The sequence below is a fragment of the Hylobates moloch genome, unplaced genomic scaffold, assembly GCF_009828535.3.
Source record: "Hylobates moloch isolate HMO894 unplaced genomic scaffold, HMol_V3 SCAFFOLD_19, whole genome shotgun sequence".
Lineage (NCBI taxonomy): Eukaryota > Metazoa > Chordata > Mammalia > Primates > Hylobatidae > Hylobates > Hylobates moloch.
Window position 1 is genome coordinate 53,098,735 of NW_026652294.1, and position 72,089 is coordinate 53,170,823.

The 72,089-nt window shown below is 35.6% G+C and overlaps 1 long non-coding RNA gene across 1 annotated transcript; it reads left to right on the top strand.

Annotated features, from left to right (window-relative positions):
- The first annotated feature begins 5,610 nt into the window (after positions 1–5,610).
- On the top strand, positions 5,611–57,870 carry LOC116459260 (uncharacterized). Its single transcript, XR_004245498.2, has 4 exons — positions 5,611–5,687; positions 50,593–50,766; positions 50,929–51,066; positions 57,647–57,870. It is a non-coding gene; the product is annotated as an uncharacterized LOC116459260 (long non-coding RNA).
- Positions 57,871–72,089: the final 14,219 nt, after the last annotated feature.

The window sequence follows — 72,089 nt, forward strand, 5'->3', positions numbered from 1 at the left end:
AAACAGACTTTAAGCCAACAAAAATAAAAAAAGTCAAAGAAAGGCATTACATATGGGAAAGGGAACAATTCAACATGAAGAGCTAACTATTCTAACTACATGTGCACCCAGCCAGGCACCGCGGCTCACGGCTGTAATCCCAGCACTTTGGGAGGCCGAGGTGGGTGGATCGTCTGCAGGAGTTTGAGACCAGCCTGACCAACATGGTGAAACCTCATCTCTACAAAAAATACAAAAAACTAACTGGGCATGGTGGTGGGCTCCTGAAATCACAGCTACTCAGGAGACTGAGGCATGAGACTCACTTGAATCCAGGAGGCAGAGGTTGCAGTGAGCTGAGATCACGCCATTGTACTCCAGTCTTGGTGACAAGAGTGAAACTCCATCTCAAAAAAAAAAAAGTATATATACACACACACACATATATATATATACGTATATACACATGTATATACGTATATATATATGCACACACACATATATATACACATGTGTATATATATACACACACACATATATATACATATATGTATACACACACACACACACACACACCCAATACAAGAGCACTCAGGTTCATAAAGCAAGTTCTTAGAGACCTCCAAAGAGACTTAGACTCCCACACAATAATACTGGAAGATTTTAATGCTCCACTAACAATATTAGACAGATCATAAAGACAGAAAATTAACAAAGATATTCAGGACCTGAATTCAACTCTGGATGAAGCAGACCTGATAGATATCTACAAAACTCTCCACGCCCCAAAAAACAAAATATGCATTCTTTTCATCGTTGAACAGTACTTACTCTAAAATTGATCACATAATTGTAAGTAAAACACTTCTCAAGAAATGCAAAGGAACTGAAATAATAACAGTTTCTCAGACCACATAAAACAACCAAATTAGAACTCAAGATTAAGAAATTCACCCCAAATCACACAACTACATGGAAATTGAACAACCTGCTTCTGAATGACTGTTGGGTAAATAAATTAAGGCAGAAATAAAGTTCTTTGAAATTAATGAGAACAAAGAAACAATGTACCAGAATCTCTGGAATGCAGCAAAAGCAGTGTTAAGAGGGAAATTTATAGCACTAAATGCGCAAACCAAAAAGTTAGAAAGATCACAAGTTAACAGTCTAACATCACAACTAAAGGACTAGAGAACCAAGAGCAAACAGACCCGAAAGCTAACAGAAGACAAGTAATAACAAAAATTAGAGCTGAACTGAGAAAGATAGATACATGGTAAACCCTGCAAAAAATCAGTAAGTCCAAGCTTGTTTTTTGAAAAACAAATAATAAAACAGATTGCTAACTACACTAATAAAGAAGAAAAGAGAGAAGGTTCAAATAAACACAATCAGAAATAATAAGGTGGATAACACCACTGACTCCACAGAAGTACAGCCAACCATCAGATAATACTATAAACACCTCTATGCATGTAAACTAGAAAATCTAGAAGACATAGATAAATTCCTGGACACATACACCCTCCTAAGACTCAACCACGAAAAAACTGAATTCCTGAATAGACCAGTAATGAGTTCTGAAATTGAGGCAGTAATAAATAAACTACCAATGAAAAAAAGCCCAGGACCAGATGGATTCAGAGCAAAATTCTACCAGAGGTACCAAGAAGAGGTGTTACCATTCCTACTGAACTATTCCAAAAAATTGAGAAGGAGGGACTCCTCTCTAACTCATTCTATGGAGCCAACATCATCCTGACACCAAAACCTGGGTGAAATACAATAAGAAAAAGAAAAATTTAGGCCAGTATCCTTGATGATTATTGATGTAAAAATTCTCAACAAAATACTGGCGAACTAAATCCAGCAGCACATTAAAAAGCTTATCCACCACAATCAAGTATACTTTAGCACCATGATGGAAGGTTGGTTCAATATAGGCAAATCAATAAATGTGATTCATCACATAAACAGAATTAAAGACAAAAACCACATGATTACCTCAATAGATGCAGAAAAACCCTCCAATAAAGTTCAACATCCCTTCATGTTAAAAACTCTCAATAAACTAGAAAATACCTCAAAACAATAAAAGCCATATCTGACAAACTCACAGACTGAATGAGCAAAAACTGAAAAGATTCCACTTGAAAACTAGCTGAAGACAAGGATGTCCTCTCTTACCACTCCTATTCAACATAGTATTGGACGTTATGGCCAAGGAAATCAGGTTAGAGAAAAAAATGAAGCATATTCAAATAGGAAGAGAGGAAGTAAAACTATCTTTGTTTGCAGATGACATGATCCTAAATGTAGAAAACCCCATTATCTCAGTCCAAAAGCTTCTTAAGCTGATAAGTAATTTTAGTCTCAGAATACAAAATCAATGTGTAAAAATCACTAGCATTTTTATATACCAACAACAGGCCAGCTGAGAGCCAAATCAAATAAACTCTTACAATTGCCGTTAAAATAATAAAGTACCTACGAATACAGCTAACAAGGGAAGTGAAGAACCTCTTCAAGGAGAACTACAAACCACTGCTCAAAGAAATTGGAGATGATACAAAGAAATGTAAAAACATTCCATGATCATGGATATGAAGAATCAATATTGTAAAAATGGCCATACCTCCCAAAGCAATTTATAGATTCAGTGCTGTTCCCATTAAACTACCACTGACATTTTTCACATAATAAAAAAAAAACTATTTAAAAATTTATATGGAAGCAAAAAAGATCGCAAATAGCTAAAACAATCTTAAGCCAAAAGAAGAAAGCAGGAGCTCTCATTCTACCTGACTTCAAACCATAATACAAGGCTACAGTAACCAAAACAGCATGGTACTGGTACAAGAATAGACACACAGACCAATAGAACAGAATAGAACCCAGAAATAAGACTATACACCTACAACACTCTGATCTTTAACAAACCTGACAAAAACAAGCAATGGGGAAAGGATTCCTTATTTAATAAATGGTGCTGGGAGAACCGGCTAGCCATATGTAAAAAATTGAAACTGGACCCCTCCATTGCACTATATACAAAAATCAACTCAAGATGGGTTAAAAACTTAAATGTGAAACCCAAAACTATATAAACCATAGAAGAAAACCTAGGCAATACCATTCAGGACATAAGCATGAACAAAGATTTCATGACAGAGATGCCAAAGCAATTGTAACAAAAGCAAAAATTGACAAATGGGATCTAATGAAATGAAAGAGCTTCTGCACAACAAAAGAAACTATCATCAGAGTAAACAGACAACCTACAAAATGGGAGAAAATATTTGTAGTCTATCCATCTGACAAAGGTTCAATATCTAGCATCTACAAGGAACTTAAACAAATTTACAAGAAAACCAAACAACCCCATTAAAAAGTAGGCAAAGGTCATGAACAGACACTTCTTAAAAGAGGACATACATGCGGCCGACAGACATATAAAAAAAAGCTCAACATCACTGATCATTAGAGAAATGCAAATCAAAACCACAGTGGGATACCATCTCACACCAGTTAGAATGGCTATTATTAAAAAGTGTAAAAACAACAGACACTGGCAAGGTTATGGAGTAAAAGGAACACTTTTACACTGTTGATGGAAGTGTAAGTTAGGTCAACCATTGTGGAAGACAGTGTAGCAATTCTTCAAAGACTTGGAGGGAGAAACAACACTTGACCCAGCAATCCCATTACTGGGTATATACCCAAAGGGATATAAATCATTCTATTATAAAGATACATGTACACATATGTTCATTCAGCAATATTCACAATAACAAAGACATAGAATCAACCTAAATATCTGTCAATGACAGACTGGATAAAGAAAATATGGTGGGTATACACCATGGAATACTATGCAGCCATAAAAAGAAACAAAATCCTGTCCTTTGCAGGTTCACAGATGGAGCTGGAAGCCATTATCCTCAGCAAACAAAAGCAGGAAGAGAAAATCAAATTCCTCATTTTCTCATTTATATTAATAATTAGGAACTGAATTATGAGAACAAATGGACACATTGGAGGTAGCAAGGGGGGTGAGAGGAGGGAGAGCATCAGGAACAATAGATAATAGATGCTGTGCTTAATACATAGGTGATGAAATGATCTGTGCAGCAAACCACTGTGGCAAACGTTTACCTGTGTAACAAATCTGCACATCCTGCACATGTACTCTGAACAGAAAATAAAAGTTGGAAATTAAAAAAAAAAAAAGAAAATCAACTCAAGCTATTTAGAGGCAAAGAGAAAGCTTCTATGCTTTCTATAGATATTTTTCTCCATTTAAAAGTAATTAACAGAAAAAAATAAGAGTTAATAAATGATTGTGCAACATGAAATAAGCATATGATCTTAGTAATGCAAAAGCCCAGTGAAGAAAATATCTTTGTGTAAAAAGTTTCACAATAAAAAACCAAAGTAAATTTTGGACATTATGCTTAGTACTCTCAAGGACATTTAAAACAAAAACAAAATAGGATGTGATGTTGGGTAAGAAAGGTAAAATGACATGACAACTGGCTCATCAAAAGGAGTAAACGAAGTCAAAGAAAGAACGTGAGGAAACAAAAGCAGAACAGTCATGAAAACACTTTTCAATGAATAAAGAGCAGAAATAATGGTGTTGAGCAGGAGCTTCAAAGCTTAAGCAGAAACCATATGGAGTAGTAGAAAATGCAATTGGATAATACTGACCTGGACTGCAGATAGACTTCTAAGTTGGATAGCAAAGTCAATACTTTGCAGAAAGAAAATCACAAGTTTAGCTGGATAACACTGAAAGGTGTTTAATATAAAAGAAAAGTAATTAAAAGGCAAAACACCTGGGAAACATGATCTTATTTTGTATGAGGTTAATGTTTCTTGGCATGTTACCAAAAATCTCTAAGCAAATTTAGAGTCCCAGCAATCAAATTACATTATTTGTTTATACAGATTCATTTTATTGCACGGTGTATCACATGAAAAGATAAAACATTTACTAGCTTTTATAGTTTCCTAGGACTGCTGTAACAAATTACCACAAATTTTGTGGCTTATAAACAAAGGAAATTTATTTTCTTACAATTCTGGAGGCCAAATGTCTGAAATCAAGGTGACATCCAGGCCATACTTCTGAAATCTCTAGGGGAAAATTCCACCTTATCTTTTCCGGTTTCTGGTGGTGTCAGGCACCATCAGCCACGTTGGCTTGTGGCTGCTTAACTCTAATCTCTCACTCCTTTGCCTTCATACGGTCTTCTCCTTTTTCTCCCTATCTCTCCTTTGTCTCTTATTCAGACATTTATCATTATATTTAGAGCTTGCCCAGATATCCAGAATCATCTCATCTACAGATCCTTCATTTAATCAACAAAGGCTCTTTTTAAAAAATGTGGTCATATTCACAGATACAGTTGTTAATCTTTCTAGCTACTGACATGCTTTGGCTCTGTGTCCCCATCCAAATTGCACCTCAAATTTTAATCCTCACATTTTGAGAGCGGGACCTGGTGGGAGGTGATTTGCTGAAGAGGGCGTTTTCCCCTATGCTGTTCTCATGATAGTGAGGGAGTTCTCGTGAGATCCGGTGGTTTAGAATTGGCAATTTCCCCTGTCCTCTCCTCTGCTGCCTTGTGAAAAAGGTACCTGCTCTTCTTTTGCCTTCTGCCATGATTGTAAGTTTCCTGAGACCTCCCCAGAAATGCAGAATGGTGAGTCAATTAAACCTTTTTTGTTTATATATTACCCAGTCTCAGGCAATTCTTTATAATAGTGTGAAAACATACTAGTACAGGAAATTGGTACTGGGAGTGGGGCACTGCTATAAAGATACTTGAAAATGTGGAGGCAACTTTGGAACTGGGTAATGGAGAGAGGTTGGAATAGCCTGAAGGGCTCAGATGACAGGAAGATGTGGGTAAGTTTGGAGCTTTCTAGAGATTTGTTGAATGGTTTTGACCAAAATGCTGATAGTGATTTGAATAATGAAGTCCAGGCTGAGGTGGTGTCAGACGGAGATAAGGAACTTATTGGGAACTGGAGTAATAATCAATCTTGTTAGGCTTTAGCAAAAAGACTGGCAGCACTTTTTTCATGCTCTAGAGATCTGTGGAACATTGAACTTGAGAGAGACGATTTAGGGTATCCAGCAGAAGAAATTTCTAAGTAGCCAAGCATTCAAGATGTGTGTTGGCTTTTTCTAAAAGTGTACAGTCATATGCCTTCAAAGAGATTATCTGATATTAGAACATATATTTAAAAGAGAAGTAGAGCATAAAAGTTTGGAAAATTTGCAGCCTGACCATGCGGTAGAAAAGAAAAACCCATTTTCTGGGGAGAAATTCAAGCTGACTCTAGAAATTTGCATAAGTAATGAGGAGCTGAATGTTAATAGTCAAGACAATGGGGAAAATGTCTCCAGGGCATGTAAGAAAAATTTGCAGCAGCCCCTCCCATCACAGACCCAGAGGGAGGGAAAAATGGTTTCCTTTGCTGGCCCAGGGTCTTGCTGCTCTGTGCAGCCTCAGAACTTGGTTCTCTGCATTCCAGCTGCTCCTACTCCAGCCATAGCTAAAAGGGGCCAAGGTACAGCACAGGCCATTGCTTCAGAGGGTGCAAGCCCCAAGTCTTGGCAGCTTCCACCTGATGTTAAGCCTGTGGGTGTGCAGAAGACAAGAGTTGAGCTTTGGGAACCTTAGCCTAGATTTCAGAGGCTGTATGGACATGCCTGGATGTCCAGCAGAGGTCTGTTGCAGGGGCACAGCTCTTGTGGAGAACCTCTACTAGGGCAATGCAGAGGGGAAATGTGGGGTTGTAGTCCCCACTGGGGCATTGCCTAGTGGAGCTATGAGAAGAGTGCCACTGGCCTTCAGACCCCAGAATGGTAGACCCATCGACAGCTTGCACTGTGTGCCTCAAAAAGCCACAGGCACTCAATACCAGCCTGTGAAAACAGCCATGGGGTCTGTACCCTGCAGAACCACATTGGCATAGCTGCCCAAGGCTGTGGGAGCCTACCTCTTGCATCAGCATGGCCTGGATGTGAGACATGGAATAAAAGGAGATTCTGGAGTTTTAAGATTTAATGACTGCCTAATCAGGTTTTGGACTTGGCCAATATCTCCCATTTGGAATGGAAACATTTACCTAGTGCCTGTACCCCTGTTGTATCTTGGAAGTAACTAACTTGTTTTTGATTTTACAGGATCATAGGTGGAAGAGACTTGCCTTGTCTCAGATGAGACTTTGGACTTGGACTTTTGATGCTCATTCCAGTTAATGCTAGAATGAGTTAAGACTTTGGGGGACTGTCAGGAAGGCATGATTGGTTTTGAAATGTGGAAAGCACATGAAATTTGGGAGGGGCCAGGTGCAGAATAGTATGGTTTGGCTCTGTGTCCTCACCCATATCTCATCTTGAATTGTAATCCCTACCTGTCAAGGGAGGAACCTGGTGAGAGGTGATTGGCTGATGGGGGCAGTTTCCCCCATGCCGTTCTCATGATAGTGAGGGAGTTCTCATGAGATCTGATGCTTTAAATGTAGCAGTTTCCCCTGTGCCCTCTTTCTTTCCTGCTGCCTTGTGAAGAAGGTACTTGCTTCTCCTTCGCCTTCTGCCATGATTGTAAGTTTCCTGAGGCTTCCCCAGCCACGAGAAGTGTGAGTCAGTTAAACCACTTTTGTTTATAAATTACCCAGTCTCATACAGTTATTTACAGCAGTGTGGAAACAGACTAATACAGCTACCATTCAACTCACTACACCAGCTTCACTCTCTTAAACACCTAGGGTAAATATTCTATCCCATACTGTTATTTATCCAACTAGAGGTAATTTTTTTATTATGATAGGTTATGCTATATAGTAAAAGGACCCTGAGGTTTTGAACCCTAAGCTTAGAGTATTCTCCTTTTTCTTTGTTGTCTAGGTAACTAAAATTTCTTCTGAATGTCTGTGTGTGTGTGTGTGTGTATATATGTGTGTGCATTTTTTTTGGTAGTGGGGAGAAAGGTAGGAGTATTAGTTCTGTTATATTTTATAATTCAAAATTACTTCCAGTAAAGGAGAATTTTTAACTGTTTGCCTGCAATGTCATGTTACTCTGTGAGTCTCCTTGTGTACGAGCATTTGTAATAAATCAGAGCTAGATTACTTTATTCATGCAGAAAATTTAATGCAATATTTTACTGGTAATAAATTTTCTTTATGAATGTTTCCTCCAAAATATACATATTTTAGTGTTTAAAATCTCATTCTTGCTCTGAGGATCACATTATTTACATGCTAGCCTATGTTCTATACATCATATCTATGTCCAATAATTAGACCCTGATGTCAAAAGCAATAAAATCTGACTTGATCTGTGTTAATAACATAGTACAAAATAATATTTATTGAATGTATGACAAATGAATGAATTCTTTATTATAGGTTTGGGTAAATAATCGAAAAAGTCCAGGTAAGGGGAGCTTCAAAGAAGATCCAAATTTTCCACTCCCAGAGGAGAAACAAAGCAGATTCTAGTGTAGACTTTAAAAAGCTCAGAAATTCTAACACAATTGTGATTATAAGAAGAAAAATGTCAGTGACAAGTCAGAACAACATTGTTGCAAGAGTCCTATGGTGAGATGCTTAGTCATTTTGGAAACTTCTAGGAATTGCCCTGCAGATGCTACTCTCGGGTGTTGCAAGGGGCTTTTTTTCTACATAAACTCTCTCAAATTCTACGCTTCTATCCTCTCTACCTTCAATAATCTTTAGTCAAAAACACAAAATGTTTATTATATCACCTGTCTCCAGGAAAGAAGTCCATTTTGTTTAGAAAGGGAAGTAAACACAGATAAATTAAGTGTTAGTCAAAGCCACATAGCAGGCTGGCACTGAATTATGACTCCAAACTATATCTTGTAGTTTCCAATAATTTCTACTGAAAATAATAGTGAAACCAACCATAAATGAAATGTGAATTTGTGCCTAATGATAACTGCTGCTGTACTGAAAATTTCCTTTCTCCCATAATGCACAGAATTGGCAAATGTACAGTCAGATCACAAAATATATTAAGGCCAGCGATTCATTAAGTGATGCCACAGATTGAAGGAAAGATTATATTAAAGTTTATGAGAGGCTTGGGTCCAAGAAGATGCACACATCTAAATTCTGATGGTGCTCAAATGTTTCAGTGCCTTATTAATCTGCTCAGTCTATACTGTCTTTGAGACTGCAGCAAAGAAAAAATATGATTGATTGTCCTGCAAGATATGTGCTTTTTGCATTTCTGTTAACTATAAAACAAGCACCATTTTAATTAAGCTTCTTCCAAGCAATTCAGGTGCTCTATAAAAATATAATGAAGCAATTAAGATGTGTTAGAAGTGACTGAGATATCTTTTTCACTTGAAAATGTGCAAGTGGAAGTCAAGCGGGCTTTTTTTTTTTGTCTTCCCCTACCCTCAAAGCAAGGCCATTTAACCTCAAGAAAAGGAATACTGGATTTTAGTAAAATGTAGGTTGATTTAATATATTAACCTTTCCTAAATTTAGTGTAAATATAAATACAAAATAACTTTTTATTATTATTCAAGGTTTGAAGATGTGTAGGTGCTGCAAATTATGTTAGGGCTACGAAAACACCCTTATAAAATTTTTATAGAAATATTGTGGTGCCTAAATAGAGAATCATGAACTTTTAAAAAATCGTGTGTAAGAATTAAATTGAGACAATGACCCAGAGATTCTATTTACTTGAAAACTTAAGATAGTGAAGAAAACAGATGGGTTGGGATGTTTCTTATCTGATCCATTAATTTATTTGGGTGTGTCAGTATGACCTATGTATAGGATGATGTACTCTCTGCTTCCACAAAAACAAATGAGCTTTCTGTTTCCATTGTAAAATTATTATTTATTAGGTCTTTCCTAATTTCATGTATTATGTCTGCCTCTCATTCATTCAGTCAGTGGACATCTGTTGTGCCAGATAATGACGTTAGGTTCTAGGGATATAAAGGTGGTCAAAACGCACTAAAATTGCCAATAGGAGGCTTATATTCTAGTGTGCAAGAACTACTAAAAGCAACAAAAAAGTGAAACAATGAAATAAAATAATAACACATTGTGGTAACTATTGAAAAATAAAATCATAGGCCTGTCACGGTGGCTCAATCCTGTAATCCCAGCACTCCGGTAGGCCAAGGTGGGAGCATCACTTGAGGTCAGAAGTTTGAGACCACCCTGTCCAACATGGTGAAAACCTGTCTCCACTAAAAATACAAAAATTAGCTGGGCGTGGTGACACATGCCTGCAGTCCCAGCTACTTAGGAGGCTAAGACATGGGAATTGCTTGAACCTGGGAGGCGGAGGTTGCATGAGCCAAAATCATGCCACTGCACTTCAGTCTGGGCAACAGAGTGAGACTCTGTCTCAAAAAACAAAATAATAATAACGATAAAAACATCAATACTGACTCTAGGATGCTAATCAGGGAGGTCACGCTGAGGAGCGGATATTATATAGTCCTGGAAGAAATACCTTTATAGAGAAACTAGAAGAAAGATCAGGAAAAGTTGATATTTAAAATGATATGCAATGAAAAATGTATAATATGTGAAAAAAATCCTTACTTCATTTTGAAAATGTCACTATTATCAAACTCACCTATTTCCCTAGACTAAATGTATTATGCTGCAGGTTTAGGCTATTTCCATCTCAATGGAAATAGATAATTTTGCGTGATTTCCAAAGTATGCCGTTTTTGTTGCAAGTCAGAGGAAATGAAGACTGAAACAAATACTGGGAACAATATAAAGCCGGAAATTAGAAACACTACCACTGGTACAACAGATATCATTCTTACAGATAAAAAATATAGAAAGTGGTGAATTTAATTGAATTGTGTATTTTGTCAATGGTAGAAAGTAGCAGAATCAAGACAGAAAACTCCAGGTGACTGACTACAAATCATAGGTAGGGTGATATGTAGGTAGTTGGATAGATAGATAAACAGGTAGATTGACATTCAGTAGTTATATTGCCCTCTCTCATTCTTGTTATTTTTCTATTAGTGGCCCAGCATGAATGATAGCTCTAAAAACTAGAGTTGTTAATTACTGTTGTTCTATAATGCTTTACTTATAATTAATGTGCTAATTCTTTGGTTTATTCCCTGGGCATTTTTATAACGGGTGCAATTTTATAAAGCAACTGAATAACTAAATATATGTTAAAGCTGCCTTCTAGCTAGCAGGCTGGTTCAGATAGAATTGAATATCATGTTCCTGAGTAACTTCTATGTGCCCAATGACAAGAACCTAAGCAAAGGCAGACTGAGATTTTAGTAACTTCATTTCAAGAATCCCCTAAAGGACCATTAGCTATGAAGATGACAAAGGCAGAATAATGCCCAGTGGAGAAAAACACATTGGTTATTCTCCTGAAGAGGTCAAATGTGTAAACTCATAAGACTTGAATATTCTATCCTGGATGAATAAGAGCCCTGTAGAATGGACTGCTGAAGGGGGCATTATGAATTGTGTAGGATGCTAGTGCTCTATTATTTAAATTCTACTACTATGGGATTTTTCCTCTAGCTGAGTTAGTTTTTAATTATTGGATGAGAGGAACTAAAGAAAGAAGAAAAGTCATTGGCAAAGTGTGCGTGTGTGTGTGTGTATGTGTGTGTGTGTGTTTGTAACAGAGACAGAGAGAGGCTGTGAAGACCAAGAATAGGCTTCACCAAGAATTCAAGAACAATGGAAAAGAAGAGTAATATTATGCTGCCTTGCTTTATTAGTACTGTAGAAAACAGGAAAAATTGAGATTTTCCTTTATAGATTCTTGTTTCCTACCTTCCTGTGCTACACTCTTTCATGCTGATCTCCTTTGTTGCTTATTATTGGTTATTTATTGTGTACATAGAACTATGCTAGTGTAAATATATTTATATAAGCTACCTCTTAAAATGAGCAAGGGCCAATTGTTAAAACATTAAGAAATTTTGCAAGATAGCTTGAAATTGTCCAGGGAAGAGTATTTACACCACTAAAATAGTGAAACCACTAAAATAGTCAAACACACACACAAAATCACTACTATTTCTGTCTTTCCTTGTTTTTTTTTTTTTTTTTTTTTTTTTTTTTGTGGGCGGGAGAGAGCCAGTCTCCTAGCACACCACATGTATATATACTCATGCGAGAACGAGACGGTGATGAGGAGAGCAGAGCACATAGGAGCTTCAAAAGTTCATGGAAGATGCATATTGTGGAAAAATTATGCATACATTTCAAATTTTTTTCCACCAAAATAAACTTGAACTAACTTATTATGACATGTCTGCATAGGACCTAGCTTGAGGCACTAAGAAACATAAGACATAAGTTTGAAAAGAGTTCCTATTAGAGCAACATGAATTCTGCTAAAATTGAAACAGTAACAAACATCAAATTTATGGTGAAGCTTAGATGGAAAAATGGTGAAATCACTGATGATTTATGAAAAGTTTATGGGGTCAAATTGCTTCAAATAAAATAGCAATTTACAAATGAATAACTTGTTTTGAGAAGGGACAAAATGATGTTGAAGATGAAGCCTGCAGAGGCAAACTATCCACACCAATCTGTGAGGAAAATATTTACCTTGTTTGTGCCCTAACTGAAGATAACTGATGATTAACAATACAAACAATAGCTGATGCCACAGGTACCTCAGTTGGTTCAGCTTACACAATTTCGCCTGGAAAAGCTGAGCAAACTTTCCATTTGGTGATTGCCCAAACCATTGCACCCAGATCAAATTCAGACAAGAGCAGAGTTTTCAATGGAAATTTTACACAAGTGAAATAAATATCCTGAAGTATTTCTATGAAGAATTGTAACAAAAGCTTTACCAGTATAATCCTGAAGACAAAGCACATTCAAAACAATGGCAACCAGGAGGTGAAACTGGTCCAGTCAAAGCAAAAGTTAACTGGTCAAGATCAAAGCTCATAATAATAATGTGTTGGTACACTTAATGTATTTTACTTGTTGACTTTCTGGAGGGCTCAAGCATATTAACATTTGCTTATTACAATAGTATTTGGAGAAACTTGGTTAAATCTTTAGCAGAAAAAAAAGCCAGGGAAGCTTCAACAGAATTTTTCTCCACCATTACAAAGTTTCTGTTCATTCTTCTCATCGAGCAAGAACAATTTTGTGAGAGGTTTTTTTTTTTTTTTTTGAAAGTCATTTGGCATCCAACTTACAGTCCTAATTTGGCTCCTTCTGAATTATTTTTGTTTCCTAATCTTAAAAACTATCGTAGAGGGCACCCATTTTTTTAGGCCATAATGTAAAATGACTACATTGGCACGGTTAAATTACCAAGACTCTCAGTTCTTTAGGGATGGATTAAATGGTTGGTTTCATTGCTTACAAAAATGTCTTGAACCTGATGAAGCTTATGTTGAAAAGTAAAGTTTATATTTTTTATTTTTATCTTTTAATTCAATTTTTTTCTTGAATATTTTTAAGTTTCCTCATATTTCCTTTACATTTGGATAGTTATAACCTAGGAGGTAAACTAAGTTGAGATTAAAGAGAACTACAGTATAAGACAGTGTAAGGTAACTTCTGTTTAGGGGTAAACTGTGAGTAAGGGAATGCAGCACATGGAGAATTTACATTCGTCTGGTAAATAGGATATTAGAGAGTAGCTAATATCTGAATTTGACCCTTTAGGACTAGTGGGATTTCAGTCTGTGGAGGCTTAGGAAGGAAGAAGCAGTGGGAGCAATGACTGTCCACCAGGGTAAGAACAAATGAACAGAGTCCCTGAGGTAGGAAGAGAACTAATGAATTGGCTATTCATCTGGCTGAAGCATACGTGATAAAGAGGAGATCTATGGTAGGATAGAGAGGTAGTTGGAGGGACTTAACTCATAATAGCTATGTAAGAAGGTGATAATATTTTATAGTATTGGCTAAATCATTCATCTCAAAAAAAAGCAAAGTGGAAATCCATGACTCCACTAGATGGCTGATCCCGGTCACTATTTTTTTAAACTTCAGAGTCTGTATCTTCAGGTGTAAAACATTGATTACTTGTCTTATAGTTTTCCTAAAGAGTTACAAAGAAAATCTTAGCTTTAGTTTGGAAAGTAAGTTTCAAGCTTTAAATGCCATGATGTAGAAATAACTATGGCATTTATTGAGCACTCTCTGGGTTCCTCTAACTCTCAAGAAGGAACCATGTGCAAATGTTAACAGTGTAGAGAAGACCTGGTTTCTGTGTTTATTTAGGGTATGTGATGACCTTAAGAAACATTATGGTCACTAGTTCAAATCTCTAACCCTTCCAAAATAAAACAACAATACACATGTGTGACAGAGTGTGTGTGTATTTTATATTTTGAGGAGTGGGGAAAGATAGGTAATCAGTAGAAATGCTGTTATTCAACAATTTAGAAAGAAGAAAAATATTCATTTTGTAAGGTTTCATGACTTCACATAAGTTTGATGTTTTCCTTCTGATGTAATGTTATTTGGATTTATATAGACAGTCCAATTAAATTAAGAGGTGCATGAACTGGTAAATACTGTTAAATGAGGAAATGCCTAATGCAGGAAATCAGCTTTAATCTTAGCACTAAAACTATAAGTGATGTAGTTTGGAAGATACAATGTGCAAAGAATTAACTGTTGATAAAGTCAGTGATGTAGGAATGATATTCCTTGAAGTGAAGTTACTCCCATTGACTCAAATTGGTTTTGGCAAGGAGTTGAAACTTCTTGTAATTTATATATTGCCATTATGGATCTAGATTAGAGCTGAGTGTAAAAATGCCCTCATAAATGTGCAAAGATCATCTACAAAACTAATTTTGGATGTCTTCATCAGAATAAACTTGTGAGTGCGCTTCCTGAGGGCAGGAAGAGGCAATAAGATAATTGCTCAAAGAACAGTCTCTGGAATCAGACTCTGGCTTCAATACATGGTTGGCTATTATCACACAAGACGTTGGAAGAGTAATTTAACATATTTTTGCATTAATTTCCTCATATGAAAAATAGTGTCTACCAGTAGGGACATCTTAAAAGTTCAATGAGAATATGCAAGTGGAACACACAGTAAGTGCTATTCCACAAATGTTTACTGAACTCCTCTTATGTTTCAGGTGCATCTTAGTCACTTGGAACACACATATGAATTAAGATAGATCTCTACTCTAGTGGATCTTGTATTATACCACATTTTAGTTAATATTGTCATCATTTCTACTGCTATCTTTATTTTTATAAAACCTAGCACAGTGACTGATTAGTAGATGCTTGAAAAATTTGCTTGAATGAATATTCAACTAAAACTGTGTTGATGATAGATAAACAGCAGCTGTGAGTGAACAGAATAAGGGTAAATGCTTTGGAAAGTTAGAAAATTCTGCAAAAGAGACTAAACACAGGCAGAGCAGAGTTCTTCACTGTGAAGTACACCAGAAGAATCTGTTAGAATGAAAATTCTAGTTGTCGCTGTAGGCAAATCCTACCTTCAAATCTTTCTTTTCTTAATGGTAAAAAATCTGACTACAGGAAATTTTACATTGTTTATGAATAATTGTAGAAATGTTGTTCTTTTAGCTTTATTGGTCTTTGAAATTTATCCAAACCGTTAAAGAGTCACAGTAATTCCAATATCCGATACAGTAACAAATGAGACATTGGTTTATTTTTCACTAAACCACAGCTGATAGAAGCAGCTAAATAGATAAAACCCTAAATTTAAAAATATATTGGTATTAGTCATGTCAAAGCACATATTTCAGGATGAATTAAGAAACTGTCGCTCATAGAGTTAAGTATGTCTAATACTATTAGGCAAAAGAGAGAAGCACTGCTTAATGGATCAATTCCATTAAGGAAAAGAAAAGCAAAAATTCCAAGTGATTTCAGTTTAGAAAGATAACTATAAAAGTCAGTTACCTGACCACTGAAGTTCTTTTCTCCTCTTCAAATGCCATTTCTGTTCTGTCAGCATTGTCAGTATATGCAGCTACTGTACTGTGGAAAGTAATTATATTATATGGCAGATAAAACAAGGAGATATGCATCAGATTATAAATAACTTAATTTTGCAAAGGAATTTTACATCTTAATCTGCTGGACTATCACTTTCACTTAGGCTCTGAAACCAAATTATGTTATTGTGTTCTGTGATATAATTTAATAACTCACCCATAAGGAAATGTCAGGTCGCATTTGCAACAATCCAGGGGCCATTAAGCCAGATGGAAGGTCATTCTGTTTGAGGATTGTAAATGAACCTGTCCAACAAAGTTTTGGTTAGGAACAGCCAAGGACTCATTATGTAGTCAATTTACCCAACTGCTTGCAAGAACCATGCCAATGCCAAGGCTGTTCCGTCCTTTGAAGTTTGAAATGAATTTGAACATACAGGGATTTTTTACTTTCATCAAGCCAGAAAGAAAATTGCTTTTATAAAAGGCAGTCATTTCCATATATTGCTTAGAACATTAGAATAAAAATTAAATGTATTGTTGAAATATCACTGTGAAATTTTTGCTTCTTTCTTATTCATTTTCCTCTTTACCTTCTAAATTCTGCCTTTCCTTAGTAAAGACACACACACACACATCTACATACACATACATTAATAAAAAATAAACCACTCAAACAAGATAACAAAAATGTACAAAGAAATTTATGCTTCTGAAAATAAAAATATTCACTTAAAATAATAATGTCTTCATTTAATGTTTTAGTTTCTTTAGTTTACAATGAAGTTAACAACTTTTGATTATCCATACTATGTGATTTAATATGAATACTCCAAAGTGGATAATTAAATGTCAGCTTTATTTAGCTTAAAAAAATGCATTTTGAAGATCTGGATTCTTCTAATGATGTTTAAGTTATTCTCTAGAGCAGAGAATCAAAATTGGTTATTCTAGTAGAGCATTATTTTACAGTTAGTATATTTTCATTTTAGAAAATATCAGTTAACACATTTATTCATAATCCCATATTTATTATAAATTTTGACATTTCTGTCTATTTACATCTTTCAAAGCATGATATTTTACTAATTCGAATTTACTGACTTGTGTTTACTGACCATATATACAACTGATCCTCATTATTTGCAGATTCTATATTTGTGAATTTGCCCACTTGCTAAAATTTATTTATAATGTCAAAATCAATACTAGCAGTGCTTTTGCAGTCATTTGTGGACATGCACAGAAACAGAGAAACATTTGAGTCAGCTATTGGGCAAGTTCCAGCTAAGGAGGAACAAGGCCTTCTTGTCTCAGCTTTCATATAAAGATGACAAGAGGATGGAGAAGGTCACGGGTGGTGCAGTGTAGTGCACCAAGCTCTGGTCTCGGACCAGTTGGTCAGTGTTTAGATCCCTACTCTGGCACCTGTTAAGGGGCATGGTTTTATGCAAGTCACTTCACACTTTTGAATCTTGTTTTCTCCTTTGTAAAATAAAGAAAATAAACTCTTCCATTTTTTTTTTTTTTTGAGGCAGAGTTTCGCTGTTCTTGTCGCCCAGGCTGGAGTGCAATAGTGCAATCTCGGCTCACTGCAACCTCCGCCTCCCGGGTTCAGGTGATTCTCCTGCCTCAGCCTCCCAAATAGCTAGGATGACAGGTATGCACTACCCCGCCTGGCTACTTTTGTATTTTTAGTAGAGACAGGGTTTTACCATGTTGGCCAGGCTGGTCTTGAACTCCTGACCTCATGTGATCTGCCTGCCTTGGCCTCCCAAAGTGTTGGCATTTCAGGCATGAGCCACCATGCCTGGCCAGGATTTGTTGTTTTTAAGATTTAAGATTATAATCTATGAGAAATGAGTGTGTATATACATACATATATATATATATATATCTGCATATATATACACATACAATTTCTCCTAGGAACAAAAATCTAGTATTTAATTTAGTGTTCATAGTGGCTTTATAAAACATGATTACCATGAATAATGAAGATCAGCTGTATATGTGTATTTATATACATATATATAAATTGCCAATCTAAACTGTGATAAATATCCACATGCTTAAATTATTGCATTTTTAAGCTCATTTGAAGAAGCAAACATTTTACTCTGTTGGATATATGATAATTATTTAGTAGGTTAGATGATATAACCATAGTATTTTTCTATTTCCATATTTATGAACACTGTTTTTAGGTGTATTTTCCCTGCAGATCAGGAAGAAGGTAACATGATTCTTCTTTCGGTATGGCACTAGAGTTCAGCTGGAGTCCAGCGTAATAATGCAAGGAGAACCTTGGGATTTTATCTAGAACAACTGTGCGTGTGTGTGCGTGTGCGTGTGTGTGTGTGTGTGTGTGTGCCTTGTATCAGAGAACGGAAAAAACAAGAAATGCAGAGGCTTTCCAATCTGGTCTAAGAAGAGCAGCAAGGATGGATGAGGAAATCTCCTCCCTACTTTGGGAATTTGGAGCTCTGCTGCAAACTAGCTAATGGGGATCTTTTCTATGACATACTTATTCATACAGCTGTAAGGGATTGGTCTTAGAAAATCAACTAGAGCTAATGCTTGCATAGGACACAGGCCAGTCATTTCACACTCTCAGAACCTGGAACAGCACCTAGAAGGTAGGCACATCAGCTAGATGCCCTAGTAAAAGGAAAGCCAACATTGTATTGTAGCCCAAAAACTGACCAGTTAGTCCTGGGTTCTGGTCCTAATTCTGAAAATAGCTAATTGGCTGAAGTTGAGCTGAGTGACTGAATATTTGGATTTAATGTTAATTTTAGAGATTCCCTTTATGTTATTTTTTAAAAGTATATTTCTTTGTAAAGTGTGAGATAATGCACTTCTTTAATCAAAAAGCGCTTAAAACAAAATTTATCTCAATGTGAGTTAGTCAACTATTTTATCTTGTTTTCTTATTTCATTTATCCCTTACACCATGAAACAAAGAGCAGTATCTTGATGTCAAAGCGGTTAAGGTTAATATGCCCTCTTACTATGTAGCTCACTGCATTTTTTTTCCCTAGTTCCCACCTTAGCCATTTGAGAGAGGTCACTAAATCGTCCTGGATCAAATACTTCCTGCAGAGTCTGTACAGTGGAGTCAAATAAAATAAGATAATTAATAGATTGATAATGTCACAAGGACCTTGAAAGCATGGTTTGTAGTTACCATGCCTGCAGAAAATGGAAATATAAGTATATAATCAAATTAGTATTTAGCTCTATTATGTTATTTACAGTGTTCAATACATAAACTGACAATTCCCTCCTAAATTATGAAATGAAACAATAAACCTGCACTATTAGAATGTAAACAATAACAGAAAATAATTATCTTTCTGATTAATGGTAGATAATATTTTGTAACAGAAACAAGCAATGTGTTAAATATATGTTGAAACTTAGATACTAACTCCATCTAGGATTTGAAACTATGATATTGAAAGATGCATTTATTGAAAAATAGTTGATGGGTTAACAGGCTGTATGTTGTTGTTAATGCTATTGCCTTTGTTATACATATGATAACAAAGATACCTCTTGACTAGAAATCTTTCTTAACAATGCTTATATTTGTCAGGGTTTGATTGGAGAAGCAGAATTAGTAGGATGGATATATCTATCTATCTCCACATATTTACCCAAACATATATATCTTGGGGTAAGTATGTAAGGATATATATGTAAACAAATCTGAAATCTTTAGACCAGACAACCGAGAAGGGAAATTACAAGCAGGATGGAGTCCCAGTCTAAAATGTGTTGTTTACAGGCAGTGTTCTCTTAACTCAGAGAAGGCCTAAACCCTCTTTTAAAGACGGCGAAACTGATTAACTTATAGTTAATTGATCAAATACTTTAATCACATCTGCAAAACTCTCTTTAAAGTAGCAGCTAGTTTATTGTTTTATTGAATAACTAGAAGAAGGCATATGCATGCTACAAAATGACTGCTTCCTTCCAATATTCAACTTTTGCAAGAGAACATCCCTTGAAGCTCAATTTAACTGTAAAAGTAGCAGAAAGGGAACTCTGGAAACTATAGTATAGAAGAGCAAATTTGATACAGTTCACTTTTTCTCAACTTGACATCTATAAACATATCTTAAAACCTCACTGAATCTCCAAATACAGACAGTAACAGAGTTATACTTCTGCATAATATGATACAACTATCTCATGTTCAGTCAAAAATAGGCTAAGCTGTTCTCCAGAAAAGTATATTAAGTCTTTGAGTGGTTACTATTCTTCTCCTTTGATATCCTGTAAATTAAATACTGAGATAAATAATAAGAAAATCAGAGAGGGGATAAAACAACAATATTTTGTGTATATATATACACACACACACACACACACACACACACACACACATATATATATAAACATATTCATGTCAAAACAAAGAAAAAATACTCATGACTATTACAGTCCTCTTTTCTGAAACTGGTCACATGGTTGCACCTTGTAAATAACTATCTTCTTTCAATCTATTTCATATTTCCTTCACACTCAGCTGGTTGTGGTTCTTTGCTCAGTGGAATGACTCAAACATTCATTCCTGAAAGGTCTGAGTCATTAGTACTGCTGAACATGTAGGAGAATGAAGAGCACTCACATTTCTTTCCCTGGGAGATACTCTTCCCTCGTGAATATGTGAATATTTTGTCACTATATAACCTGTAGTGATAATCTGCATATTTATTCATTTTCACATAAATAAGAAATTAGGCCGGGCGCGGTGGCTCACGCTTGTAATCCCAGCACTTTGGGAGGCCAAGGCGGGCGGATCACGAGGTCAGGAGATCGAGACCACGGTGAAACCCCGTCTCTACTAAAAATACAAAAAAAAAAATTAGCCGGGCGTGGTGGCAGGCGCCTGTAGTCCCAGCTACTCGGAGAGGCTGAGGCAAGAGAATGGCGTGAGCCTGGGAGGCGGAGCCTGCAGTGAGCCGAGATTGCGCCACTGCACTCCAGCCTGGGCGACAGAGCGAGACTCCGTCTCAAAAAAAAAAAAAAAAGAAAACTTAGACCAGGTCTATAGTATTGTAGGAAAATAAATACTGGAAACAATTGAGCTGATTATGCTTCCTAATACCCAGTTTTATTTCTTATTTTCACAAACTTAAAACATGACTAATTACATAAATGACAATAGGAGTTACCATTAATTCTACTATGTAGTATACACTATAATTTAGTATATAAACTATTTAGTATATTGCCTCCTAATTTTTGTATGAACTTGTATATATATATTTTCATAACTAAAACCATATAAATATAAATGTTTTATATACTAATTTTTCTCATATGAAATATTGGTGGGATCATACGAAATTAATGTTTGGCCACATACTGAAATTCTAAATAACTTTTACAGATTAACTTGTTGTTCTCTGTAAAGTTTATGAGGGTAAAACTTATGATAGAGAAAAGTGACCAGCAAAAGCACAGTCTTTATTCCTACGAGGCTGTTGGCCTCAAGACTGTGTGAACTCATTTGGGCCAGGTAGAGATTGCCCTTTGCCAAGCTAATGATAGAGCAGTGGTCAGTCAGACAATATAAATTGCAAAAAATGTACCACAGCATATGTATATTTATTAACATGTACTTTAAAGATATACTATTTTACTGACATTAAAAATGCTAAAGCATTTAATAACAGAAATTTAAATGTAACAATGAAATACTATTTTAAAATTTTTGTCTCTAAAAATTGTTTTTAATATATTATAAATTATATCAGTACCATTAAATAGCAATGAAATTATTGCTTCAATATTTTGTGATATAGCAATCTGCTTCTAAGTTGTTTATTTAACTACATTGTTTGAATGGCTATCATAGCCAAAATTGGTATTTTACAAAGAAATATGGATCCAGAAGGAAGCTTGCATCACTGACTGCATTTCTAAATCATGACACTCACTACTCAAACCCATTGTCCAGTTATTCGATTGTTCAGGCATACTGTAGTTTTTTTTTTTTTTTAATTAATTGGTTGTGCTTTTAAATAAATCTGAAGGTGTCATGTTTTTATATGTGATGAACAAGTTCATGACTCCATAAAATTATTTATTTTAAAGGATACTAAAATTTCAAAAATCATATTTCCTGTTTCTAATGTACAGATATGACTATATAAGGCTAGTCTGTTAGTTTGAGCAGCAAATCATATAATGGCAGAAAAACTTCAAAATGCTAGTCTTCAAAATGTATAGTCCATATATGATATTCTTTCAAAAACAACTACTACTTGCTTACTATTAAAATATTGCCTTTATCTGTTAGGTGGCTGGCATATTACTGGCAGTGCTTGTCATCAGAGAAAAGTAAATTTGAAACACTTGATTTTTGAAAAAGAACACATACCTTATACTTAAGATCAGCAACTCTTTTAAGATCTCTGCTGTTTGAATAGATCTGTTTTGATAATTATGTCATTGATCTGTTTTGATAATTATGTTGAATTTTGATAATTATGTTGAATTTTATAATACACTTATTTAAAGAGTTGACTACATTTAAAGTAGCTTATTTTGATCAAAGAATTAAAACTAATGATAGTTTGCAGCCCTTTATATTTCTGGCTTAAAATCTCTGCTATGAAAGTATTCCTAGGCATGATACAGTGAATGAATTCAATTGAAATGCTAAATCTGCAACATATCACAATGGTTTTCTTTTATTTTTAGTCCTAAAAGCAGCTACAGCACAGTTTTACTATTGTTTTCATTAAGTTATTTCTTAGGGAAATAGTATCTTTCTTTGAGTGCTCATAAAGAGCAGTTTATTTATGTTATAATTGAAAAAAATATCTAGCATAATTCAAAGCGTGTAGAAACTTCCTTACTTTGATTCTGCTGTACTACAAACCTTTCACCCTACATAAAATTCGCTGTAGGACTGGTTTCTTTAAATCTTCAGCAACAAGGCTTCCACCTCATTCAACATTATTTACTGACAAAGAACACATCACAATACACTACCATATTGTTTTCCATACATTATTTTAGCCATTTTCACCATACCAAGATGGATGAATATTTCTCACCTGGTAGGTGGCTTTAGCCTTCTGCTTTCATAAACCCTCATAAAGTCTTTTAAAAACTTAGTCAACTTCAATGTTATTTATAAAGTACTTGATTAAATTTTAGATGACTTAAAACATTAATTAAAACATTGAAGAGGTTTCACTTCATGAATGCTTGGCAAGGCATGTAATACAGTAACCACTAATTTATAATTTTGATTTTTTTTACTTATTTCTTTTAAAGCGTGGTTAGTTTTTGCTGCTATGTTAATTGTTAATAAACAGATTTTTTTCTGTTGTTTTTACTAAGATTACAAACTTTTTATATTCCTTGAAAACATTATTTTTAATAACTGGCTAATGTTCATTTTAGTAAACATACCATTATTTACTTTGCTGTTGTAATTATTTTTTCAACATTTAAATATTTTATTTAAAATAGAAACAATAAAATTGGAATAAATGCCTCATACTTAAATTTTAGTGCAATATTTTTTAGTACATCTTTAGGATAAAGGCAAGATTTCTGTAGAGTTATGGATAGTCTTGTCAAATTATATCCCAGACAATTTATGCCAACTTGTATTTCCACCAACAGTGAATAAATGGAGTGTTTTGTTTAATGTTTTCTAATAATATATATTTGTTATTTTAAAAAATTTACTAAATTAATGTTTGAAAATGATATTTCATGGTTAAAATTCTCATTCATCTGGTTGTTAGTGAGGTTGATTTTTTTGTGTTATTTTCCTTTTGTTTTGACTATTCTTATAATCTTATTTTTAATCTGTTTGTTTTAATTTTTTGTAAAGTAAGGCTATTAATTTATTGTTATATTTGTCACATATAGTTCTCCCAGACTTTTATCTTTTTCTCTTTGGATATTTTTGATTAAGAGAAATTTTTTACTTTTTATGAATTCAAATGCAACAATTTATGTTTTCTTTGTGTGATGAGATAAGCCTCATTGGCTTTATTATTAAATTAAAATTACTCTTTTAAAATGTCAAAAAGTAAAAAAATAGAAAGAAATGACCAAAAACAACTATTAGCAATTTGACATATTCTTGAGTATATTTTCTATGTAATATTTACCAATTTGAAAGTATATTAATAATTTCATATCCTATCCCGTTCACAAAATATTACGACCACATCCTATGTCTGTAAGAAGTCTTTGAACCTCTTTGTTTATATGATGAGGAGAGAGTATAATTTATAAAACAAACCATCTTACAAAGTTATGAATTTAAAAAAATCTATACAGTAGAAGCATGTTTGGATATGCCTTTGTTAGATATCAGACTGTTTATTTTTAAAAAGTTTACAAATTATATTTTTGTCTCAAGATATGAAAAATAATTTTTAATGATTAAAAATAAAAAAATTAAAGTTTTTCCTCTGTTAAAATTTATTGCTATGATAAATCATCCTACTGACTTTTTTTTTTTGAGACGGAGTTTCACTCATGTTGCCCAGGCTGGAGTGCAATGGCGTGATCTCGGCTCACCGCAACCTCTGCCTCCCCAGTTCAAGCGATTCTTCTGCCTCAGCCTCCTGAGTAGATGAGATTACAGGCAAGGGCCACCACGCCCGGCTAATTTTGTATTTTTAGTAGAGACGGGGTTTCTCCATGTTGGTCAGGCTGGTCTCGAACTCCTGACCTGAGGTGATCCCCCAGCCTCAGCCTCCCAAAGTGCTGGGATTACAGGCGTGAGCCACCACGCCCGGCAATCCTACTTACTTTTAAGAACCAATAATATTTATAAATTAAATTGTTTTAGACTTAGTTGGATTTTGTTTTTGTTTAAGTTATCCCTTTCAAACAGATCACACTCTTCACACACTTAATCATGAGCTGTTCAAGAAAAAGTCTTCTCTTCCTTCATCGATCTTTACATTCTAGTTTGTATGGTATATGAAAAGTAACAAGAAAACTTAATTTAATTCAGTTCTAATTTTAACCCTAATATTATTGAGTTGCAAATTCAGTGACATAAATTATTTTCCATACCTCAGCCTGGTTGCGTCTTTATGTCATCTTGACAAATCATTAAGTTTAAAATGTAAAGCAAGTAATCTATTACAACTTTCTTTCCATCTACAAGTATGTCATATTCAAACTCTGCCTCTGAAATACTAAAATTTTGAATAATTTTTGTTCCAAACACTTTCTAATTATTGCTTAGTGTTACAGTTGTCTATAATTGTACAGAAAAATCCCACAGCTTTTCTAAAAATTGTACACCACTTAAGCTTATATTATGTCTAGATTCTAAATCTGTGCTTTCCAATGGTCATTACTCAGTACATGTGGTATTAAGCATTGAAATGATACTAGTTCACACTAAGATATGCTGTACGTCTAAAATACCTGTCTGATTCTTTTCACTTTTTTGAAACATGGCTACTAAAAATTTTTAAATTACATATGTGGTTCATATTATATTTTTATTGGATGACACTGTTGTAGGTGAAAAATTTATTTGACAATTGCTCCTAACTACCTTGTTCATCTTAGTTTTTAAAATGTTCAATTTTGTCTAGAAGATTAAGTTAAATCTTATTTATACATACAGTTTAAATATGTATGCTATAAATCTTTCTTTCCAGTTTTCTGATTTTTCAATATAGAATAAAATGTTGAGAGCAGATGTAAAGTATAAAAAACAAGGTGAATTTTAACTGGACAAGCTAATTAATAAATTAGGTCTCTGTCAATACACATAACCTGAAGCAGCACCCTGGAAGTCAGGTGTTTGGGTCCTAGTATCTTAACAAAAATTCAAGGCAAGACCTATCACAGAAATACTTAAGGCAGCTGCTGACTCTAGATGCATGCACTTATTTCTCAGAGCAGCTATAAAGTCCTAGTTGACAATTTTCCCTGGAAGTTTCTGACAAATAGCACACACTGTTGTTTACATTTTTGTGATTTAACATTTCACTTAAATTACACAGGTGCACGTAAATGTGTTCATTTGATCACAGTAATTCTACTGCCACTCACATTAGTAAGTAACTCAATATGAGAAACAAGTTAGTATTAAATTTATTACTCTTCTCCATGGCTAATGTACTTAAATAAAGTTATAGTGATTGGCAGTTACAGTTAATATCACATTTCAGTCTTGGAAGGAAGAAGAGTTGTACAATGCTTAAGTAGTTTCCTTTTATTTTTTATTAATTTCATTCAGTTCTTTTTCTCTCTACATCTTTCTCATATTTTTACACTAAGGGCATTCCTAAATAGCTACATTCAGTAGTTATGCATCTTTTTTCCCCCTTTTTTACCACATACCAACAGATGCCATATAATTTATGTTTTAAAATCATCGGCAATGATATCCTTTCATATGAACATCAAACATTCACTAATAAGAAGAGTTATGACACTGAATGTTTAAAACCATTTTGGGGAAAATACGTAAAAGCATTAATCAAGAACCCCATACCCTGGTGTCTTTTGCTTTTATCTATATATTAATATATAAAAATACTAGTGCTTAATTGTAGCACTGTGAAATTAAAAAAAACACCATAAACAGGTGTTTCTAAGCCATAAATTCATGGAATATCAGTTACTGAAATACTAAAATAAAATCATATATGAAAATTTTATCCACAGAGATGTAGCACCTCAAGGCAAGATGGAATACTAGGAAGGAAGGAAGGAAGGAAGGAAGGAAGGAAGGAAGGAAGGAAAGGAGGGAGGAAAGAAAGGAGGGAGGGAGGGAGGAACGGAAGGAGGGAGGAAGGAAGGAAGGAAGGAAGGAAGGAAGGAAGGAAGGAAGGAAAGAAGGTCACCTGAAGTTGTGATCACCATCAGTATTTATTGGACTCACTGCTATGTTTAACTCTCATAATATCTTATTATACTCATTTTACATATAGGAAGAGTAAAGCTAACAGGAAGAGGTTAAGTAACCGGACTATGTTTCCATGGTTAGCAGTATAAAGACTTGGCTACCAGGCATTCAAGTACTGCTGTTTTGTGGTCCGTTATCAAGGTGGCAGTTTGAGAAGCGATCCTAAAACAAACACGTATATTAAAAAAAATATATGCTGAAGCAAGAAGATCCCTGATGACAAAGCCACAAAACTATAACTGGTTAAAAGCATTGCTGAGAAGAACATGGAAAAAAATAGAGCATCTGTAATATTAATTACAGATTAGATAGTCCATATGTGCTTCTAAACATCATTTATTTCATCCTCCTAAAAATCCTGTGACATTGATATCATTATCACCAATTTACTCGTGCTCCTAAAATTTGAATAGTTTACTCAAATGCAAACAAGTGGTAAATGTTAAAGCAAGAAATTTCTGACTCTCAAATTAGTTCTATAAACCACTATGCTATGCTGTTTCCAGATTAGTTGGTTGTTATCATAAAAAATAACAAGAATAAACCCAGAGAATTAAAGAGGTGAAATATTTCTTGACTGCCTTAGTCTAGAAATTCAAAGAAAATACTATGTGTATGGGAGTGGAAACTATAAAAATTAATAAGATGTATTTCCTGAAAAACAAATACTGAATCAGGGTTTAATTGCTGATTATATTTTATAGAGGTTCACTCCCAGGGCAGCAAAAATGAAGAAAAGTAGGAAGGTAAGGTATGGAAAACCAGCAAGCAAAGCCAGAAGCTATATTACCATACAAGTGAATGATTTACAATGAGCCACAAGGAGACACAGCCAGAACCATTCCTTAAGCAGTCTACCAGGAGTAACAGGAAATTTATCTACGTGGATCTCATTCATTCTGCCCCTGCCCCTCCACCCTTTTTAAATGTTTGTCCCACAAACTTTGAAAACTGCTCTGCATTTAGAGTTGCCTCATCCATTGTAGCATTTCACTAGAGTCCAGAAGTGGCAGAAAAAGGGACCAGGGACTTTGGAAAGTGACTGAGCTCAAAACATTCATGTAGTTGATTGGCTGTGGCTGCAGTGGAGTCAGAGCATGTAGTTGAAGATTTGAGCAGTTGAGACTGAGAAAACTTGTGGAGTAGGACAAGTGGTCTGACATGTGATGTGTCTAAGAAAATTAAACAGATCTGAGCATGGTGGCTCACGCCTGTAATCCCAGCATTTTGGGAGGCCGGGGCAAGTGGATCACCTGAGGTCACAAGTTCAAGACCAACCTAACGAATATGGTGAAACCCTGTCTCTACTAAAAATACAAAAATTAGAAAATTAGCCAGGCGTGGTGGTGCACGCCTGTAATCCCAGCTACTCAGGAGGCTGAGACAGAAGAACTGCTTGAACCCGGGAGATGGAGGTTGCAGTGAGCTGAGATTGCACCACTACACTCCTGCCTGGGCAACAGAGCAAGACTCTGTCTCAAAAAAAAAAAAAAAAAGGGGAGAAAAGAAGATGGAGAGGGTAAGAAGGGAGAAATTAAGGTAAGGGAAAGGTATCCAGAGAATGGAAATTATAAGGCCAGGGATAATATAATTCATTTTATTCTGTTTTTTAAAATTAATCTTCATTTTGAGATTATTGTAGATTCACATATAGTTGTAAAAAATAATGAAGAGAGATCCCATGGTACCCTTTAGTTTCCTATAATTATAAAATCTTGCAAAAGTGTTGTATGAGAGCACAATGAGGATATTAACATTGATAAAGTCAAGTTATAGAACATTGTCATCACCATAAGGATCCCTTATGTTGCCTTTCTATAGTCACACTCCTGTCCTTCCCCCTTCATTCCACGCTTAATGTTTGGTAACTGCTAGTTTTTTCTTCATTTTGTAACTTTTGTCATCTCAATAATATTATATAAATGGAATCGCAGTATATAACCTTTCAGGATTGGATTTTTTATTCAGTATGATTCTCTTGTTGTGTGTATGCATCATTAGTTTCTTTTCTTTTTATTTCTGAGTACTACTCCATGGTAAGTAGGTACCAGGAATTTTTTACTCCTTCATTTGTAGAAAGACATCCAGGTTATTTCTAATCATTGACTATGATGAATAAAGGTGCTATAAACTTTTCACATACAGATTTTTGTATGAATGTAAATTTTCATTTTTTTCTGCATTAAATGCCCAAGAGTACAATTGCTGATTCATAGAGTAGTTGCAAGTTCTTTTTTTTTAAGAAATTGTTTATTGTTCAGAGTGCCTGAACCATTTACAATCTCACCAGCAATGTATGAGTGATCCAGTATTCCCCCATCATCACTATCATTTGGTGTTCTCAATATTATTTCTTTTTGCCATTATGATAGGTATGTAATTATATCGCATTGTGATGTTGATCGTCTTTTCATGTGCTTATTTGGCATCTGTATATCCCACTTCAGTGAAATGACTGTTCATATCTTTTGCCCATTTTCAAGTTGGCTCTCTCTCTCTTTTTAAACTATTGAAGTTTGGGATTGATTTCTATATTCTGGATACTATCCCTTTCTTGCATATGTAATTTGCAAATATTTTCTCTGAGTCTGCAGCTTGTCTTTGATTCTATTACAAGATATTTCAAGCAACAAAGTTTTTTATTTCAATGAACTTCTATTTACCAATATTTCCTTACATAGGTTACACTTTTGGTGTCAAGTATAAGAATTCTGTTTGGTTCTAAATTCTGATTTTTTTAATATTTTCTTCTATCCATTTTATAGTTTTTTATATCACATTTAAGTCAATGATCCACTTTGGGTTAAGTTTTGTAAAACGTATGAGATTTAGGATGATGTTCAGTGTTTGACTTCTGGATATCCAATTAATTGCCTGATTGCCATTTGCTTAAATGACATTCTTCTATTCATTTAATTGATTTTGCAACTTTGTTAAACATTACTTGTGCACATTTGTGTAGGAATGGGAATATTTCAGGTTGCCCTATTCTGTTTCACTGATACATGTCTATCTCTCCTCCAACACTACAGAGTATTAATTACTGTAATTGTAAGTCTTGAAATCAGGTAGACTAATTCCTCTCACTCTCTTCTTTTCATAAAAAATGTTTTAGCTAATATAGTTCCTTTGTGTTTCCATACAAACTTCAGAAAACTCTTGTATTAATATAAAATTTTTGCTGTATTTTGGTAAAAATTGTATTAAATTTTATGTCAATTTGGGGAGAATTGACATCTTTGAGTCTTCCAATCCACAAAAACAGTATGTCTCTCCATTTATTTCAATCTGCTTTGATTTATCACCAGATTATGGATATCAGCATGTAAGACCATAGAAACTTTATTAGACTTACACCTAATTATTTCACATTTTTGAGCAATTATAAATGCTATTGCATTTAATTTCTGTGTCTATGTGTTTCTTCCAATTTGTAGAAATACAATTTATTTCTGTATGTTTATATTTTATTCTGTGACATTGTTTTACTCATCTATTCATTTTAGGAGATTTATTTTTAGATTCCATGTAGTTTTCTACAGAGAATATTATGTCTTCTGCAAATAAGAACAGTTTAATTTTTTTACACTCTGATCTGTATGCCTTTATTCAGATACTTTTCTTATTGTACTTGCTAGAATTTCCAGCACTGTGTTGAATAAGAGTGCTGAGAACAGGCAAACTTGCATTGATCCTGCTTTTAAATGGTCATTCACCATTAACAATCACGTTAATTGAGATGTATTGTACATATACTTTATAAAGCTGAGGAAGTTCTCCTTTACTTCCATTTTTCTGAGAGTATCTAACATAAATAGGTGTTCATTTTTTAACACTTTTCTGCATTGATTTATATAATCATATGATTTTTCTTCTTTAGTTACTCAACGTGGTAAACAATACTGATTAATTTTCAAAAACTGAACCAGCCCCAATTTTTGGAATACACTCAATTTTGTCATGGTATATACTTCTTTTTATGTGCTACTGAATTCTCTTTGATGGTATTTTAAAAAAATATTTGCATGTATATTTATAAAGGATGTTGCTTTGTAGTTTTCTTTTGTTGTTTCATTTATTTCTAGTTTTGGTTTCAAGATAATACCAGCTTCATAAAATAAAATGGGAAATTCTCCCTCCTCTTCTATTTTCTGGAAGAGATAATAAAGAATTTTCAATGGTTAATATTGAGTATCAACTTGATTGGATTGAAGGATGCAAAATGTTGTTCCTATGTGTGTCTGTGAGGGTGTTGCCAAACGAGATTAAAGTTAACATTTGAGTCCGTGGACTGGGAGAGGCAGACCCACCTCAATATGAGTGGGCACCATCTAATTAGTTGCCAGCGTGGCTAGAATAAAGCAGGCAGGAGAAGATGGAAGAGCAGACTTGCTGAGTCTTCTGACCTTCATCTTTCTCCCACACTGGATGCTTCCTGCCCTGGAACATCAGACTCCAAAGTATTCAGCTTTTGGACTCTTGAACTTACACCAATGGTTTGCCAGGGGCTCCAGGGCCTTTGGCCACAGACTGAAGGCTTCAGTTGGCTTCCCTACTTTTGAGGTTTTGGGACTCTGGCTGGTCTACCACTGGCTTCCTTGCAAACGGCCTATCGTGGGACTTTACTTTGTGATTGTGTGAGTCAATTCTCCTTAGTAAACTCGCTTTCATATATCCCTATATCCTATTATTCTGTCCCTCTAGAGAACCCTAATACAGAATTGGTATTAACAGTTCTTTAGAACAAAGGTTCTTCAAACCTTTGTTAGAATTCTCCAGTAAAGCCATCGGTGCTTATAGAGCTTCATTTAGAAAGTTTTATATTATGAATTCAAATTTAATTAATAGTTATATAGCTATTTAAATGGTCTAATTCACACTGGATGTGTTGTGGAGTGTGTTCTTCCTGAAGTTGGTTCTTTTCATCTAACTTTTCAAATTTATATGTGCAGAATTCTTCATAGTATTCCATTTTTATTCTTTAGGTACCTGCAAGGTCTGTAGTGATAGCCGCTATTTTCTTCCGGATACCAAAATGTTGTATATTCTCTCTTTTATTCTTTTTCAGTCTTAGTAGAGATTTGTCAATTTTATGGATGTTTTCAAAGAGCTAGCTTTTTATTTCATTGTTTTTTCTCTAATACCTATTTTCATCTTCACGTTTCTACTCTTATCTTTATTATTCCATTCAAGTAGACTTGTGTTTATTTTACTCTTCTTTTTCTAGATTTTTGAAGAGAAAACTTACATTATGGATTTGGACTTTTCCTTTTTTTTTCTAATGTAAGCATTTAGTGGTTTAAATTTCTCTCTCAAAACTGCCTTAACACTATCTCACAAATTTTGATATGCTATGATTTCATTTTTATTTAGTGCCATGCATTTTTTGTTTCTCTTCAGATTGTCTTTTTGATCCATGAATTGTTTAGAAATGTGTTATGAGTTTCTAATTATTTGAAAATTTTTCTGTTATCTTTTTGTTACTGCTTTTTAGGTTAAAAGCAGAGAGCAAACTTTGTATGATTTCAGGATTTTTGGGGGATTTGTTGAGGTGAATTTTATGCTCAGGATTTCATCCTTCTATCTTGGTATGTGTTACATGTGCACTTAGAGACTATTCTGTTGTTGGGTGCTGTGTTATATTAATGAATAATATTTTCTTTTCATAAAAATGAATATTATTTTCTTTTGTTGTTTCATTTATTTCTAGTTTTGGTTTCAAGATAATAACAAGATATTTGGCTTCAAGATGATACCTTCATCTGAGATTGTCATGATGTTCCTTTATTACTGAAGCATATTTTCAGTGGATATCTCAGTGGATATAGTATTGTTGAGTTCTACATTCTTGTTGATTTCTGTCTAGTTCTATCTGTTGTTGAGAGAGGGATGCTGAATTCTTCAACTTTAATAGTACATTTGCCTAATTCTCTTTTCATTATCATCAGTGTCTGCTTCCACATAATATGCAGCTCTTTTGTCTGGGGTTTAAACATTTAGGATTGCAATGATTTCTTAGGGGATTGATCATTTTATCAATACATACTGTTTTTCTGTGTATCCAGTAATTTTATTTGCTCTGAAGTCTATTTTATCTAATATTAATACAGGCACTTCTCTTTTCTTTGGATTAATGATTGTGCGATATATCTTTTTCCATCCTTTAACTCTCAATCTGTCTGTATGGTTTTATTTGCTGTGAGTTTCTAGTAAATAGCATACAATTGGGTACTATTTTTAAAACTAATATCTCAATCCCTGTCTTTTAATGGATGGGATTAGACAACCTCCATGTACATTAATTATTGCTATGTTAGATCTTAAGCCTACAATTTTAACTTTTGCTTTCTGTTTTGCTCTTTTTCCTTTTTGTTTCTGTGTTTTCTTTTCCTGCCTCCTGTGGGCTTCTTAAATATATTTTATGATTACATTTTCATTTACCTATAGTTTTTTTTTATAATTTTCTTCTTAAATTTTTAATTGACAAGTAAAAATGTATATATTTATTACATATAATATGATGTTTTGAAATATGTATACATTGTGGAATGGTTCAATTTATATACTAATTAATATACACATTACCTCATATACTTATTTTTTGTGGTGAGAATATTTAAAATCTACTCTCTTGGTAATTTTCAAGTATACTATACATCATTATTAACTATAGTCGTCATGTTGTATAAGAGATCTCTTGAGCTTATTCTTTTTGTGTAACTGAAATTTCGTGTTCTTTGACCAATGTCTTCCCAGTTCATCTCCTCCCATCAGCCCCTGGCAACCACTATTCTAGTCTGTTTTTATTAGTTGAATTTTTTTGGATTTCACATCAAAGTGAGATCATGTGGTATTTGCCTTTTCATGCCTGGCTTTTTTCACTTTATATAATGTCCTCCAAGTACAACCACGTTGCTGCCAATGACAGGACTTTTTTTTTTTCTTTTCTTAAGGCTAAACAGCATTCTATTGTGTATTTGAGTATATTTGATGGTTGCTGTAACTATTATATTACATCTACATAACTTATCACAGTCTACTGCTGTTATTGTTTTGCTATTTTGAGTAAAGTGTGGAAACCTTACTTCCATTTTCTTCCTTCTATCCTCCTTCTATTATAACATAATCATCTTAAATATTTCCTTCATATAAAGAACCACCTTAAACAGTGTGATATTTGTTGCTTTAATTATGAAGCAGAGCATTAGAAACATTAGAGAAAAAGGTATTATATTTATCATATTTTTCTCTTTTCTTATCTTTGGTCCTTCCTGATGTTCCCTGAATCCTTCTTTTAGTTTATCTTTTCAGTTTAGAAAAATTTTTCTAGACATTTTTTAGGTATTTTGGCAACAAGTTATCTTGGTCCTCCTTCATCTGAGATTGTCATGTTCCTTTATTACTGAAGTGTATTTTCAGTGGATATATCCTTCAGAAGGATATAGGATTCTGAGCTAACAGTTATTTTCTTTCAACACTTGAAAAATATTGTGCCATTATCTTCTGCCATTATCTTGTAGTTGCTAATAAAATATTTGCTGCCTTTAGAATTATTTTTCTTTCTATAGATAATATTTTGTTTCTTTCTCATTTCTTTTAAGATGTTTGTTATTTTTGTCTTTATTTTTGAGAAATTTATGATGTATCTTGGTGGGAAATTCTTTGAGTTCAGTCTGTTTGGTGTTTGCTCAACTGTAAGTTTATGTGGGGGACAAATTGGCCAAATCTAATATTCTCTATCTTTCACTTTTTCTCTTCTCCTTGTGGAACTCCAATGATATAGATGTAGATTTATTTTTAATAGTTCCACAGGTCCCTGAGACTCTGTTCCTTTTTCCAATCTAATTTTTCAGTCTTACTCATATTGGCAAGTTTTTATTGCTCTATATTCAAGTTTATAGGTTCTTCTTTCTGATCTCTGCATTCAGATGTTGAGTGCATCCATCGATTTTTTTTTAAGTTGGCTAATATAATTTTTGGTTCTAAATTTTCCATCTGGTTCTCCTTTATATATTTTATATTTTTGCTAAGGTTTTTGATGGGGTCTTGCTCTGTGTCCCCACCCAAATCTCATCTTGAACTGTAATCTGAATTGCAATCCCCATGTATTGGGGGAGGGACCTCATGGGAGGTGATTGGATCATGGGGGCGGTTCCCCTATGGTGTTCTCATGATGGTGAGTGAGTTCTCACAAGATCTGATGATTTTATAAGCGGCTCTGCCCCCTTCACTCTGCACTTCTCCCTTCTCCTGCCTGTGAAGAAGGACGTGCTTCCTTCCTCTTCCAACATGATTGTACGTTTCCTGAGGCCTCCCCAGCCATGCAGAACAGTGAGTCAATTAAATCTCTTTCATTTATAAATTACCCAGTCTCGGGTAGTTGTTTAGAGCGGTGTGTGAACAGACTAATATAGTTCTCTATTTGTTAATGCTTTTTTTTTTCATTTCTTCAAGTGCATTAATGATTGTTCCTCAAAATATTTTTATAATGACTAAGTTAAAATCCTTTTCAGAAAAATTCTAATACCTTTGTTATGTTAGTGTCAGAATCTATTAAATATTATATTTTTATTTTTTATTTAGTTAGATGTCTTTCTTTCTTAAAATAAAACTTGTTATTCTGAGCACTATGCTATGAGATTCTGGGTTTTATTTAAGCCTTCTGTTTTACCTAGCTTCCTCTGACACTGCTCCATCAAGAGAAAGTGGTGGTATAGAAGTATAGATTCTCCGCTTGGCCTCTGTTGACATCTGAGATGAGGATGCCTTGTTACCCTTGAGTGAGGATATTAATTCTAGTTCTCCTCCACTAGGCCACTACTAGTACCTTCCTTTCTGGTGAGAGTAGGAATATCCCATTAGTGTCTACATTTGACCTTCACTGACAGTAGAAGAAAGTTTGGAGTGGAAAAAAAAATGATGTCTTCATTATTACTGGGTGGTGGTCAAAAGTCTGAGTCTCCTTAGGATCTTCTCAAGTACCTCCCTCATAAGGTACAGAAGGGGCACCTCATTACTAAGGGGTGGCAGTACTGAATAGACATCAAGTCTCACCATGTAGCCTCACTGACACTGCAGGTCTGGGGGCCTAATTACTACCCAGTGAGGTTGAAAGTTTCAGTTTCCTTTTAGGTTTTCTCTGACATGAGAACAGTTGTTAGTGGGGTGGGCCTGAGGGGGAAAGTGTTCAAAGTATTTTATTGGACTTTGTTCAAATTAAAGTCCAGTATCCCTTCTTGGTTCTCAATGGTGTGGGTGTGGGTATGGGTCTTTTTGTGTATGCAATGTTTGGATGGAGAAAACCAGTTTATTATGGACTGAATGCTTATATCTTTCTAAAATTTATTATTTGAAGCCATAACCCCAGTGGTTTGATATTTAGAGATAGAGCCTTTTTGAGGTAATTAGCTTAGACTAGGTAATGAGGGTTTGATATAATTTCGCTCTGTGCTCCCTCTCAAATTCCAACTCCAGTTGCAATCCCTATGTGTCAAGGGAGGGACTTGATGAGAAGTGATTGGATCATGGGGGCAGTTTTCACCATGCTGTTCTCATGATAGTGAGTGAGTTATCATGAGATCTGATAGTTAAAAAGTGGCAGTTTTCCTGATCTCTATCTCTCTCCTGTTGTCCTGTAAGACGTGCTTTTCTTGTCCTTCAGCTTCTGCCATGATTGTAAATTTCCTGAGGCCTCCCCCCAGCCATGCAGAACTGTGAGTCAATTAAACCTCTTTTGTTAACAAATTATATAGTCTTAGTTAATGTCTTTATAGTAGTGTGAGAATGGGCTAATATAGAGAATTGGTACTGAGAGTGGGGTACTGATATAAAGATACCTAACAGTGTGGAAGCAAATTTGGAACTGGGTAACAGGCAGAGGTTGAAACAGTTTGGTGGTATCAGAAAAAAACATAAAGGTGTAGGAAAATTTGGAACTTCCTAGAGACTTGTTGAATGGTTTTGACCCAAATACTGATAGTGATATGGATGATGAAACCCAGGCTGAGGTGTGTCTCAGATGGAGATGAGGAACTTATAGGAACTGGAGTATAGGTCACTCATACTATGTGTTAACAAAGAGACAGGTGGCATTTTGCTTCTGCCCTAGAGATCTGTGGAATTTCAAACTTGAAAGAGATGGTCTAGGGCATCTTGTGGAAGAAATTACTAAGAAACAAAGCTTTCGAGAGGTAACCTGGCTGATTCTGGAAGCATTCAGTCGCATGCACTGACAAAGAGATTATCTGAAACTGGAACTTTTATTTAAAATCAAAATAGAGCATAAAAGTTTGGAAAATTTGCAGCCTGACCATGACGTAGAAAAAGAAAAAAAATTGGGGGAGAGAAATTCAAGCTGGCTGCAGAAATATGCGTAAGTAATAAGGAGTTGAAAGTTAATAGCCAAGACAAAGGGGAAAATGTCTCCAGGGCACATAGAGATTTTTGAGTCAGCCCTTCCCATCACAGGCCCGAAGGCGTAGGAGAGAAAAAATGGTTTCTTGGGACACGCTGGGGACCCTGCAGCTCAGTGCAGCCTTGGGACTTGGTGCTCTGTGTCCCAGCCACTCCAGCTCCAGCTGTGGCTAAAAGGGTCCAAGGAATGGTTTGGGCCATTGTTTCAGAGGTTGCAAGCCCCAAGCTTTGGTGCCTTCCATGTGGTGTTGGGACTGCAGGTCTGCAGTAGACAAAAGTTGAGCTTTGGGAGCCTCCCTCTAGATTTCAGAGGATGTATGGAAATGCATGCATGTCCAGACAGAAATCTGCCACAGAGGCAGAGCCCTCATGGAGAAATTCTACTCAGGCAATGAAGAGGGGAAATGTAGGGTTGGACCCCCGACACAGAGTCCCCACTAGGGTACTGCCTAGTGGAACTGTGAGAAAATGGCTACTGTTCTACAGACCCTAGAATGGTAAATCCATTGACAGTTTGCACCACGCACCTGGAAATGCTGCAGGCACTCAATGCCAGACCATGAAAGTAGCTGCAGGGTCTGTATCCTGCAGATCCACAGGGGCAGAGCTGCCCAAGGCCTTGGGAGCCCACCTCTTGCACAGGGATGCCCTGGATGTAAGACATAGAGTCAAAGGAGATTATTTTGGAGTTTTAAGATTTGATGGCTGCCCTGTTGGCTTTGGACTTCCATGGGGCCTACAGCTTCCTTGTTTTGGCCAATTTCTCCCACTTGCAATGGGACTATTGTAGTTCTCTTTGTAGAGCTCTTTTACTTCCCTGGTTAGTTGTATTCTTAGGTATCGTATTCATTTTGTGGTAATTGTGATTAGGATTGTGTTCCTGATTTGGCTTTTGGCTTGACTATTGTTGTGTGTACAGGAATGCTAGTAATTTTTTTTTTATGTTGCTTTGGTGTTGTGAGACTTTGCTGAATTTATTAGCTAAAGGAGCTTCTGGATAGAGACTATGGGGTTTTCTAGATACAGAATTATGTCATCTGCAAACAGGGATAGTTTAACTTCCTCTCTTCCTATTTGAATGCCTTTTTTTTTTTTCTTGCCTGGTTGCCCTGGCCAGTACTTCTAATACTGTGGTGAATAGGATGAGAGAGGGCATTCTTGTCTTGTGCCAATTTTCAAGGGAAATGCTTCCAGTTTTTCCCATTCAGTATGATGTTGGCTGTGGGTTTGTCATATATGGCTCTTATTATTTTGAGGTATGTTCCTTCAATGCCTACATTATTGAGGGTTTTCAACATTAAGAGTTGTTTTAAATTTTATTGAAAGCCTTTTCTGCATCTATTGAGATAATCATGTGGTTTTTGACCTCAGGTCTGTTTATGCGATGGGTCACATTTATTGATTTGTGTATGTTGAACTAACCTGCATCCCAGGGATAAAGCTTACTTGATCATGGTGGATAAACTTTTTGATATGCTGCTGGATTTGGTTTGCCAGATGTTTTTATGAGGATTTTTGCATCAATCTTCAATAAGGATATTGGCCTGAAATTTTCTTTTTTTGTTGTTGTGTTTCTGCCAGACTTTGGTATCAGGATGATGCTGGACTCATAAAATAAGTTAGGGAGGAGTCCCCCTCCTCAATTTTTTGAAATGGTTTCAGTAGGAATGGTATCATCTCTTCTTTATACATCTGGTAGAATTCAGCTTTGAATCCTTCAGTCAGGGTTTTTTTTTTTTTTTTTTTTTTGATTAGTAGGCTATTTATTACTGCTTCCATTTTAGAGCTCATTACTGTCTGTTGAAGGATTCGATTTCTTCCAGGTTCAGTTTTGGGATGGTGTATGTGTCCAGAAATTTATCTATTTCTTCTAGAGTTTATAGTTTGTGTATATACAGGTATTCATAATGGTTTCTGATAATTATTTGTATTCCTGTAGGATCAGTGATAATATCCCCCTCTACATATCTGGTTATTCTTATTTGGATCTTCTTTCTTCTTTTTTAGCCTAGCTAGCAATCTATCCTTTTTATTAATTTTTTTTCAAAAAACCAGCTCCCGGCTGGGGTGTATGTATCCATTTCTTCTAGATTTTCTAGTTTCTAGTGAGCATAGTGATGTTCACAATATTCTAGTTTCTAGTTCCTAGTGAGCATAGTGATGTTCATAATATCCATTTCATCTAGATTTTCTAGTGTTTAGTGAGCATAGTGATGTTCATAATATTCTCTGATGGTTATTTGTATTTCTGTGGGGCCAGCGGCAATATATCTTTTGTCATTTCTAATTGTGTTTATCTGGATCTTCTCTTCTCCTCTTTATTAGTCCAGCTAGCAGCCTCTTTATTAGTTTTTTCAAAAGAAAAAACCAACAACTCCTGATTTTGTGGATCTTTTGAATGTTTTTTCATGTCTCAACCTCCTTCAGTTCAGCTCTGATTTTGATTACTTCTTGTCTTCTGCTAGCTTTGGGATTGGTTTGCTCTTGGTTCTCCAGTTCTTTTAGTTATGATATTGGATAGTTAAATTGAGATCTTTCTAATGTTTGATGTGGATATTTAGTGCTATACATTTTCCTCTTAACACTGCCTTCCCTGTGTCCCAGAGATTCTGGTATGTTGTATCTTTGTTCTCACTAGTTTCAAAAAACTTCTTAATTTCTGCTCTGCTTTCATTATTTACCCCAAAGTCATTCAGAAATAGATTATTTAATTTTCATTTAATTGTATGGTTTTCTGTGATTTTCTTAGTCTTGATTTCTAATTGTATTGTGCTATAGTCTTAGAGAGTGCTTGTTATGATATTAGCTCTTTTCGTTTGCTGTAGATTGTTTTATGTCCAATTCTGTGGTCAATTTTAGAGTATGTGCCATGTGGTGATGAGAACAATGTATATTCTGATTTTGAGGTGGACAGTTCTGTAGATGTCCATCAGGTTCATTTAATCCAGTGCTGAGTTCAGTTCCTGAATATATTTGTTAATTTTCTGCCTTGACAGTCTGTCTAATATTGTCAATAAGGTTTGAGTCTTCCACAATTGTTGTGTGGGAATCTAAGTCCTTTTGAAAGATCCTAAGAACTTGTTTTATGAATCTGGGTGCTCCTGTGTTGGATGTATAAATATATTTTAGGAAAATAAGGTCTTGTTGAATTGAAACCTTTACCATTATGTAATGCCCTTCTTTGTCCTTTCTGACCTTGGTTGGTTTAAAGTCTTTTTTGTCTGAAATTCGGATTGCAACCCCTGCCTTTTTCTGTTTTCTATTTGCTTGTTAGATTTTTCTTCATCCCTTTATTTTGAGCCTATGGTTGTCATTGCATGTGAGGTGGGCCTCTTGAAGAGAGCATACTGTTGGGTCTCAGTTCTTTCTTCAGTTTGCCACTCTGTGCTTTTTAATTGGGGCATTTAGCCTTTTTATATTCAAGGTTATCATTGATATTTGTGCATTTGATCCTGTCACCATTATGTTAACTGGTTATTATGCAGACTTGTTTATGTGGTTGCTTTAAAGTGTCACTGATCTGTGTACTTCTGTGTGTTTTTGTAGTTGCTGGTAACAGTCTTTCCTTCCCATATTTACTACTTCTTTCAGGGGCTCTTGTAAGGAAGGTCTGGTGGTAACAAATTACCTCAGCATTTGCTTGTCTAAAAAGGATCCTATTTCTCCTTTGCTTATAAATCATAGTTTGACAGAATATGAAATTCTTGATTGGGATTTCTTTTCTTTAAGAATGTTGAATATATGCCTTCAATCTCTGTTGGCTTGTAGGGTTTCTTATGAGAGGTCTGTTGGTCTGATGGACTTCCCTTTGTAGGTGACTGAATCTTTCCCTCTAGCTGTGTCTAGCATTTTTTCTTTCATTTCAACCTTGGATAAACTGATTATTATGTTTCTTGGGGATGATTTTCTTGTGAAGTATCTCTCTGGGGTTCTCTGAATTTTCTGAATTTGAATATTGGCCTTTCAAGCTTGGTTAGGGAAGTTCGCATGGATGATATGCTGAAATATGCTTTCCACATTACTTCCATTCTCCTCATCTTTTTCAGGGACACCGATATGTCATAGATTTGGTCTGTTTACATTGTCCCATATTTCTCAGAGTTTTTCCTCATTCCTTTTCCTTCTTTTTTCTCTATTTTTGTCTGGCTCTCTTATTTCTGAAAGCCAGTCTTCAAGCTCTGAGATTCTTTCCTCAGCTTGGTTTCTTCTGCTATTAAAAGTTCTAATTGCATTACGAAATTTTAGTGTCAGCTCTATCTGGTTGGTTATATTCTTTTCTATACTGGCTATTTTGTCTGTCAACTCTTCTATCATTTTATTGTGATTCTTAGCTTCCTTGGATTGGGTTTCAATGTACTCCAGCATCTCTATGATCTTTGTTTCTGTCCATATTTTGAATTCTATTTCTGTCATTTCAGCCATCTCAGCCTGGTTCAAAACACTTGCTGGAGAACTAGTGCAGTCATTTAGAGGAAAGGTGGCACTCTGGCTTTTTGATTGTCAAGGTTCTTGTGCTGGTTCTTTATCACATTTGTCGGCTGATGATTCTTCAATCTTTTAAGTTGCTGTCCTTTAGATGGGATTTATTTTTTAATCCTATTTGATGACCTTGAGCATTGATTATAGTATAAGGTGGGTTCAGTCAACTGACTGAGGATTTCTGGAGGATTTTAGGGGGACATGGCTCAGCTCACAATTCCTGGACTACATTCTCTAAATCTGGGGGACTGATATCGGACCCTGGCTTTGTTCTCTGCCTCCTAGAGGTTAGGAACCAACTGTGCTGGGTTGGGGGCTGAGCTGTTCCTAGAATGCTGGTCACAGCACTCTGATGAGTGGTATTATCCAGAGCATTTCATGGGATCTATCCTTGTTTTCACATGCTAGCAGAAGTGGCAGTGGCGGTACAGTGGGGTGCATGCTCATCAGCTGCTAGCTGGTGCCAGGGGGCTGGCCTCCATGCAGGTGTTCACAGCAGCTGCAGAGGCAGCATAGCTGGGGGGATGGGTGGTCCCTGCTGATATCTGTGCACATGGTTGCCCTGGTAGTAGTGTTAGCATGGGGGCAGAGTGCTGGTGGGCAGAGGACCATATGCTTCCTCTGTGTACATTTATGCAAGCAGAAGTGGCCACTCAGGGCAGGGGAGGGTCTGCTGTACTCCATGACTAGTTTCACTCCAGCATCAGTGTTGGTGCATGGGCAAGGAGCTGGCAGTGGCTTGACTGGTAAGTTCTGTACTCTCTGTGCTCACAAAGGCTCCCACTGCAATGGCAGGTAGATGGAGAAGGGTGGGGGCGTAGAGTACACTTGCATCCGAAGCAGTGGCAGGGCAGGAGGCCTGCGTTGGTGAGGCAGGGAAGGCAAAATCCTCCCATGGACACACATACCAGTAAAGCAATGTAGGTGGTGACCATGGGCCCATGGGAAGCTACAGTTAGGGGAGGGAGTGGGTGGACTGGTGTGTGGTCATCAGGGCCAACCTACTGCTGTTCTCTATTGGTCATATGTGGTCCACCAGTGCAGAAGCTACGATGCAGACCCTCAGTACTCCTAACGCTACATTGCAAGCTGGCACGGCAGAGGCTGGGGCCCCAGGGAAAGACAGGAAACCAAGGGATGCTCAGGTCAGACCGGCCCCGTCTGATGGACAAGACCACTCTGCTGAGCTCAGCTCCAATAGTTTCCCTAGGACTAAAGTCTCTAATGAGAGCAAGTCAAGCCTAGGCAGACAGGTGTTCCTGGCCATGCTCCTCTATGACACTCTCACATCAAACCCTCTGGACTTTACACTGGCTGGCATGCTGCCTCTACCATTTCTTTAAGCAGATTTCCTTGCTAACTCAAGTATCCATGTTGTTGAGGGGTCTCATTCTGCCTGGGATTCCAGAAGCCTGTGGAGAGAATTGCTTTTTGTTCGTTCAACTCATCCTTTTTCCTAGAATCACTGTGGGCCAGGAATGAGTCCCAGTATGAAGTAGCCCCATACAGGGTTCCCAGCTTTCTCCCCCTTCATCCCAGCTTGTGTGTCTTCCCTCTGTCCACACTCAGTGCCTTCCCTCTAAAGATCTGTTAATAATGTGCCAGTCATCTTAGTTCATTAGTTCCAGCTCTTTCACCTGGCTACCTCTAGTTAGCCTTCTTGCCAAGTTCCTGTTTTGTTTTGTTTTGTTTTAATGTCTCTCTCATTGATGTTTCCAGCTTGCTGGCTTCTTCAGCCCCATTTATAGGTATTTGAGGCAAAAGAAAAAAAAAAGTAAACTAGGAGGAAGCTCATCATCATGTAGTGTATTAATCAGTTTTTGCATTACTAAAAGAAATGCCTGAGGCTTGGTTATTTGGCTTACATTTCCGTAGGGTATATGTGAAATGTTATGCCAGTATCTGCTTTTGGTTAGGGCTTCAGGAAGCTGACAATCATGGTAGAAGGCAAAAGAGAGCCAACACATTACATGGTGAGATCAGGAGCAGCAAAAAAGGAGGAGGTGCCACACTCATTTCAATAACCAGATCTCATGAGAATGCACTCACCATCTTGAGGACACCACCAAGACATTTATGAGGGATCTGTCTCTATGCCACAAACACCTCACACCAGGTCCCACCTCCAACATTGGGGATTGCATTTTAACATAAGATTTAGAGGGGACAAACATTCACACCATATTATTCTGCCTCTGTGCCCTCAAATCTCATGTCATTCTCACATTGTAAAATACAATCACACCCTGCCAATAGTTCCCCAAAGGCTTAACTTTTTCCAGCCTCAAGTCCAACATCCAAAGTCTTAACTGGAGATGAGTTTCTTCCACCTGTGAGTTAAAGAACTGAGTTATTTACTTCTAAGACACAATGGCTATATAGGCATTGGTTAAACATTATCATCCCACAAGGGAGAACTTGGTCAAAAGAAAGGGACGATAGACCCCAGGCAAGTCTGAAATCCAGCAGAAAATTAATTAAATATGAAAGCTCCAAAATACTCATTATGTCCCTCATCCAAGGCACACTGGTGCAAGGGGTGGGCTCCCAAGAGCTTGGGCAGCTCTGCTTCTGTGGATTTGCAGGGTACAGCTCCCATGGCTGCTGTCACAAGTTTGAGTTGAGTGCCTGCAGCTTTATCAGATGCAGGGAACAAACTACTGCTGAATCTACCCTTCTGGTGTCTGTAGGGTGGCTTCCCATAGCTCCACGAGGCAGTGCACAAATGGGGACTTTGTGTGGGGACTCCAACTCCACATTTCCCTTTGGGATTGCCTTACTAGAGGTTCTCTATGAGGGCTCCACCCCTCTAACAGGCTTCTGCCTGCACATCCAAGCTTTTCCATACATTCTCTAAAATATAAGTGGAAGCCACGAAGCCTCCTTCATGTTTGCATTCTGAGCATTTATAGATTTAACACCATGTGGAAGCCACCAAGGCTTATTGCTCACAACCTCCGGAGTGGTGGCCCAAGCTGTACTTAGTCCCCTTTTGAGCCAAGGCTGAACCCTGAGTTACCAAGATGTAGGGAGCAGTGTCCTGAGGCTGCACTGGGCAGCAAGGCCCTGGCCCTGGCCCCAGAAACCATTCTTTCCTCTGGGGCCTCTGAAACTGTGATGGGAGGGGCTATCTCAAAGACTTCTTAAATGCTTTTCAGGTATTTTTGTTTTTCATTGTGTTGGATATAAGTACTTGGCTCCCTTTTAGAATGCTGATCCCTCTAGCAGGTGGTTTCTCCAAAGTCTGTTTGGATTGTTTCTCTGCCATATGGCCAGGGTACATATTTTCCAAACTTTTATGCTCTGCTTCCCTTTTAAATATAACTTCCAACTTAAAGTCAATTATTTGCTCCCACATCTAAGCACAGGTTGATAGAGCAGCCAGTACACAACTTGAATGCTTTGCTGCTTAGAAATTTCTTCCACCAAATACTTTAGCTCATCACTCTTAAGTTCAACCTTGTACAAAAGCCTAAGGCATGGACACAATACAGCCAAGTTCTTCACTAGGGTGTAATACAGGTAATTATTACTCCAATTCCTAATAACCTCCTTATTTCCATCTGAGACCTCATCAGCCTAGACTTCACCCTCTATGTCTCTATCAGCATTTTTGTCACAAACATTTAACTAGTTTCTAAGAAGCTCCAAACTCACCCCTTTTTCCTGTCTTCTTCTGAGCTCTACAAAATCTTCTAACTTCTGCCCATTATCCAGTCCCAAACTTACTTCTACATATTCAAGTATCTTTACATCAACCCCCTACTCCTGGTACCAATTTTCTATATTAGTCAGTTTTCACATTACTATAAATAAATAATGGAAGTGAGTTAATTTGTAAAGAAAAATTTTTAATTGGCTCACAGTTCTTCAGGTTGTACATGAAGTATAGTGTCAGCATCTGCTTATGGAGAGGGATTCAGGAAACTTACAATCATGGCAAAAGGCAAATGAGGAGCCAGCACATCACACGGCTAAATAAGGAGCAGGAGAGAGAGAAGGGGGAGGTGCCAAGCTTTCTTAAACAACCAGGTCTCACAAGAACTCGCTCACTATCACAAGGACACCACCAATCCATTCATGAGGAATCGTCTTCATGACCTAAACATCTTTCACCAGGCCCCATCTCCAACACTGGGGATTACATTTTAATGTAAGATTTGGAGAGGACAAACATTCAAACTATATCATGAGGTTTCTTGAATTCCAAAGTCCCTAGCTGGTATGACTTTTTTTCTCTCTGTTTTAGTGTTTTTACTTTTGTTTCATATAACTTTCATGGTTTTTAGTTGTACTTGCAGGGAGAGATAGGGAAAAGTACATCTATTCAATCTTCCCTGAAGTCATCTTCAGTATTCTAATTTTCAGATAATTATAATTTGACAAATAAAATATAACTATTGACTAGAGTATATACTTAACCAGAATATTCCATTTACCATACTAGATAATGAGTTTATTAAGTAATAGAAGCATTGCCATACTGAATAACAAGGTAATATTAACTAATATTTAATGAGTGTTCCTTGCATGTTAGGTATTCTGATACATTTTTTACATGAATTATTTAATTTATGGTATTTTATAATAACCCTATATGGTAGAAACTTTCATTTTTCTTATTTTAAAGATAAGAAATCTAAGGCTTATGGAGGGTATGTAGCCTTCTTAAGGTATTTCATCTAATCTAGAAAAAGGCACAAACACCCTTTGAACCCAAAGAATCTAACTTCAAAGCTGGTGTTTCAAACCATTATGTTTGTTTACATGTGTTTCCTCTGCCAAGAAAGTTTGATTCCCTATTCTCCACTTTTAAATCGCATCCTTAAATGATTTCCTTTTAAAACTCAGCCCAAACGTTGTGTTCCTTATGAAATCTTTCTTAAATTCAACCTGGTTCTTTTATCCTTTATTCTCCTACAACTCTTTATCTACATCATTTCTATGTTCAGACATTTTCATTATATGTTTGGTCTGTTTGCTTGTTTCTCCCATTTTACTAGGATTCCTTGATGGGAGGCATTATAGGTCATTCATGTTTATGCCCTCATTCTCTGACAGTATTGTAGTAGGCACTCAATGACAATTTGAATAAATAAACAAGCTGTACATTTATCAAACAAAACTTGGCAAAGTGCACAATAGTCTTGTATTACAGAAAAGGGACCTATGACTAGTGAATTCTGCTCTGACAGTAGAATATAATAATTTGCATAAATGTACAATAAAGATTTTCATTGCATATTAGGCACTTTGAAAATTGAAATAATGTGTAATATAAAGTATACTCTGTTCAATGAATCTGAGATCTATATGAAAAGCATGGTATAGTCGAAAACAATCGAAAGCTTTGAAATCAGATATTCCTTGGTTCAAATTCTTACTCTTTCATACTCTAGCTCTGTAAACTTGGCACAGTCATTGAAAATCTATGAGCCTTAGGTTCTTCATCTGGAAAAATAGGAATATTTTCTTTCTCAATTTAATTATAAGGATTAAATGAGTTCATTGTGTGAGAAATCATTCTTTCAAAGCAACTTGTCATCTGTTTTCCCACTGACGGTTTTCCAGCCCTAAATTTGTAAGCCAAAGGGCATTTGCTCCAGAATAATTTTCTATGAAATCTGATAACGACATCAGTAGCAACAACAATTTCCAGTTATAGTAGTTGTACTAGTTGTAGTATTGCATTCTCCAGTGAGGAGACCTAATGAGACTTAATTGGTCTCATTGCTCATCTCAACTTGGTAAGTGGTCCTCTCATTTTTAATCACTTTGAATTGGATCACATCCAAATGGTAACCTGTGAGTTCAACAGTTTTGTATTCCACATACAAGTGAGGGTACATAGTATTTGTCTTTCTATGCCTGGTTTATTTCACTTCACATAATAAATTGCTATTTTTTCTTTTTTTTTTTTTCAGAGTTTTTTTCTTGGAGTCTTCCAGGTTTTCAGGATTAGGCCTATAGAAAGATGGAAACTGGGAAGGCTTAAGGACAGGTAGAGAGCAGAGCAAACAACTCTTTGTATTCTTCTGGCTCCTACTTACAAACGTGATACCCTAAGCTCTGCAATACTAACTGGCATTTATGGTTCAAGCGTCTCTGTTGACAGAGAGAAATGGCAAAAATGCTATTACACACTGTTTGCTTTTGATGTTGTATTGGTTTCAGGAAGTCTCTTATTTCTACAGGTTCCTGACTAGATAATTGCCACAGGAGATACAAAAGAATAGAGGTCAGACTTCAAGACATTTTATTAGCATTGTTTCTCTCTAAAACAAACTTAAATTGCTTTGAGTGAGTTAGTAACCTATGCTTGTATGCTAGCAAATGCCAGAAGGGTCAAGAATAAAATAACAGGTAACTCATAAGTAAACAGAAATATATTTCATAGAGCAATTTCCAGGACTGAGAACCAAATGAATTCAATCACTCTGATGGTACTATTACCCTCTAAGGAATTTATGTCCTGTGGTTTACATTACTCTTTCAAGAAATAAATATAATGTAAAAATAAGAATTTCTTCCAGATACCAACTATCATGAAGCATTTCAAATAAAATCTGTACAAAATCAAACATATTTTTTACATACCTATTTCTTCTCCAGGAATCCCCACATGCTAGGGATTGAATATTTCTGTTCCTTCCAAAAATTGGTGTGTTAAAATCCTAACCACTAAGGTAATGTGATTAGGAAGTGGGATCTTTGAGAGGTGGTTAGGTCATGAGAGTGGGGCCCTAAAGAATGGGATTAGTGTCCTTGTAAATGCAACCTAACTTCCTTGTCCACATTATGCCCTAGAAGATTGCCATCAATAAGGAAGCTAGCTCTAATCAGACACCAAATCACCTGGCATCATGATGTTGATCTTTCCAGCCTTCAGAACTGTGAAAGACAAATTTCTTTTGTTTAGGAGTCACCCAGGTCTATGGTATTTTGTTATAGCAGCCCTAACAGACTAAGACATTATCTCGCCTAATGACCTTGTCATAAAATCATTTTCAAGTCAAAATCTCAAATTAGACGTGTTTTTTAATCATCGTGTAGATCTAACTGTTCACCAAATCTGGCTGATTTCCTTTGTAAACCTTGCTTAAATTTACGTGCTATCATCTACCTGCAGAAGCAGCAATTGAGATCAGGAATATAGCAAACCTCACCTGGACTAGTCTCTGAGTGAGAATCAAATAGTTGTCCTCAATATCATTTTTTTCTTTCTCCCTCAGCAACAGAAACTGAATTTTAGCTGGTTATGTAGCTACACAAAATAAAATGTTCATTTTCTAGCTTCGCTGACAGCTAGATGAAGCCAAATTCTTGAAGCCAAATTCTTGACAAAAAAAGATAAAATTAGAAATGGTGTAAGCAAATTTTGGGACATGTCCTTAAAGGGGAGGTGACATACTTTTCTCATTCTTTCTTTCTACTGGCTAGAATACACATATGATGGATGGAAATGGAACAACAATCTCGGATCATAACATAAATGACAAGTGTTGAGGATGATAATCTAATGATACAGAAAAAGTCTAAGTCTTTGTTGGTTGAGGAACCACTTTGATAACCCTAGACTAAAAATGTTTAAACTTCTTTTTGTTTAAATTACTGTTTATATTTAATCTTTTTCATTGGTAGCTAAACAAAGTTGTAAAAATCAGAGCCCCTTGACAGTTTTCTCTGCTTCACTCTTATTTCTCTCCCGGAGAGAGAAATGCTGCCATAGCCTGTGATTTCTGAAATAGAAATGCGATCATGCTACTCTTAGGTTTAACATGTATCATCTGCAAAAAAGTCCAGAATTATTATCAAAGAGATAAAGGTCCATTGTAACATAATTCCTCTCTCCTTTGCCAATCTCGCTCCCACTACAGCACACTCATACCCTTCCCTTGGCCACTCTTTGCTTTCTAAACATACTATGCTCTTTCTTTATTCCCACCTTTTCTTAACCCTGCAGCAAGATAATCCTGCTGAAACTTAACTTAGATTCTGTCACTCTTGAATTCGAAATGTCCAGTGTCCTCCCATCTCACTTAGAGTAAAAGTAAAAGTACTTGCAAAGGCCCTCACCCTAAGCCTTCTCGAATTTAGGACTCCATTATATCTTCTTCAGCTTGTTTGCCTACTCTCTTCCAGGTGCTCTTTGCCATCTTTCTGTTCTTTGAACATGCAAGATACTCTCCAACTTCAGGGTCTTTGTACTGCTAGTTCTTTCATCTAGAATGCTCTTTCTTAGATATGTTTCCTGTCGTATCACCTGTTAAGCAAGGTTTTCCCTGGCTACCTTATCTGAAATTATGATCTCCTTTCCCTTAACCAACTCAAGTACTCCTTATCTCACTTCATTATTTCCAGCATATATCACTTTATCATCCCATGTAATTTACATTGTTCATGATCTAACTCTTTCAACCCTTCCAAATATAAGCCTCATTATAAAAACAAATTTTGCCTCTTTTGTTCTGTGCTGCTTCTTATAGAAAAATGTCTGCCACAGAGTAAGTGCTCAATAAATATTCATTACTATTGACTAACTTTCCCATATTTATGATGAATTCTTGCCTTGAATATTGAATAAATCTATGAAGACTACTCATAACTATGTCCCACTTCAACAAAAATTCATAAACATAGTGCTTCCATAACACTGGGTATGTATTCAATATATATTTTAGCAAAAACAGATTATCAGATAAGTGAAATTTAAAATCATATACAATTTCTAACAAAATACTTATTATTTTTCTCAATAGAGATCTATGAGAATTAATTCATCTTTCTGTGTAATGATCTCCTATGCAGATGCTGAGTACCCTCATGTTCATTGAGGGTAATGTTTTTGTATTCATTGCCACTTCTGCCTCTGAAAGCCATTGAATGTGCATTTCACGTCTGATACTGGGCAAGCTATGGTCTGAAATTCTCCTGAATAGTGGGTTCTTTCATGTTCTGCCTGCAGTAGGAACAATGTGATAGGTGAGTATTGGTTGTATGAGGGCGAAAAACATCTTCATTGACATTTATCTTATTGTTTTTCTAATTATGTATATATCTTTATGTGATTTTTATATGTGTATATAATAAAATGTATCAATTTTATCTGTGTAATAATGTATATATCTATTTGTTCCCTTATAGTATAAGCTCCTTGGGAGAAGAAATTTTGCCTTTTTTTTCTGAATATCTGCAATACACAGCAAAAATCATGTGCATTTAGGATCCGTTTAGCTACAAATGGCAGAAAACATAGCTACAAATTGTCTTAACTAATAAAAGGTAAGACGGATTCCAGACATGTGATGCTCTGCAAATAAGTGGGCTAAGTGGTGTCATCTAAGATCCAGCATTTTTCCATCTATATATATTTTGCTTATGTTTGGAACAGCTTTATACTGAAGCTGACTCATCTAGTAGTTGCAACACAACTGCCAGTAACATTCAGATTAGTAAGATTCCTTGTCCCTCTCCTCTAGGAGAGCTAGATATGCTCATAGATGAAGAAAAGAACATTCAGAGAGAAAATAATACTCTCCTCACCCAGCAAAGAAAATCAACCTATCCCTTCACTCTAATTGGTAAACTTAAATCACAATCTGAGCCCTGGACCAAAGGGAATGACATAAGCTGTTTGATCAGCATATCTTCTACAAATGGACAAGGCATAAACATCTGAAAAATTGGTGTTCTTGAAAGAAAAGAACAATGATAAATGTCGGAACAATCAACATTAATTAAGCAATCAGGAGTGCTCACTAAGCATATAGGGGAATTCAGTTCTATTTGTTGGATGAATGCTCATTGAATACTGCTTGCTCTCAACTTGTAAATATTTAAGGGCTTTGTGGAAATTTCTCAAACAAATAATACTGATATTATATAACAGCATATTTCAAAATTATCTCTAATTTTCTTATATGTCCATTTATTTTAATATTCTTTTGAAACCATTATAGGTTATTTTAATACTGTGTTGCCTCTTTCTCATTACTTTTATATAGAACACACCACAATCACATCTTCAAATTAATGTTTAACCTATAAAATGTATATTTATAATTTTGTCTTTTTTCTTTGTAGAAAACTAAATAATGAAATCCATTTGAAGTTTCTGTCTTCCCTAAAGTCTTAACATGAATTCTAAACAGTATCCCCAATTTTCAGTGACTCTTCACATTTGAGCCACTATTTATGAAACTCCTACAATGCCATTATTGGGTTATTTTGCAACATCAAATCTTTTTCATATAGAACCTATTTCACCCTTGGCAAAGCCTCACTGTCTTGAAGATTCCAGTACCTGCTATAGCTGACTTGCTTGTTTTTAAGCTATTCGTACATGAACTTAGGAACATACTGCCCTCCACCCAGGACCTATAATGCATTTTGCATGTTCCATGTTTACCTGGTTACATGGTTGTTGCTGCCTTACCTGTCCTAAATCTACATCTCAGGATAATATCAGACTCCACTTAACCCTATGTTATGAGGACTTCGTCTTGACTCAGTTTACCTAGAGAATCCATATGGTGGTGTCTTTCCTTGGAATTGAACTACGAAATGATTAATCCTTTTTTTCAGTAATATCTACAATTAAAAAATAACTGTTGCAATCAAGTAAAATGATCCCATAAAGATCCATATCACATACAAAGGACATAAAACAAAATTATTTTTCCTTTTATGCATACAGAAATAACCTCTAATTTACCTATCAAAAATAACTGTGTGGGGGGAATATTGTACCTGAACAATCAATATTACTAAGCAAAGCATCTCTATAATTAAATATTAGAATATAGAATGATAAAATAAAAGACATAGATGTTTGAGACAAAAAAGGCCTAGGTTTAAATCCAGGTGATGACTCCTGTAGTTATGTGTCCTCATGAGTTATTTCACCTTCAGGAGTTCTTATATTAAACTAGGAATAATATAGTTATTCTACTGAATGGCTGTGGTAAAGGTCAGAAATATGTCTTTTGGAGGACATAAAATGGGTCCTGACACAGAGTAGGGAGAATCAAAGAATTTAGAAACCTCAGCTATCACCATAGTTATTATGATCAAGGTTATATCAAGCTCTTTTCAGAATTTATCTAAGGTATTATTGATGCAGTAGAGAAGCTACTGTAGCATAATCCTTTAGATCTCTATTACAGATATCTTCCCATGATAAATCACATAATTTGTTCCTTATGAAAAAATTATAACACAAATTATTTTACTTTGAATGAAAACACCAGGACATTCACAATGATAAGTACTACTAAAGTATTTTTAAAGTTTTAGAAGATAAAGTTTGAAATAAATGTAATAAAAAATAAAAATAAACCAGAAACAGCATATGTGGGGAAAATTTAGGACTAAAGGTACACCAGTAACAAGTCATAATTTTTCATTGAAATAGTGATTAATTATCAATAAGGAGTTCAATGTTTCAGACTAAAGCTGGGAATAAAATAACAATTTCTTAATGAGTAAGACTCAAAATAATTCAGTTTAGAAATAATGATGGCAATATTGCCTGTTTCTTGGGATCCATCTACATGCCAATGGCATTTTACTGAGTCTTTCATGTTCATCACTTCCACAGTGCAACTATGAGACAGGTGCTGTCATCACCAGTGTACAGAAGACCGTGAGTCTTGGGAAATTTAAGTGACTTGTAAGGTCTAACAAGTGGTTGGTGTTTGGCTGGAAATCAGGAAAATGTGATTACTTGTAGTTACTGCACTTTACCTTTTCAGGTCAAATAACTGAACCAGTCATAGGTGGTTAACATAGGTAGGTTAGGATGCTTGGACAAGCTACCAAGCCAGATCAAATTTTTTAAGCATTATTTACATGAGGTAAATTATATGCGCATATGTGCATAGTCTCTCTCTTTGAAATGCCTATATGCTCTCTAAAGATATATTTTATAATTAAAGGTAGGCTATATTATCTTAGGCCAAATATAGGGATACAACAATAATTACTAATTAATATAATTTTCTAATAGAATTTTTTACGTTGTTTCCCCATGAATTGTATGTATCTGTGTTTGCATGTTTTGCCTGGATATAAAAGCATATGAGTGGAGAAGTGGTAGGATGGCTTGTAGGGAATCAGAATTAAGGATACTTTATTTCTAGTGAATCTAAGTTTGTTCAATGGAAGTTATGGACAAACAATCGAGGAGAAAAGAAACTAGTTAAAAATACATTATTTATAATCCACAAAGGAACAAAGCTAGACAAAAACAAAACCAAACAAATACAACATGGGCATAAGCAGGAAGAATTAAAAGTCTTTTCATTTTTTCCTTTTCTCTCCTCATACTACTATTAAGCAGTGAGTTTCTGTTCAAATTCAACACTCTTTCAAAAAACAAATGGTATATTTCAGGTTTGCTCTTTATTCTTCTTTTTTCATTAAAATAGCACACATTCCTTGAATGTCTTTTTTTTTTTTTCCCAAACTTCCTGGAATCAAGGCCAAGGGTTGACATTTACAGCGATAAGTGATCCAAGTGCTACATTAGCATCTATTTATTAAAGATGATATTTCCTGTACAGTACAGCTAGGACATTTGGCCTAATTTACTATACTAACATTTCCAATTCGGCTTTGAGTAGGGAGTTGTGCCAACAGCACTCTGTCCTATGGTGAAATAGTGCCTAATCAGTATTTATGAATAGGGTTTTAGAAGTCACTAAAGAGCACAGGAAGAGATTTTACCTTCTTAAAGCACAAATAATGCTGAGCTCTGGGAATCTGTGCAGCACATTAGGATGGAATAGCTTTCTTTTAAAAAAAATTGCAGTTAAAATGTGTAATGTAATACTGTCAGTAATTTAAATGGAGTGCACCTCTTTCAGACATTAATGCTATTTGTTAAACTTTGTAATTATCATGCAAATGAAGTGCTGTACTTAAAAAATGGCAGTGCCAAGAGTACAACAGAGAAAAACAGTTTGAAATTCAAACTAATACAAAACAAGCTTCAAGCCTTGTAGAACTCAAATATTTAATTTTTTCCTCCTTTGAATGCAGCATTTGGGTGAAAGCAATGAAGACTCGTCTTTGTTCTTAATACGTAGATAGCAAAAGGCTTAGAGCCAGAGATTTGAAAGCTCTGAGACATATTAGCTCCCTGATCTTCACAACAGGTGGCTGATATTTTTATCCCTCTTTTAAAGATAAAAAAGCCAAGTCCCAGAGATGCTTAACTCATTTGCTTGGGGTCACTTAAGCAAGCGAGTGACAGCCAGGGAAGGATCTGACTACTCCCCAACTTAAGGCTGCTATGAGAATCCCCAGACAGCAATCACTTGAAAGAAACAGCATTTATGGCTAAAATTATGATTTCAGAATATTAAACACTGAACCAGTGCAATCTAGTTTCATTTTATGTCAGGTAGATATTTTTGGAAGAAAAGGACTTTGGTTTCCAGAGAATTAGCTCCTGACAGGTAAATGTCTGTGAGCTGCCGAGCAGCCTATACATGAAAAAAGCAAACGTTATGAAGAAAGTGAGCAATTTTACACATATTTTTATCTCCAGCACCTATTTCCATGCCTGACAGCATAGGCAGTCAAAAATATTTGTTGAATCAAGGGTTGAATGAATGCATGGCCATTTGTCACTTACTTTCCACTCACATTGTCTCATTTTCCTTTCAGTTACTTTCTCCACCACGACTTCCCAGGTCTGCAAAACAGAAGATTGAACAAAAACAGTTTTACCTTCCTCTAGAAATTATTCTTTTCCCGGACTACTTTCTTACACTTAAACCTGAACCAACATTTTTTTTTTTTTATATTTCATCTTTAGAACTTTGATTTTTGCTTGAGATAATCTTATAAAGTAGAAGAAACTAAGGATTTGGCCTGTTGATAGCAGTGTGTTGTCCTCTTTAGGTGATTCTCTTTGCAAATTTTAAAAGGAAACCTGTATGTTCTTAATCCAAAAGAGTAAGAAACAAAAACTCAAATGCATTGTTGACATTTCTCAGAGACAGGGGAGAACTGGTAATGATCAGCATTTTTGAGCTTTCCTGAAAGACAATGACAGTGAATATATGACAATAGAAGCTGAAAATGTCAGCATCTTGATATCCCAGTGCTCACTGTGGCTAGAGTGTGGATGTGTGACATTGGTTCAACAAGACACTCCTTACCCCACTTGAACGTCAACTTAGGAAATATCAAGCAAAGAATCAGAGACACTGAGAGGCTCATAGTAGTGGAAGGCTGCAGTTGAAGAGGGAGCTATCTGAGTTTTCAGGGTAGCAATGGCTAAAAGCAAAGACAGTGTTCAATGTCAGTGGTCATGGTAGGGATGCAAGCTCTGTCATCAAGTGGTTGATGATAGCAGCAATGTTATGTTTACAGGACTAGTTCTGTGGCATAATTGTGCCTAGGGTCTTGGGAGCTGTTTTTGTTCCTGCTGTTTTTCCATGGCTCAATCTGCAGCCTTGCTAATGATTCTTTGAGGTATCTCATATCCTTTAAAATAAATTTAATTAGTCAGTTTCTGCTGCTTACAATCAAGAATCTGTGCACCATATCAAAGCCAGCAGGGAAGTGAGGTCTGGGCTGTATTATTGTGTTTGAGATGCTCTGGGGAAGATCAGGAACATTGATGCATTTGAAAAAGACTTTAAATGTTGGTTTCAGATTCTTGACGCTACCAATTTACCACTAGTGTGATCTTGTTGAGAAAGTTACTAAACCTTACCCTGATCACAGATGCAAATGGAAATAATACTGTCTACCGTGAAGGCCAGTTGTAAAGACTGAGAAAATGTGTAACGTGATCCAGAACCAGGGCTGGCATACGGGGGACAATGAAGAATCTTTTTTATCTTTATTATTTCATCATATATGTAAATTGCCTATACTCTCCCACCTACGACGTGAGCTTTGTGGCCTGGACGCTACGAGATATAAAGACAAAATGAGTATCCAGAAATTAACTCCACATGTTTCTAAAAAGGCAAATAGAAAGAAACCAAATATATGCACATGGAACATTGGGTTACAGGCTAAACTTATGATTATGGACATTTACTGCTCACATTAGCTATAAGATGAGGTATTACACAATAAAATCCAGAGAGGATGTGTTAAACATGATATGCTTTACTTCATCTCAGGAGTATTATTTCAGTTGTTTAAAGAAGAAAAATAGGAGGCCAACACTTGCTAGTTTGATTAGGAAAGCTTGTATTCTTAAAAGGTATCTAACTGACAAATAGCAGCAGCTTAAAATAAAGGCCCTGAACTATTGTTTCACTTCCATTATTGCTCCAATGGCATGATTGTGACTTTCCTGATATGGAGGAGAAGGGTATTTTGTTTGGTTGTTTTGCTGGATTTTCTGCATAACCCTAGTTACATTGTCTTCTGAGACCGCACAGAATTGTTGAAGGTTCAGGCATCACTAGTGTGTCACTGGGGAAGTAATTAACTCTTTCAGGGCTCCATTCTTTTCACTGCTAAAATGGGCATTATGTTTTCTCTCTCTTGGGTTATCATGATAATTAAATGAGATCATGCATACAAAGTTCTGGGTATGTCTGGCATACTTTTTAAAAAACAGCTGCACTCACAAAGTGAGATGCTCCCTTCACTTTTAGTCCAATAAAATGCATATTCATAGAGAATTGGGTCACATTATTTCTGCATGACAGGTTTCTGCAGGGACATGGGTTTGCCAAATTCACCAGCTGTCTTCACATCTTCCCATTCCCATGAGATTTCTGCACATTTTTCCTGTCCTTTTAGTGGCTCCCCAGAGACAGGCTTCCTTAGGGAGGAGAATCAGGGTGTAGGCGAATGCTCCATTAATTTTCTTGTTGGCATTTTACAGCCAGTGGTGTGGATGACCCAAGAGCAGCCAGGATGGGAGACAGCTAGACAGAGCCTGCAGGCCCCTCTGGAATACTTTCACTATCAGAACACATGAATGACAAACCTTTAAAAACTCCTATGAGTTACAGAGAAAGCTTCCAGTGAAGATGGTGGTATTGGCTGAGTCTAGGAAATGGAAGAAAGGAAAAACAGAACAGCAGGAGCAAAAAAATAAAGGCAACATTCCAGCATGTTACTATGTGTGTCCTTATTTCTTTCATCTTAAAATTCTCATTTTAAAATGTTAAAATGATAAATACTATATAACATTATAGGATGTTTAAGAAATGTAATAAATATATATCACGCAGCTCACTACCAAAACACATCGTTCATTTTAATTTTGCATATCTCTCAAGTATTCATTCTTCCTTTTTTTTTTTTTTTTCTTTTTTTAGACAGAGTATTGCTCTGTCGCCCAGGCTGGAGTGCAGTGGCACAATCTTGGCTTACTGCAACCTCTGCCTCTGGGTTCAAGTGATTCTCCTGCCTCAGCCTCCCCAAGTAGCTGGGACTACAGGAACACACCACCATGCCTGGCTAACTTTTTTATTTTTAGTAGAGACGGGGTTTCACCATGTTGGCCAGGCTGGTCTCGAACTACTGACTTCAGGTGATCTGCCGACCTTGGCCCCCCAAAGTGCTGGGATTACAGGTGTGAGCCACTGCGCCAGGCCCTAGTATTCATTCTTATAGAACACATAATTTGGTATTAGTTAATGGTGTTCATTTTTACTTTATGTAACACTAAGTAATTTTCAGTGATGTCACCTTAATTTTATTATCATTACTTTTAATAGTTCAAAATTGTGTATCAATTAAACAAATTTCTATTATTTATATATCAAATATCAATAGACAGTTTGCTTTCATGTGCTTTATTGTAAATTATTCTTAAAGGAATATCTTTGTTCATTGACTATAGTACATTCTATCTTTTGGATAATTCCTTTAAGATAAATTGCTCAGGATGGTATTAGTACATCTGAGGATAGGAATATTTTTAATCTATATGGAATATGACATGACGAGATTATTCTGATTTCCTACATGTTCAATTTTCTTTTGAAATGCTTTAGAAGTATGAATAAATTTTACAAGTCTCTAAGGTACTCTTGGGAGATAAAGACATAGCAGGTATATAATTTCTGCCTTGTACACATGGAGAGATTAAAGTATAGAATGTTTAAGTGATTTGCTTGAAGTAACACCTCCAAGGCACTCAGTGTAATGTCCCAGGGCTATGCCAAGCATCCATTAGTTGCAGATCACTTCATTTGCCTTGATCCAAAAGACAGCTTTGAAACAACTTAATTTCACTGCTCAGAAGTCATCCACAGGATGCTCATTGCTGCCCTATCACATACTGCAACATCCAAACCCTACAGTGGTCCTTACCCTGGAAATACTTTTAATGAATCTTTGTGAAAGAAAAACTCCACATTTTCTTCTTGTTTAACCAACAAATAAATAGAAAGCCTAGGAAAATTAGTTCAAAGGTGACTGCTATTTAGTAGCCCACATCTGGTTAGCAAATTCACATTTGTTTCTACTGCAAAGTAAACTGTATCTTCTTGTCAATGTATTAACTCAAATTTGCAAAATGAGAAAAACAATTAAGGAATTAATAAGAAAACATGCTTTTATTTGGCATGCTCCCAATTTGATCAATGTCACTGAGATTATATAAACTGTAACTGTTTCAGTTAACATTTTGTTTTTTATTATCTGATAGAGATATGCAAATTATTACAGATTTTAGTCCTTTATGACCTCCAGCAACTCCTTGTGCTGACTATGATTCAGTTTCTTTCTAAAATTTGTTGCTGAAGGTATTTTTAACATGAGAGGAGGACTCATTCTTAAATATAGGGCAGTTCTTTACAGAACTTTCTCTGTTATGCAAACGCTTCTGTCTCAGAAAGGTAGAACCTTTCAACTGGGCATGATTTGCAGCTGTAAACCCTTGCTAAGTAATTTCTTATGATTTCAAATTCTGGGTGATTTGTTATTAATTTGCAGATAGAGTCTCAGGGAACTCTTCTGGAATACAAAAGTTAGTTTGACTTATGCTTTCAGAACAGCATTGAACACCCAATTCCTGGAGAGGTTTTACCTTGAGATAGCATGACAGTGCTTTCCATGTAAGAAAGAAAACCTATTGATGACTTAGAGTAATTGCATGTACTGTGTTTCCTGGGCATAAAGGGAGGGTATCTTGTTCAAATCAGAACCTATGTTTTAATTTCCACAACTATTATAGCCAAAATATTAAACAAATTTTACCTAATCTCCATCCTTTTATTGGCATATGCAATGCAGGAGATTCAGTGACATCTAGGCTAATAAACTGTCCTTTGTGGAACCCCCTTATGCTGCTCTTGGTGTGGTAGGCCTGAAAATGGTCACCAAAGATATCCACATCCTAGACCCTGTAAATATATCACTTTACATGGCAAAAGCGGCCTTGTAGAGGTGATTTAAATTAAAGATCTTGAATTGAGGAGATTATTCTCGATTAGTTGGGTGGGCCTAATGTAATCACATGGGTCCTTATAAGAGGGAGGAAGGAGAAACAAAAGAGGAAAAGGCAATATGACAATGGAAGAAGAGACTAAAGTTCTACAGCCACAAGCCAAGCTATCCTAGCAGCCTCTAGAAGATGGAAGAGGCAAGGAATGGTCTCTTGTCTGAAGCCTTCATGAGAAACCAGCTCTGCTGACATCTTGATTGCTTGATTATAGCCTCATTGGCATTCTGACCTCCAGATCTGTAAGACAATACATTTGTGTGTGTGTATCCACTGGTGTGATTTTTTTACAGCAGCAATAGGAAACTAATATGATAGCTTTTGAAAAGTCTGGCCAATAACTACATGGTACTGTCCCATCTTGTACTACAAAATTCAAACCTAAATGTGGTGCTTACTCTGAAATACTCTTAATGGCTTTCTGTATCACTTGTTCTTTGCAGTAGTAAATGTAACACATTTTAAATTGTGTAGCATTGTACAAGTATAAGGTTTTTATTGTTAGGGAAGAAATAATTACGAAAAATTAAGAACACAGACATAAAAATCAATTTGCCAAATTTCAAATCTCAGCTATTACATATATAGTCCTGTGACCTGAGTATGTTACTAAACCTCTCAATACCCCAGTTTTACTCATGTTATATACTGATTAGAAGTGCTTCCTAGAAATACAAATTTATTAGCGATATCCTGGGCTGAAAAATTAAACTCGTCACGACAAAGGTCATGGAAGCTGTATATTTCACAAGTACTCAAGTAATTCCTATTATCAAAGAAGTTGGGGAAAACACCAGTGCTGATTTTATCCTTTGCTGCACATATTACATCGTTAGCTTCAAAAACGTTACACAGAAGAGAGGCCGGTGATTCTGTTACTTCAATGATTGAACGGAGCACTGTGTTGACAATTGTTATATTCCACAGCTCATTTATTTAATTTATTTATATATTTATTCACTCATTAATTAACATATCCTTTTCTTTGTTCTTTTCTTTTTCAAGTTAGTTATTAACCATCTACTATACACTAGGCTCTGTACTAAATGTATGGGATGTAAAGATGAATAAAGTAGTCCTGTCCTCAGAGAAGGTGCAAAGGGAAGTAGGCAAACAAGTTAATATAAGATTACAATTCACTGCTGGATATAAAATGCCAGAGGAGGCTAAAGAGTGACAGACAAGACATAAAAAGAAGAGGTGGTAGAAGTGAAGAACACAAAAACAACTTGCCAGGTGTAACTTCAGATAATGCTAAATTGCTTCCCAAGTATTCCAAATTCACATTCTCCCAACACAACTATAATATAAATATCAACTCTCATTTTGTAAATGAGGAAACCAATATCAGGGGGCATAGAGATGCCAACATTCACATCGGGAATCAAATGTGAGTGTTGGCACTGGAAACACATTCTAAGTTCACAAATCTTTCCATTATACCATGTTGCTTGTTATAGAATTATTTCTTTAGAAAATTGTGCTTAGCCATGTAGGGTTATGAGAAGGCAGAGGTATGTCACATCTTCTAGAAACCATGGTGGTTTCTAGACTTTATTGAGACTTCATTCCTTTTACAAAGGTGCCTCAAGTGTCTATATGCTATTCATCTCTGGATCTTTAAAACCAGCACAGGATTTTGCATAAAGTGTCAGCACAACATATGACACAATATGAATGAGATTGCTGTTTATTCATTCTTTCAAAAATTTTTACTGTACATCTTCATTGTATCAGGGGTAAGAATATAATGTCCTCGGGGATTTAGAAATATAAAAGGGAAGGAAACTTAAGAAAAAATCCAACATATTATTCTCTTCTAGACTAAACATTCTTTTGGAAGCTCTCCAATGATTATGAAATTGTTTCACTCTGATATTGAGGAGAAGCTATCCACCCATCTGTGGGTTACTCTCACTCACACATCCAAGAAACAAGTGAATTAGAAAAAATTAACCAAGTTAAAATATTAGATTGCACAGCAGTAAGTTTGTATGAATATATACCTTTGTTATTTCTTGTGCTAACTCTATTATCATCATTTTCTCAACAACATAAAGTTTTTACAATATTGCCGTTTGATCTATATTTTATTTCTTCATTTAAAAAATGTTATAAAACAACTACCATATGCCAAAACCTAGACCCTATTGAATTCTATATCTCTAATGTCCATCACAACACCTAACATTAAAATTCAATTCAGTTTCTTATTTTCTTCAAAGTGTAGAGAGTAGACATATATTGAATGCCCACTGCTCAAAATGATTGACAGAAAAATTTATCAAGGAAAGCAAAGTCTCTCTGACTAGCTGCAGTAAGAAAGAATACTATCCTGATAGGGTCTTAATAATGTGCGAGAGGAGGGAAGTCAGTGGAGAATACTGATAGGGTTTTAGGACCTGAGTTGGATGATTTCAAGGTGTGTATTGCAAAAGGGGAGTTAGCTGAGATTGGGACGTGTCTATGACATAATAGCTTTAATAGCTTGTATTGGTGGACACAAGAAAGTAAAGATCTTGAAGTCACTTTTAGCAGTGAGCTCTTAATTTTGATAAATAAGATCTTGTATTTAATTAACAATCACATTTCTCAGGCACACGTATTTTCTGGGACAAGTAACAAAGTGACTTTTGCTTTCCTGTGTCATTTAACTTAGGAACAGGAAAGTTCAGGCATAACTCAGAGATATTGTGAGTTCAGTTTCAGACTACCATGATAAAGCAAGTCACACTAATATTTTGTTTTTTCAGTGCATATAAAAATGATTTTTACACTATACTGTAGTATATTATGAATGCAATAACATTATCTCTAAAAACAATGTACAGATCTTAATTTTAAACTACTTTGTTGCTGGAAAATTCTAATGATCATTTGAGTCTTCAATAAGTCATAATCTTTTTTCTGGTGGAGGGTCTTGCCTGGATGTTGATGACTGCTGACTAAAGGGGTGGTGGTTTCTCAAAGTTGGGGTGGCTATAGCAGTTTTTAAAAATAAGACAACAATGAAGTTGGCTGCATAAACTGACTTTTTTTTTTCTTTTTTTTTTGAAACAGGCTCTTACTCTGTCGCCAAGGCTGGAGTGCAGTAGAGCAATCACAACTCACTGCAGCCTTGGCCTCCTGAGCTCACATGCTCCTCCTACCTCAGCCTCCTGAATACTTGGGACTGCAAGCACATCACCACACTCGGCTATATATATATATGTGTGTGTGTGTGTATATATATACACATATATATATATACACACACACATATATATATATGGTTTTTTTTTGTAGGAATGGAGTCTTGCCATGTTGCCCAGGCTGATCTCAAACTCCTGAGCTCAAGCGATCCTCCCACATTGGCTTCCCAAAGTGTGGGATTACAAATGTGAGCCACCACACCCAGCCCACCCTTCTTTTCATGAAAGATTTCTCTCTAGCATGTGATGCTATTTGATAGCATTTACCCACAGTAGAACTTCCAAAATTGGAGCTGATCCTCTTACATACTGCCACTGCGTTGTTAACTAAGTTTATGTAATATTCTAAATTATTTGTTGTCTTTTCAACAATGTTCACGGTGTCTTCACCAGGAGTAGATTTTCTTTCAACAAGCCACTTTCTTTGCTTATCCATAAGAAGCAAAAGTTTTAAATATTATGAAAGTTAACAAAATGTGACACAGAGACAAATAGTGAGCACGTGCTGTTGAAAAAATGGAGCCGAGAGACTTACTAAACACAGGATTGTCACAAAATTTCAAATTATAAAAAATAGAGTTAATCTGCTAAGTGCAATAAAGCAAAGCACATTAAAATGAAGTATGCCCGTATATCTAAACACACGAAAATGAAATTATGTTTATTTCCTTTCTCAGATGAAACGTCAGGCTCACATCATGTGATTTCCATTAGCCAATGAAATGTGACTCATGGTGGCACCTATCACTTCTGGGTAGAAGCTTTAAGAGACATGCATGCCTGACCATATTATCTTTCCATTCTACCACAACATCTAGCATGTTGTAGCTACAGTGACTGCTTTATCAGCCTGGATCCCAAAGGGAAGGTGGCATGACACTGAGCAGAGATCATAATCATCCTGTTACCAATATGAAAATTGTATAGGAAACATGCCTTTTGTGTTGTTTTAAGGGTTATTTGTTCCAGCAGAAAGATCTAGTCTATTCTGAACAAAAGACATGGTAGGTGTATATCTGGTAAATACATAATAGATAAATGAATGAATTAATGTTTATTAGGTAATGCATTATAGACAAACTTCTCAGATTTTCTATTTCCATCTCATACAAATGTGCTGCATTTTAAATAAAATTTGACATATAGAATTCTGAACTTAAAATTAAATAAGGGCATGATTATTTACACTATAAAACATCCCTCCCCACTTGAATTCATTTAAAATAATAAATCCTTGACCTTTCATTTACATGCTTATGACATACAGCAAAGCATATTTACATCCAAATTTGTGTCCTCTCTTTTCTTCGTCAGGATTACACTGCAAATATCTGCTACAATTACTTGTTTAGAAATAACTTTATGCAGCAATTGTTATTGCTATGCAGGTTGTGGTATTTTCTAGATAACTTCCACAGGTAGACTTTTTAGATAGCAATTGAGGTGACTAATTCACTGATGATGAAGTTTAGAATAAGATAAATTTCTATCTTTCCTCTTTGGTAATAGCAATCCTAACATTTATTTGACATTATAATATTACAGAAAATTACTATGATAATTATGTACCTTGCTAATGTCTGTATAATTCTAGAATGAATTAATAGTTATACTGCACTAGAAGATTGAGTGAAAAATTCTGAGCGTTATTCGTATCTCTGCCAGCATATTCTTCAGCTAATCATGACAGAACTAGTACAATAGTTTGTCATCTGTAATTGTTTGCTGAATAGTAGGCACATCTCATAATGAAAAAAAAAAATGTAGAGGAAAAGAAAAAGTACAGAAAGAGTAAAAGAAAGAAAGACCTCAATGTCATCTTTCATTGTGCTCAGTACACACATTGCTTAGCAGACTTGTGTGGGCCGACATTACTGTGAAAGAATGAGATGCGTGGCTATATTTTTCTCTATAGTTTTATATTTATGATTTTCAAAAGTTATGACTTCTACATGAGTTTAATTTAATTCGTAGTGAGAAATGGTTATCAAGTAAACCAAATTACACATCTATCATATAACACAGCCATTATGCCACCCTGCCCCTTACCTCATCTGTGTACTGAGCACCCACAAACCACACATTTTCATAACATTTTGCTGCACTAGTAAAGATGGTAGTTAAAGATCTTGAAGAAGTGGAGCCTATACCTTATTGCATACAAATGTGAGTTGCAGATTTTATTACAGCCAAAATAAATTATAAAAAAGTAAAGACTTCCTATAATATCAACATATATGCATGCTATGCAAAATTCCTGATTTAAAGCCTTAAATACTCATAAGAAATTTGCCATATGTGAAATGCAGACTTGGTAAATTTACCGTGAGGAGCTTACTTTTTGCAGTACCTGCACATCCACATTTAAGCACACGGCATTAACTGTGTAAGATGTTGTAATTAACCTCTTTGTTTGTAATTTGCTTTGAATTATAAATAAGGCAAAACCCATTACAAGGTATGTGAAGTCATGTGATTATGTATACGTCCACTGACCTGATTTTCCTACATACTTCATTGATTTTGAATAAAATGCATTTCAAGAGAGGTAAGAGCTGGGAAATTAACTCATTTATTTAGCATCAGTTTTATAGGTTAAAAAACAGAGATGTCCGCAGCAAATGTAAAAGAACAGAAATTATAACAAACTGTCTCTCAGACCACAGTGCCATCAAACTAGAACTCAGGATTAAGAAACTCACTCAAAATCGCTCAACTACATGGAAACTGAACAACCTGCTCCTGAATGACTATTGGGTACATAATGAAATGAAGGCAGAAATAAAGACGTTCTTTGAAACCAACGAGAACAAAGACACAACTCATCTGACAAAGGCTAATATCCAGAATCTACAATGAACTCAAACAAATTTACAAGAAAAAAACAAACAACCCCATCAAAAAGTGGGCAAAGGACATGAACAGACACTTCTCAAAAGAAGACATTTATGCAGCCAGAAAACACATGAAGAAATGCTCATCATCACTGGCCATCAGAGAAATGCAAATCAAAACCACAGTGAGATACCATCTCACACCAGTTAGAATGGCCATCATTAAAAAAATCAGGAAACAACAGGTGCTGGAGAGGATGTGGAGAAATAGGAACACTTTTACACTGTTGGTGGGACTGTAAACTAGTTCAACCATTGTGGAAGTCAGTGTGGCGATTCCTCTGGGATCTAGAACTAGAAATACCATTTGACCCAGCCATCCCATTACTGGGTATATACCCAAAGGACTGTAAATCATGCTGCTATAAAGACACATGCACACGTATGTTTATTGCGGCACTTTTCACAATAGCAAAGACTTGGAACCAACCCAAATGTCCAACAACGATAGACTGGATTAAGAAAATGTGGCACATATACACCATGGAATACTATGCAGCCATAAAAATGATGAGTTCATGTCCTTTGTAGGGACATGGATGAAACTGGAAAACATCATTCTCAGTAAACTATCGCAAGGATAAAAAACCAAACACCACATGTTCTCACTCATAGGTGGGAATTGAACAACGAGAACACATGGACACAGGAAGGGGAACATCACACTCCGGGGACTTTTGTGGGGTGGGGGGAGGGGGGAGGGACAGCATTAGGAGATATACCTAATGCTAAATGACGAATTAACGGGTGCAGCAAACCAACATGGCACATGGATACATATGTAACAAACCTGCACATTGTGCACATGTACCCTAAAACCCAAAGTATAATAATAATAATAAAAAAATTACTTGCCAATTTAAGTTAATCTGATTTTCTTATACCTTGATCTAACAGCTAATCAACATTCTACCAAGCCACTATGGTGAATGAGAAAAGCAGCCATCAAATGGAACAACCAATTCTGATATGATGACTAGCACTATGTGAAGGACAGACTGGACAATAAATCAATGGAATTGAGTGCTTTTTGTCCTAAGCCCACAAATTCATTTACAAATTCCAACTTCATATTTCATGTCTGATAAACAATTCCTTATGCATTGAGAAAATATGTCTCTGAGTGTTCCTGTGGGAGAGGTGTAAAATTCAATTTTTGAGAGTTTACCATTCAAGAAAAACTTTACATATACCATAGCAATTAATTTCACACTAACTGTACAAGGCTTTAATATCAGCTCCACTTTACAGAAAATGATTCTGGTGTTCAGGGACGTTAAATACACATTCCAGGACACAGAGGTGGTAAGTGGCATATCAGATTCCAGAATCTGTACCCTTTTTCTTACAGGTATTAGCCAGTTGTGGTGATCATATGTGCAATATTCTCTCAAGTATTTTTATGTTCTCAGATTTCTAAAGCAAGTTTCTTTAAACATACCAATTGATATTTAAAATTATATGTATCTTTCAAAGGAGATGCTATTTTAGATCTATAATTCAGTATAAAATTTTAATCTAATTAAAAGATCTTGTTATGCAAGTAGGATATTTTATTTACTAACAATTAATACTTAAATATTTACTTTCTCTCTCTTGGGGATTCTGTTGCTTAGTATGCAAAAGTTAAAGTTTAAAAGATATAGATGATTTTAAGAGATACATATCTTAAACTGGAACTCCCTAAATAAATTTAAGCTTATCCAGTGAGGACAAATATCACCCCCAGGTTATCCACCCATTTCAGACAGATCACTGGTCACTTCATAGACATAATTGCATATATCCAGCATCACACTTACGCTCCCCACAGTTAACATATTTGGGTGAGATGAAGGAAATTAACATAATTTACCCCAAAATATATTTCTTTGACATGTTTTGAAATGGCTGCTACTTGGCCATCCTGATAAAGATGGCCTTGCAAAGCTGTCTTAAATGGGGAAAATTTGCATATGTAGATAATCTCTATTAATTCAGCCATGCCCCAGGATCTGAGAGAGTAAGAGTCACGTACCTTTAAAAGTCTGAAAAGAAATACTTACAATCTGTTTCTTCTGAGGGAGGCTTCATCTACATAGCAAGGCCATCTCTGCTAGCCAAGCCTCTTCCCCCCCTCCTACAACCTGTATTACCAGAATTTAAGCCCTCATTCTTTCAGTAATCTCAAAATGGTATATAAGTTTCTGTAACTCATTAGGAAGTTAGATCATTGTGAAGGCTCCTGGGTATACATGTTAAAAAAAAGTGGTATGGCTTTTTTCCTATTAATCAATCTGCCTCATGTCAGTGGTTTTTAGAAAAAACCTTTAGGAGGCCAAGAGCCTATGGCCCCCACGGACATTTTCATGGTTGCCACAACTGTGATCTTCATTTTGGGTACTCTGTGTCCCCATATGAAAAATACCCTATTACTCTCCAAAATATACCCAGAGTCCCATCTTATCATTGCATCAGGCTTGATCAGATCTAGATCCTCTGCCCCTAAATCAGAAGAGCTAAGAAATATTCTCTGCAACCCTCTTATCTCATACACTCAACATACGATGGTGGAACAGGGACAGTAAACACTTCCATTGCAAGTGCAAAGAAGGGTAGGCCTATAGCTATTACTGATCTTCAGTAACTCTGAGATACTACTGAGCAAATGTTGCCCACTTTCCTTACTCTGAGGATAGAAAATGCTCCTTGATTGGACCTCATTTCAACTCAGTCTATTGTTCTCTGCAGCTCTAGACTTGACTCTGGGAATTTCCACTTTTCATAACTCTCCCTGACCACTTTTGAAAAGGTCATTGAGCATATTTCTTCTTCAGCTTCTTACTGAAATTCTTTTGTGCCTCATATTTTTTACTACAGTCAGGTGGCACCTTTGCCAGTACAGGTCTTTTGAAATATTGTGAGTTTCCATGTATTTGATTCCAGCCAAATCTGTGTGCCAGAGTCGCTTCTAAAATGCTTTTAAAAATCATCTCTCTTTATCCTTAATTACTGAAAGTTTGGCTACTTCAAGATTCCATGAGCTCATTTCCTAGGAGCCTTATTGTCTGACTTAAAAGATCCATTACATTCACCTTCAACTTTCCAGAGGTTTTAACAAAAAGTGTCACAGCCACAGACTGGATTTGGTCTTTGTTCTGAGGTCACATCTTACTGTAGTGCTCAGAGCACAGTTGGCTCTCCATATCCACAGGTTCTGCATCTGTAGGTTCCACAAACTGTGGATCAAAGACAATCTAGCACAGCTACTTTTGTTTTTGTTTCTTTTTTTAAGTTTCAATTCCTAAATAAGAAAAAAATGTTCTGTTTCACAGAGCTGAAATAGAATGATATTATCATATATGTGAAACATCTAATAAAGACAGTGACGTATACAGAAATTGCTTGCTTGTTTTCATGCTATGTTAAGTGCCATCCAATGAGTGAATAAAATGGAGAATTTTATCTTAAATTTATGCATATAATTTTTTTCTTTAACTTATCTCCCTTTTCTCTTTCATATTATAGTTCAAATTAGAAAATTTTTCACACATATTTTTTATTCTCAAAGAATGTATAAAAGTCATAGAGGTTAACAAAAATTTATTGGAACATTTTTTAGATATTCTAATTCTATTCTAAGTCAATTCCAACCTAAGATCCAGAATGGGACATTTTTCTTACAGGATCGTATTTTGCAGGGTTGCTGGAGAAGAGGCTTTTTTGGGTCCAGGTGTCAGGACAATGTTAATGATTATTCCCACTAATAATCCCTGATTCACAGCATTAGAAAGGTTATGATTCCTCACTTGGCACAATTTTATCACTTGAACTTCATCTGTTATGAATTTAGCATAAGAAAACCTAGGGTAATTTTAGGCGATTAAGCATAGGGCCAGTTTCTTCTGTTTAATATTCCCTCCCTTCTCTGCCTCATTCAATTTGTATCTGCTATCTCACAGGTGTTTTTAGGATTATTCCCCTGGCTTTTAGAATGTGTGATTTTCAACACGACTATCTGCCCTTCCTAGACAGAAAATTCTACAGGAGAAAAAGGTGAAAACGCATTTGTCTGTTTATAACTGTCTTTCATTTGTTTAAGCAGGCTCTATCTGGCAACGTTAGGTGCATGACTTGTTGTCATCCAAGAATAATTTTCTTCAAATAGCAAATGATTTATTTGAAATTAAAATGAAAATAAATGTGTTAATAATCGCTTTAGATTCTGCTGTCTTAATCAGTTTTTAAGTATACATAAACATGTCACTAAATTCATAAATATGTAACTAAAAATATAAAGCAGTAACAAAAGATAAGACAGTATGGGCTTTGGAGTTAGACTAAGCAGGGCTTGAGTTTCAGATGTGTGACTCTGGAAATTATACATTCTATGTAAATTCCAGTATTTGTATATTTTAAATGTGTTTAATTCTAGCACATTCCTTGCATGATTAACTCAAGGATTAAGTGAAATAACAGATATTGAATATATTATGTGGCAAAAAATGGGTATAAAACATGGATAGTATATGACAATTAGTGAGGACTCAAAACATATATATGAATATTTATACTATTGTAGAGGAGGAAAAAGCATTTGCCTCTCCCCTTCCAAATTCACAGCTGGACTCCTGTAACAAAAGGCAGATTAACAGGAGAAAAACAAGCAAAAGTTTATTAACATGTGTATCATGCATGTAAAGTGGGACTAACAAGAAATGAGTGACTTGAAAAAGTGGCTTAAAACTCAGGATTATACAGCAGCATTGACAAAGAGGGATAAATCTAGAGAAGTGAAAGGGAAGCAGTGTTAGGCTTCCAAGGGCAAGAAATTGTAAGAAGGTAGATATGTTGTAGGAAGGAAACCAATGGTAGATAAAGGCTAGTTAGTAATGTTTGTTACATAGATTTATCTGGTACAGTCTCTGGACTGATAAGCGTATAAAAGTGTCTCCAATGATTAACTTTTGCCATTTGTGGTGGAGAGGAGAGGAGGGACATCTTTGAAAATATACTTCCTGTTTTTAGGCAAATGGGGTAGGGTGCAGACCTTTTCTTGTAACTTTTTAACTGCTTTCAAAATAATCCTTATGCCAAAGTGGCATAAGGAGTGGCATGTCCATTAATATTCTTCAAACAGGTAAAATTTGTAAATCTTTAGATAAAACAGGCATTGACAAACGTCTGTAAAAACACAAATAGTACATATTTTAAGCTTTGTGGGACGTAAGATCTCTGTTACAACTTTTCAACCTTCCTGTTGTAGCAGCCTAGAACCAGAGACCATTTATAAATGGATGAGTTGTGGCTGTGTTTTAATAAAATTTATTTATGGGCACTGAAATTTGAATTTCAGCTAATTTTCACGTGTCATAAAATATTAATGTACCTTATAATTTTTCAACCATTTAAAAAAGTAAGAAATATTTTTAGCTCAATAACTATACAAAAATTGGTAGGGGGCCAAATTTGGCCTGAGAAATACAGTTTGCCTACTTTTGAATTAAAATATGGTGCCAGTGTTGATACTTCTCTTCTACCTCTTACATGTATTTTATTTTATTTAATTTTTGTTTTGTTTAATTTTTGCCTTTTTTTTGTTTAATCATATTACTGTAGAATTTCTCGCATAAAAAAACTATATTGATCCTATTACTAAATGGATATCACCTAGGGGTACCATTTTCCAATAAGTTAATGTAAAAAAAATCCATTCGATATGGGCAGAATTTATTAGTTGGATTAAAAAATAGTTATTTTACAATTATATATGCTGATAGGGTTTGGCCGTGTCCCTACCTAAATCTC